The 70,951-nt window shown below is 46.4% G+C and overlaps 4 protein-coding genes across 8 annotated transcripts; all 4 read left to right on the forward strand.

Annotated features, from left to right (window-relative positions):
- The first annotated feature begins 6,704 nt into the window (after positions 1-6,704).
- LOC136514059 (alpha,alpha-trehalose-phosphate synthase [UDP-forming] 1-like) lies at positions 6,705-15,739 on the forward strand. Of its 3 annotated transcripts, none has more exons than XM_066508038.1 (18): positions 6,705-7,053; positions 7,163-7,671; positions 7,796-7,893; positions 7,983-8,371; positions 9,070-9,184; positions 9,355-9,456; positions 10,593-10,743; positions 11,839-11,927; positions 12,173-12,221; positions 12,354-12,454; positions 12,557-12,744; positions 12,860-12,977; positions 13,379-13,558; positions 13,653-13,775; positions 13,851-13,938; positions 14,015-14,145; positions 14,240-14,338; positions 15,079-15,739. In XM_066508038.1, the coding sequence occupies exons 2-18, from the start codon at positions 7,194-7,196 to the stop codon at positions 15,493-15,495; spliced, it is 2,916 nt and encodes a 971-aa protein (XP_066364135.1). In that variant the 5' UTR covers positions 6,705-7,053; positions 7,163-7,193; the 3' UTR covers positions 15,496-15,739. The 3 variants fall into 3 exon arrangements, with proteins under 3 accessions (XP_066364135.1, XP_066364136.1, XP_066364134.1); XM_066508039.1 differs by having other exon boundaries at positions 6,705-7,026; XM_066508037.1 differs by having other exon boundaries at positions 6,705-7,671.
- Positions 15,740-16,350: 611 nt separating this feature from the next.
- LOC136514060 (uncharacterized) lies at positions 16,351-18,061 on the forward strand. 2 transcript variants are annotated; one of them, XM_066508041.1, is made up of 2 exons: positions 16,351-16,590; positions 16,811-18,061. In XM_066508041.1, exon 2 carries the CDS (start codon positions 16,993-16,995, stop codon positions 17,545-17,547), a length of 555 nt encoding a protein of 184 aa, XP_066364138.1. In that variant the 5' UTR covers positions 16,351-16,590; positions 16,811-16,992; the 3' UTR covers positions 17,548-18,061. The 2 variants fall into 2 exon arrangements, with proteins under 2 accessions (XP_066364138.1, XP_066364139.1); XM_066508042.1 differs by having other exon boundaries at positions 16,376-16,457.
- A 15,664-nt stretch (positions 18,062-33,725) lies between these two features.
- On the forward strand, positions 33,726-34,720 carry LOC136509958 (protein S40-1-like). Its single transcript, XM_066504537.1, has 2 exons — positions 33,726-33,826; positions 33,982-34,720. The coding sequence occupies exon 2, from the start codon at positions 33,984-33,986 to the stop codon at positions 34,503-34,505; it is 522 nt and encodes a 173-aa protein (XP_066360634.1). The 5' UTR covers positions 33,726-33,826; positions 33,982-33,983; the 3' UTR covers positions 34,506-34,720.
- A 6,087-nt stretch (positions 34,721-40,807) lies between these two features.
- Positions 40,808-47,488, forward strand: LOC136512283 (homeobox protein HOX1A-like). Of its 2 annotated transcripts, XR_010773022.1 has the most exons (10): positions 40,808-40,921; positions 42,986-43,578; positions 44,327-44,492; positions 44,600-44,723; positions 44,800-44,912; positions 44,993-45,580; positions 46,103-46,375; positions 46,471-46,560; positions 46,646-47,070; positions 47,333-47,488. XR_010773022.1 is itself a non-coding variant. In XM_066506252.1 (9 exons), exons 2-9 carry the CDS (start codon positions 43,118-43,120, stop codon positions 47,015-47,017), a joined length of 2,187 nt encoding a protein of 728 aa, XP_066362349.1. In that variant the 5' UTR covers positions 40,808-40,921; positions 42,986-43,117; the 3' UTR covers positions 47,018-47,488. The 2 variants fall into 2 exon arrangements, 1 of the variants encoding a protein (XP_066362349.1); XM_066506252.1 differs by having other exon boundaries at positions 46,646-47,488.
- Positions 47,489-70,951: the final 23,463 nt, after the last annotated feature.

The raw sequence follows: 70,951 nt of genomic DNA on the forward strand, positions 1-70,951 counted from the left end.
CAAAGACTTATTATCCTGAGCACATACTTGCTTATGGGAGCGGGAAGACTTGTTGCTCTCTTATCATGGGTTCCAGCTCTTTCTGGACTGACTAATTGGAAGCGGGGATGGTGGAGGTCTAAGCACCACACTGAGTCCGGGACTCAGGTGTGGGGGCTTGGAGTCCAAGTTTGGACAGGGACCTGGACCCCTTGATAGGAGAGTAGTGGGTTGGTCCTGCTTGTGCCTGGGGTACAAGCAGGACATGTGTTTTGAGGTACCCAGCTGGGCTACATTGGTTCGTGAATCGCCATGTAATATAATATGACTTGTCTACGATCAAGCACCGTAGTAAGAACTAGAAGATAAAAGATGGTGAAATAGATCTGATTGCTTAACTCTTGCTTGAAACTAGGACAGGTGCTTACATAGAATGGTTAGCTAATGAACTAATCATGACTGCTAATAAAATACATACGTAAGGATTCACTGCTAGTAATGCTTTTGCAAAAAGGAAACTCAACAAACCATAAAGCTTATCATATCCTTTGGAGTCGAGAAATTATTCCCACTAGTCAGGTAAGTCTTGCGAGTACATTATGTACTCAGGGTTTATTTACCCCTGTTGTAGGTGCAGCTTGAGGAGTAGCTGTTGTGTGGAGGATTCTTCTGGTGGGCATACATGGATCCTTGTATCTTATCGATAGATGTTTATTTTAATTCTGCTATTTAAATTTCGCACTCTGAACTTGGTGTTGTAATAATGTATTTCTGAGAACTCTTGTTGTCTGAAATGGACTAAGTATTGTAAACTCATTCTCATTATTGGATCCTGAAGAAAAAACATGGATTGTTCGAGTTCTCCCTTGGGGTGTGCTCGATGGAACCGTCTGATATAACTTGCTTTTGGGGTGTTTAGTGTCTGGTGGAAGACGAGCGCCTCTAAAGGTGTGTTATTTTAGGCGGTTCTGCCACAGAGCTAGAGGGGTACCTGAGTCCTCGCACTGAGGAAGAGTCGAATGAGTGGCTTTTTAATAGGCCACTAATTTTCTTTCATGTGGTCGAGATGCACTACCCTATAAGGGTGTATAGGCTGTTCGAAAGATTGCAGTCATGCCCACCGCTGTTGTACATAACCAACAAAAAGTTGCATGGGTGCGACGACTATAACATAATAATTTAGCAGTCATGTGCATACATACAACCACTAACTTATGTTAAACCTGTAGGTACAATCCAAGGAACAGGTACAAGGAGAAGAATTGGGCCGTGAGGCACGCGGGGTACATCCATGACTGGGAGAATATGCAAAGGGTCTTGATCGCCGAGAAACCACCGCACGACTGACGCAACTTCGACCGCTACCTCCAATGGTTGCATAGGAGTACCCACACACATATGCAGGCCCCTTACACTAACAAGCCAATTGATGAGGATGAAGATGAGAATGACACCACTGATGCATATGACGAGGCGACAAGGATGGAGACACAGCTTCAGAGAGCCCCGCGACGTGGTAAGAAATTTGAATTTCAATACAACTGCACATCGACGTTCCTATGAATTGTAGTGATACGAACTTACCTCGATTGTATATGCAGGCAACACAGTTGACAAGTCTGTCCAACGAAGCAGTCGTGCGACTTCATGAGACCAGAGAGGAGCCGCACGACATTCTACATGTCTTCATCGATGTACATTTTATTCTCAAAGCCATGACAGTGGTTAAATAGTTCCCATGACTCATTCAACCGTGTTTTCTTTTTTTGTAGAAAGTGAGGAGGAGCTACAAGAAGCTGGCATAGAAGCTCAGCTGCGTGGATACTTCATGGGAGATACCCTATGACCCGGACTTGTCTAGTCCCTCATGCTCGAGCACTATACCTACACGAGTAGGTTCCTCCGACATGATGGATGCTGGGACCTCTTATGTTCGTACTCCTGGCAATGTAGGCAAGGGTCCTACGGAGCATGACATTGAGAAGGACGAGGATGAGGAGGACGAGGACGAGGAGGATGAGGAGGACAAGGGCGAGGAGGAGGAGGAGGATGAGGATGAGGATGAGGAGGATGAGGAAGACATCTCAGCTTGGTGATGCACCATTTCCTACACAGTTCGACGAGCAGGTACTTGAAACAACCCTTCGCCATATACATCACAATTACTTAAACATTGTAAGTAACGATGCATATATTGTAATTGTAGGGTCCTAGTTACACTTAGCAATACCGCCGGGTGTACCACCAGTGAGGCCATACCGATGTTGGGTTCACCACTAACGTGCTACCTTCACGTCTGAAGAGGCAACGACGTCCGTGGTACCCATATAAACCTGGGTCGTAGGAGTTCTTTAGGATGACATGATGCACTTGTACTCGGACACCCATATACTGATGGAACATGTAGTATGTCGAGTAATGTCGAACTTATGTCTTGATGAACTTGTGTCATAGTTATGACTTGCTGAACTTATGTCGAACAGAGGTATTGTCGAACTTGCGATGAACTTGGGACGTGTACAAGTTAGTATTGCTGAACTTGTGTATTGATTGTCTCATGCAATTAACCCTCCTGCTGACCTATTTGTTAAACCAACATGATGAAATAACTTGGCTCATATGAGAACATAACAGAAGTGCCTTGTTTCATTTGCTACCGCTTTGACCACCGCGCCATGGCTGGGGCGTGTCAGCCTTGACGCGCCATGGCAGCTGGCGCATCAGCCTTGTCGTGTCATGGCAGCTGGCGCGTCAGCCTAGCCACGCCGTGGATGGTGGCATGGCAAACCCATGCTGAGCGCATTAGCAGCAGCAAGATTTTGATGCATATAATTTAGGGGGTTTCGAAAGATCGCAATGGTGAGAACAACTTTTTATTTATATATTTTAAAAAAAATAGAGCATAGACATGACACAAGGTCATTAGTGATTGGTACAGTCTTCTAGATAATGTTTGGACAAGATGGGCACCAAACTAAGACCCAAAAGTAATACCCGAATGTGTGACAATGACAAAAGCAAAATCATTATATACCGAGAATGTAACAAATACATGCAAATTGCAATATTGTAATACCATTTTTTGTGGTGAAAGTTTTATGAGATAACACAATGTCCGTTACAAAAATTAAATAATATTTGTTACATGGGTACAATACATAAATAGTTCAAATAAAACACAATACATCACCGAGAAAGTTCTACTACAATACAAATACCAAATCTAAAGCATTGAACTAGCACACCTGTACCAATCCTCAGTCTAAAACATACTGAGTAAGCAACTCGTCATCTAAGTACCCATCCTCTACCACTACCTTGTTGCTGTGGCTAGGCTCACCTGCATTGCCCTGATCTATCTATCGCCTATAGTAAGACGCCTCCGCTTCACCTGTGGCCTCTGTGGCCTAAGTCAAGAATGCGTCCTCCTCTGCTTGGCTCATGTGGCTAGGCTCACCTGCATTATCCTGATCTATCTGTCTCCTGTAGTAAGCGGCCTCCACTTCATCTGCGGCCTCTACGGCCTGAGAGAAGAACGCGTCCTCCTCCGCCTGCAAGCCCGCATCTACTTGAGCAATAAGCTCGCTAAGTCAGCAAGTGTCTTCTTTAGCCTCCTCAGCCTGCAAGCCTGCCTCCACTAGAGCGATGAGATCGCTCAACCTGGTAGTGTCGTCTTCATCCTCATCCCCATCATCGACCAACACAATCGAATATTGGACGGTGCGACCAGCTTGAGTTCTATGCTCATCTAACTTCTTTTTCTCATACCTTGCACGGTCCACCTCTGCGGCATGGTCCTCGCTGCATCCAATCCCTTCATGTATAAAATCCAACCAGTTAGCAATGCGATTATATTACATTTAAAATCAGGCAACGAAAATAAAAAAGGCTTTCAAGCACTCACCGGCACACAATGCAACAACATGGTCATTCAAGACCTGCATCTATACTTTATCTCCTCCCTTGCCCTCTCCTCCTCTAACGCCTTACGTCTCTCCACCCCCCATTTGTCAAGCCTAACATTGATCGAGTTACGAATACCGCGTTGTCTAGCAAACTCACGTATCTTTTTTTATGTTTAATGAATAGGTTGACGTAGTCAGGTTCATATCCTCTCTTCTATGCAATTACTTGCCTCCCCTTTACTTCATCCAAGAACTTAGCTTGACCATCATAACATTCCCACCTGCATTTCCAAGTGCTCTGTTCAAACGAAAAATTATATCATATATGTCTTAGCAAAAGAAACAAAATACGATTTTATGTTTTTCATAAAAATAACCAACCTCATCATAGTCAACCATATGGCCGCAATAATGGCCTATTCCAAGCTCCGAAGGGACTAGACCGTAGTTGGATTTAACATCATATTCGCACTTGACTGGAGGTGCTTTGTAAATTAACCTTTCTTTCTTCTTTTCCTTTACCTTTGGTGGCTCCGGCCACTGATTCTTAGGACCGTAGAGCCACTCATTGAAACAACACTTCGTAAATTCATAACACTACAAGAGAATACATTAGTACACGCACACATATAGAGATAAACATTTAAACAAATACACTTTCCACTTACTTCGTGCTTTTTGGGACACACAAACTCCAACGTATTCTCAAGGTTTATCATAGCTCGCTCTACACAATTACACAGAGGAGGTTCCTCAAGTCATCTAACTACGGCTAGGTGCTTCTCCTTAGCCATCATTGGCGGGGGGTTAGGGGGGTGGAACCCACCGCTCGAAGTGATCACATGGGTGTCTCCCTCTCCATCAATCGTCGAAAAGGAGGTACATTGGGTCAAACTTGTCTGCACCGTCGATCCACTGAAAAAGCACCTCTTATGGGCCTACACAACAAGATTCCAACAAAATATTAGTAGCCTACTTACACAAATGAAGAAAAAAAAAACAGTGAAAATAATTACTTACATTAAAACAACTGCATGTGTAGAAGCAACGCGTCGCTGTGTCTGGATGTCTCGATTGAAACACGTCGGTCGAGAAACCACAGTCACAGTTAGGGACAGGTAGGTCAAGAGGGACGGGGACATCTTTGCTAGATGTGTCGGGGTATAATTCTCTAGGACGACCCCGTTTTCGCCAAAACTCTTCCCGATACATGTCTTCCATCTAACAAAACGGTTGTAATTTAACAAACAAAAATCAAAACATCACAAATTAATGTCAATGAGAACCATTTTCATTACAACAAATAAAATATAACCTATACTTTGGTGCAAACTCTATCTTAGATGTAAACACGCAAACTATATAAAAACTATAGTTTGATCACTAAAAAATAAAATTTGGTACATCAACAGTGTATCCATATATTTATTCATATATAAAAGTTAGGATGCTAACTCAAACAAGTAAAATTCATATAAAAATTGACCTTAGAATACATGGTAATCATAATTCTAACTAACCAATTAACTTTAACATTGACAATCATAATCATAATCCTTCAATCCAATTTTCTAACGAACTCATATTTTCCTTCATACTCTAACTACTCATTAAAATCCTTCGATCCACCGTGGAGGCCGAGGAGGAGCTTCATTACCTTGACAAGGTCGAAGAGTTTCGGGGAAGGTAGGGACGGGGCCGGCAAGGGAGGTAAAGTCGGCAGCCGGCCGTGGGGGAGCCGGGAGGCAATGGCCCCGTTCGGCTTACCTAGAAATCGGCTTGTTCGGCCTGTTTTTTCAGCCAGAACAGTGTTTTTCTCTCACAACAATTCAGCCAGAACAGTGTTTTCAGCCAGTTCCAGCCAAGATACACCAAGCCGAACAGGGCCAATGGCACGGGCGCCGCGAGCGGCCTCACCTCGAGTCGGGCAGACAGACAGAGGGAGGGAGCTAGCGCCACAACGGGTAAGTAAAGCCTCGCCGCACCATGATGGGTGTCGCGCCATGATGCACGGCGCGTTGGCCCCGCCATGTCAGCGGTCGCCGTGGCCGTTGACCGCCCCATGCCGCGCTGCATGCATGGCGTGGCAGCGTGAATTTATCGCGGCATGCAAACAGGCGCGTCCAAAAATGTTAGTTTTGAAAAAAAAAATAAACAATGTCAGTTTTAAAAATAGTTTATAAATGTTAAAAAAATCTAGGTTGCCGAGATTTTCCCTTTTTAAAATTAAAATCCGTACGCGTGGGTTCCGCAAGAGAGTACCCTAAACGAAGGTGTAGAAAATCTACGCTGCAAGACATCTAACTTTTGGTATAAGCAGCTTCTTCAATAATTAATCAACCTTTAGGAGCAGTGTTAAGGGCAGTCCCAATAAAAAAACTAGTAGTTTCTATAATATAGGATATCGCACCAAAAAAAGTAATGCTTTCCAACCCATAGTTTCTATGAGTAATAACTATTTTTTCTTTCTCTCTCTCAACTCTATCTTTTTCTCCAATGGGAGTGCGACACGAGCTCCCTAGAAACTGGTGGTTTCTCCCCAATGGCGATTTCATGGTTTCTTGGTGCATTGGGTCAAGAGTAGACATGGTTTCTTCATGAAGAAACAATTTCTATGATTTTTGCTCTCTTTCTTCATTAATTACATTGCCATGTCAGCATTTTACCTACGTGGCAAGTTATTTAATGAGGATAAAAACCATCATCAATGCACCATTAGGACTGCCCTAATAGCTGTCTAGAAAATGTTTAAGCCGAACCAAAGGGGCCATGGCCATAACTCAAGCCAACAAGCCAGCTGTACCGCAAAAACTCTGCGACTCCCTCTCTCCCACCCTCCGATAAAAGCCCCAAGCCCCCAATCCCTCCATCCCACCCGCATATCACTCGCGTGCTCGCAAACAAGCCTCCGAGTTCGAGGCGTGGCGGCCCGTTTTGCATGTTGGGTTTGCATGCCGTAGCTCTGCCGGTGTTCCTCCCCTTCCGAACCCCTCGCCACCTCTCGGCCGTCTCGTGATTCGAATCACTGCTCCCATTACGAACGAGCCGCCGCCACAGCTGTTGCCAGGCTCAAGCGAAGGAAGGGCTCGGGCTCCCAGACGGGCCGGGGCGATCGATCGGAGAGGCGGCGACTCGGGATCGGGTGAATCGTCGTTTCATCTTCCGCTTGGTCCGAAACCCCGCCTCCCTGCGTGGCGTGATGGGCCTGCTTGGGTCCGCCTGTTGCCGCCTCGCCGTCGTCGTCGCTCACCAAGCGCGTCCGCCTATAAATGCTGCAGGCCGGGTCACGGCGCGGAGTCGCGGCGGCGCATGAGCTCTGACGCCGCGGGAGTACAGCGCAGCATCAACTGCACGAGGGGCGACGCGGGGGCGGCGGCGATGCCAACCTCATCGCCCTTTGTCGGCGACAGCAGCGGCGGCGCGGGCTCCCCGATCCGCGTCGACCGAATGGTCCGGGAGCACGGCTGCCGCTACGACATCTTCGCGTCGGACGCGATGGATACCGACGCGGCGTCGGCTTCCGCGGGGGCCTTCGCGGTGGATGGGGTCCAGTCGCCTGGCCGTGCGTCACCTGCCAACATGGAGGATGCCGGCGGCGCGGCCGCTGGGCACGCCGCGCGACCGCCGCTCGCCGGCTCCCGCAGCGGTTTCCGCCGCCTCGGCCTCCGTGGCATGAAGCAGCGCCTCCTCGTCGTGGCCAACCGCTTGCCTGTTTCCGCCAACCGCCGCGGCGAGGACCAATGGTCTCTTGAGATCAGCGCCGGCGGCCTCGTGAGCGCCCTGCTTGGTAATTCTGAGATTTAATCTCCTCCCAAATGCGATGTGCCCTTGACCTGGAGACGCATGCAACGGAATTCTGCGCTGACAGCTAGTATCTTAGTTCATATGAATTTTTTTTTCTGATGCTGAAGGCGTGAAGGACGTCGACGCGAAATGGATTGGCTGGGCGGGCGTCAACGTACCAGATGAGGTTGGCCAGCGAGCCCTCACCAAAGCTCTTGCCGAGAAGGTTTGGTTGCAGTTCCATGTCGTCTGGGTCAATAGAACAGTGACTTTTTGTTATCACTCTGATAATCTTGGATTGCTTGAACTTCGCAGAGATGCATACCAGTGTTCCTGGACGAGGAGATTGTGCACCAGTACTACAATGGGTACTGCAATAACATCCTGTGGCCGCTGTTCCACTACTTAGGACTACCACAGGAGGACAGGCTCGCAACAACGAGGAACTTTGAGTCACAGTTCGACGCGTACAAGCGTGCTAACCAGATGTTCGCTGATGTCGTGTACCAGCACTACCAGGAGGGGGATGTAATCTGGTGCCATGACTACCACCTCATGTTCCTGCCCAAGTGCCTCAAGGACCATGACATCAATATGAAGGTCGGGTGGTTCCTGCACACGCCATTCCCATCATCAGAGATTTACCGAACACTGCCGTCCCGCTTGGAGCTGCTTCGCTCGGTGTTGTGTGCTGATTTAGTCGGGTAAGCATACCTATGGATTTCCTGTGGGCTGTCCTGTTGAATTTGATTGTCAAACCTGAGAAATTTAATTGGGTATCCTTTTTATTCTTGATTTACTTAAAGTAACTTTATGACTTTGATTCTGCTTTTTGTGCATGTTGCTCTCAACGTCCGAAAAAATCTGTGTAATTGGTCTTTTCCTTGTCCACTATAAAGTTACTCTCTGATCGGTGTATAGTTCAATATTTTATTTTGACAGCATGAAAAGGATTGCTTGCCAGACAGCCAAGTGCTAGTATATTTATAACCTCCCAACAAAGTTTTAGAATATGAAATCAGGTGAAAATTAAGGTTCTAATTTGACAGCATGAAAAGGATTGCTTGCCAGTTCATTCACTGTATAACAGAGAAAGCGGTACTATAGATTGTGATGCTTTTTTTTTTTGTTTCTGTGACATATTGCTATCATGGTAGGAATGTATTGGATCCACAGTTTTGGTGATGTATTTTTTTTTTAGTTTGAACTGATCTGACCTATGTATGAAGTTTGGTTTAAATTCAAAATCCTAAACCTATTTAGTGACTTTTAGTTTTATGCAAATTTCCAAGAAATTTATTCAAGAAGGGACAAGATAAAAAAAATACAGGCCAATGTGTCGTATGAAATTATCAGTTTCATTTCTGAGTTATTTGATGGTGCTCTTATTATTTTTCTTCAGATTTCATACTTACGACTATGCGAGGCATTTTGTGAGTGCTTGCACTAGAATACTTGGACTTGAGGGTACCCCTGAGGGTGTGGAAGATCAAGGAAGACTAACCAGGGTTGCAGCGGTAAAAATCAAAACTGTTGTTTTTACTTAAAGTGTATTGTAACCTTATTTCCATTCCCTTGATAATTCCTTATGCACATTTCTTTGTCATGTTGATATTTATGAGTTATCCAAAACGTATGTGCGAAATGAGTGAATGATTCTTTTCATTCACTTGGCTGAAATCTTCAGTTTCCTATTGGGATAGACTCTGATCGTTTCAAGCGAGCATTGGAGCTTCCAGCAGTAAAAAGGCACATCAGTGAATTGACACAACGTTTTGCTGGTCGAAAGGTATGAAAACACTTGTCTTTTACTTACTCTAGAACGAACTTAAAATCCATTATTGTAAATGAAAACAAGTTCATCCATATATTTAGGTTTTACATGGAAAGATCTGTATCCAATTTTTTATTTATGTAATTTTGAATGTGGTCTTTCGAGTGTTTAATATTGTCAGCTAGCATGAGGAATTCACGGTAATCCTTTGATAAATGCAAAATGGTATCTCTGGTTATGCCTTGTTATTAGGATAAGGATTTGTTCTGTATGGTGCCCAAGAATACAAGGATAAGAGAACATTTCTGAACATTTGAATTGTTGCAGTTTTGCTTCTAGGTGACAATAATGAAAATTCAAACCTCTGAAGAATAAATACCATATCAGCCTGAAGCTTTATACTACCTATGGTCTCAAAAACATGTCGCTTATGACAATATTTGGTCAAAACTTAAAAACTACAAACATCATTAACTTTCTTGGAGACATGTAGGATATTTTTGTAGATATGTATCAGAAAAACACTTGCAAAATATCATAAATTTGAAGGTCTGTAAGAATGTATTCTGGAAGGTATTAGTGGCCAAAGGTATGCATCAAAGACCTTGCAAAGTCAAATGTTACAAGTTTTTGTGACTGGAGGTAATATCTAAATAACTGTACTGATAAATAGCTGGACTGTGGTTATAGTTGAGTGATAGTGTGGTACTACATTTCCCTGCATTTTATATTGATAAGCAGGCGGTGTTTCTGCTATGCTCACTAAAACATGTATTATTTACTCATCAGTTTAACATACCATGCACTCTACAGTACTGTGGGTGCTGAATGCCCTGGTAGTCTCATCTTTTTTTTTTCTTGTCTAATGCTAGCTGATCACCACCTCTCTTGGTGACAGGATACTGCTACTGATTTTCCTTTTATTCTGCTTAGCTCTACCTTGTATGTTTTAGTAGTTTTAAGTACTTGTCAGTTACTACTTTTCTAAATCCTCTTGCCATCACTATTTTTTTTTACCTTTTCCCCCCTTCATGTACGTTATTGTTACCTCTGTAACTCTTTCAACTTTGAATTTTGCCTTTTTTGCTGGCATTGAATATAATATATTGTTGTTCCTTCATATAGTTTTGTGTTCTTTGCTAATGTGATAGGTAATGCTTGGTGTTGATCGACTTGACATGATTAAGGGAATTCCACAAAAGATTTTGGCCTTTGAAAAGTTTCTTGAGGAAAACCCACACTGGAACGACAAAGTTGTTCTACTGCAGATTGCTGTGCCAACAAGAACTGACGTCCCTGAGTGTATGAGCGCTTTCTGTGTTCGCCCCTTCATTTGCTAATACTTAAAGCAAGTCTGCAAGCATGTGTGCAGCATAGAAGTTTCAGAAATATGATTTGCTTACTTGCATGAGTTCTTAATTTACAGCTTGATATCTTCTATATGAAATAAAATTCCCTTTTCCAAGTCAGTTGCAGTGAAATTATATTATTGTCATAGGAGGCTTTATTTGGGTATTTATTTATTGCATCTTGTTTAAAGTTCCAGCTGTACAATATCCATGTTTACTCTGAATAGTGAGACAGACAATCCTACTGCATTTTTTTTAATGCTACTGCATTTTTTTTTAATGCTACTGCATTCTTTATTTTGTAAAGAGTTTACTCAACTTTCACATTCTGAATCGTAAGCTCTAGGGATTCAATTAGTGCAGACATTAGAGTTTTGAAAGATTCCGTGTGCTTAAAATGTTTTGACTCTTGGGGATGCAGTGTCGTCCTCACAAGGGTGTTTTCAGCGACTTACATAGGGCTACTGCACTAGATTAGTGGTTAAATAACATCGTGTTACATCATGCATAATGATCTATTCCCTTTATTAGATGAAAAATTAGTGTGGTCCTAGAGTATCTGCAATTTCTAATATATTTGTCTCAAAAAAAAACATGTCCACAATATTACATTTTTATTAGCTTTCACAGAAACCTTTGTGGATATCCAAAACAAATGTGACCAGATGAAGCACTTTGTACGTGCAAAAAAAACATTATTATATTTATGTTAATGAATGTCTCTATAATTGTGTTTCATGCATACTTGGTCAAATTTCTAGGTTGTCTACAACTTAACGAACCCACGTATTTGTTTGTGGTTGGTTATTATTTATAAGGAATAAGTCTTATTACTACCTTGCTAGGTGTGCTATGTATCCCATAGCACCACTTCTTTTCAAAATGGGTTTAATGCTCTTATGAGAACCTAGCTTTGGGAGAAATAGATTAACATATTGCTTTACAATTGATTTTTGCTGGTTTTGTACCATACTGCTATTTATCTGTTCTTCAAGTTCAACAGGATTGTTTTTTTAATCACTGAATAACTAGTTATTATGATCTGCAGATCAAAAGCTAACGAGCCAAGTGCATGAAATTGTTGGGCGCATAAATGGTCGATTTGGAACGTTGACTGCTGTCCCTATTCATCATCTGGTAGTTTTCACACTTCCCATTGCTGCCTCCATATCTGTCTTAGGACCTAACTTTTCTTAAGCATTATACCACATCTGCTGTTCAGAAGGCACTACCCGTTTGTAAGGTTCTAATTTTGTAGAACTGGCATTATCTGATCTGCTGTTCTAAGTATTACAAATAAGTATCAATGTTTTAACACCTTGCATAAAAAGAGCTTCAATGCATCTTCTTTACAAGAATCTGAAACGATGTGTTCCTTGCAGGACCGATCTCTTGATTTCCATGCCTTGTGTGCTCTTTATGCAGTCACTGGTAATCATTAAAACTCTATTTATACTGAAATTTGGGCAGATGTGTTTTCTTCCACTTCAGTATACCTGATTTACACCAGAGTTTTAATGGATTTTTTTTATGCCTATGTTAATTTTCACTGTTTTTGTTCAGATGTTGCTCTTGTAACATCACTGAGAGATGGGATGAACCTTGTGAGCTATGAGTACGTTGCATGCCAAGGGTCTAAGAAAGGAGTTCTGATACTTAGTGAGGTAGCTGACCGATTATGCATGCCGTATTTTTTTTTTTCGGGGGGGGGGGGGGGGGGGGGGGGATGTTTTATTTATTTATTGTTGCTATTACTGCAATTTCAGTTTGCTGGGGCAGCACAATCACTTGGAGCTGGCGCCATTCTTGTAAACCCTTGGAATATTACAGAAGTTGCAGACTCAATACGACATGCTTTAATGATGCCATCCGATGAGAGAGAGAAACGACACAGGCACAACTATGCTCATGTCACAACTCACACGGCTCAAGATTGGGCTGAAACTTTTGTATTGTGAGTTTCTCATTTCCAGTAGGCCAGTTTGTCATTCGATGGACCAAGTCCCTTCGGTTATAAATTTGTTTGCCACTCAAGTTTTCTGATGATTATCCTTTTCTTTTTCATGTAGTGAGCTAAATGACACGGTTGCTGAGGCACTACTGAGGACAAGACAAGTTCCTCCTGGTCTTCCTAGTCAAACGGCAATTCAGCAATATTTGCGGTCTAAAAATCGTCTGCTCATATTGGTAATACTATATTTCTTATTGTATACTTGATAGTTGTGATCTTTTTTCATCATGTTGACTGGGCGTTCTAGTTAAAAAATGGCTCACTTGTATCTGGTAGCAACTTTACTCTCTGTAGAGTCGCTTTGAACAGTCGCATCTTTTGCTCTTATGCAGCTACTATCTTCACTCTGGTTGTTGCCTTACATTTTCTGGTAGACTAGATCATCATGACACATTTGTGGCATATCAAGTCTCCAGTGTTTTTTACATTGCTATAGGAATCCAGTAAAATTCTCGCTTTCGAATTTCCATAAGGCTTCAGGACCCTTGCACTTCCAACTACTTTATGAGTCACATTCGCCGTTGTTTGACAGTAACAAGTTCAACAATTCGTGTTATTTGTACATGACTGGATGTAGGGTTTCAATTCAACATTGACTGAGCCAGTCGAATCCTCTGGGAGAAGGGGCGGTGACCAAATCAAGGAAATGGAACTCAAGTTGCATCCTGACTTAAAGGGTCCTCTGAGAGCCCTCTGTGAGGATGAGCGCACTACAGTTATTGTTCTTAGTGGCAGTGACAGGAGTGTTCTTGATGAAGTAATACTCAAAGCAGACCTGTCTGTTATTTTAGGTTTGATCGATTGACTTTTATATTTTCCATTAGAACCAACACATCTTTCCATGTGTACAGAATTTTGGAGAATTTAAAATGTGGTTGGCGGCAGAGCATGGGATGTTTTTACGCCCGACTTACGGAGAATGGATGACAACAATGCCTGAGCATCTGAACATGGATTGGGTTGACAGCGTAAAGGTGTGTCTGTTTCATGAATAATGTTCTGTTGCGTCAAATTAATATCAAGCTTCTGATATCATTTTTTTTCTCCAGCATGTTTTTGAATACTTTACAGAAAGAACCCCAAGATCCCATTTCGAACATCGTGAAACATCATTTGTGTGGAACTACAAGTATGCTGGTAAGTGTTGATCTTCCAAGCATTCTTTTTAAAGAAGGTCTGCAGTAACATTTTATTTCCACCTTCTATTTCAAAGATGTTGAATTTGGAAGGCTACAAGCAAGAGATATGCTGCAGCACTTGTGGACAGGTCCGATCTCAAATGCAGCAGTTGATGTTGTTCAAGGGAGTCGGTCAGTTGAAGTTCGGTCTGTTGGAGTTACAAAGGTCAGTGGTGCTGTATGATGGTTCATGACGGTAGATGGTTTTCTCCATGTTAGCCTAGTTGAGGTTTTACAGATCATTTGTCTCCTTTCTATAGGGTGCTGCAATTGATCGTATTTTAGGGGAGATAGTTCACAGCGAAAACATGGTTACTCCAATTGACTATGTCCTGTGTATAGGGCATTTCCTTGGGAAGGTAATTTTCCAACGCTTCACGTTCTTGCTTTGATCTTATTTTTAGTTCTGTAGATAGGATAAAGAAACTTACGAATGAAGAAATGAAAGGTTTTGGAACATTCAAAATGCATTTGTTTTTAATGCCAACGAGACAGATGTCGACTCAATTAGAAAATTCAGTATTTATGGTTTTTTATGTGAAAATTGAAATATGCATGGATCAAGGTCAAACTGTCAAAGGGAAGGTGGGAACTGTATCTTTCCTCTCGTTTACTGGCTCAACTATGGTAAAATTGTAAAATACCCTGTTACCCATATTTACAAATCATTTTTGGGATAAGTTATGTCAGAACCATCAATGGTCATATAAAACATTAAGTTTGATACTGTTATGTTAATGAAAATTTTGAGCCACTAATGGAAGCATCCTCGTCAATCTTGTAATCCAACAATACAAAATGAGTATAGTAGTCTGAATGACTAGACAGAGTCTATTCTTCCGAGCAAAGTTGCTAGCTGTTTGGATATGCATGCAGATGGCAGTTCTGCAAAATTGAGGAGCTTTCTGTATGGATTCCACATGTTTCCATCCGATTGTTAAACGCTTCCTTAATGTCCATCTTTTTATGTACATACTGTAGAAATTCTTATTTAAGTCTGTTCATGTACTACTATACTGATGATTCTTGATTTACGATTTCTGTGCCTATTCTTTTCGACTTTGGTCCGTTTGCTAACATCTGCTTCCTCGTGTTTCAGGATGAGGACATCTATGTCTTTTTTGATCCCGAGTACCCTTCTGAATCCAAAATAAAACCAGAGGGTGGCTCAGCTTCACTTGACCGGAGGCCGAACGGAAGGCCACCATCGAATGGCAGGAGCAGCTCCAGGAACCCACAGTCCAGGACACAGAAGGCGCAGCAGGCTGCATCCGAGAGGTCATCGTCATCAAGCCACAGCAGCGCAAGCAGCAACCACGACTGGCGCGAAGGGTCCTCGGTCCTTGATCTCAAGGGCGAGAACTACTTCTCCTGCGCCGTCGGAAGGAAGCGGTCCAACGCCCGTTACCTGCTGAGTTCGTCGGAGGAGGTTGTCTCCTTCCTCAAGGAGCTGGCAACAGCAACAGCTGGCTTCCAATCCAGCTGTGCTGATTACATGTTCTTGGATAGGCAGTAAATAGATTGAAGCCTCCTCCAGGCTTTACCAGAGAAGCACCTTGGGAAGAAAAAAAAATTCATTCCTCGTATGCGCGACTGAGTTACACCGTAGCTAGTCAGCGTGCTGTACAATCCTGTACAAAATTTATGCTCGTGATAAAACTGCGAGAGGGGAGCAAATGGGAAAAGGATAAAGGAGTTTAGAGAGTTTCGTTGCTTCTGGTATGATATTAAATCGTTCGCCGGCTTTTGATTTCTCATTACGAATTTTTGAGATTGCGCTTTTGAACTGGTTTGCTACAGTTCTTCTGAAATACTCCTGCGCAATGAGGCCACATCTCATGTTTTTTTTTTTGTCTTACCTACTTATTACTAGTTATTAGAGACTGAAATCTTGTCTGGATGCATGCTTAGAGAAGGTGATGTTGAAAGGAGGTTTGTTGCAACGTGAGGCTGGGCAAGGATTGCAGACCCTGACGGAATCAACTTGCACAGGATCGGAGAAAGCAACCAATATACTAATGCAGCTCATGCAAGCAATGTGCCATCTCAATCATGAGCACTCTGTTCGCTCGATGGTTTATAAGCCGGCTGATATTTTGTTGTGAGAGAAAATACTGTAACATGACTGGTCTTGTTTAGCTGGGGGAAAATTTTGGAAAATTGTACTGTAGCACTTTCGTTGTTATTTGGCAATTAGTGTCCAATCATAGTCTAATTAGGCTTAAAAGATTCGTCTCGTGAATTTTGTCTAAACTGTGTAATTAGTTTTATTTTTTATTTATATTTAATGCTTCATGCATGCGTCAAAGATTCGATGTGATGGGAAATTTTGAAAATTTTTGTAAAATGAAGTGGAACTAAATAGTACTAAGCATGGTTGATACGGGGAAGCGAACAGGGTGGAGAGCTCCTGCTTGGATTGGGTGGCTTGATCCGTGGGGCTCCGCTCCAAATCCAACCGCATTCCTGCATTACTTGGTCAGACAAGCCACGGGCCTTCATGATTGCATATCCATTTCAGCAATGCACTTTTGGCATTTCTTATGTGCTCGCTTTCGTCACTTGATAATCTCACCCAGCTCCTCCAGTCGAGCTCATCCCTTGAAATCGGGTATTGTTTATTTATAAGTTTTTTTTTATAAAAACGATTCTTGCAAACAAAGAACTCTCCAGGTCCAAATTCCCGGTGGTACCTCAACGAATCCCTCGAAAAATCGCTGATTTTTTTTTTCAGTGACGCTAGCTGACATTTCTGAATTAGCATAAACTGCACATAGTTAAGTCGAAAACTCACATTAACAACCACGGACGATTGTCACATGATTTGCCAGTTTGCAAGCGCGGATATTAACTGGGCCGAAATGAAATGGCATGAAGAGTGTCCCGTACGTCACGTCAGGGTGGGGCAGCTAGAGGCCCAGAGCAGCCCCCCGTCCGACGCGGGTTCTCTTCTCTTACAGACATAAAATGCTCCGGCTACTCGCGTATCAAGATTCCCCAGCTGCCGAGGCGGATGGAGGAGGAGGAGTTCCAAGAAGCCGACGTCCTGTGGCCATGGCCGGACACGCCACCGCCGTCGCCGGAGAGGAGCTACGACTACGACGACCTGCCGGCGGCGGCTCCCGAGCTGTACCAGTACGACGCCGCCGCCGCCGTCGCCTTCTCGTGTGAACCGTTCAGCGAACCAGCTGCCTCGTGGAGCGCGAGCTCGACGAGCTCCACGTTGAGCGCCCTCCTGTCATCCGACTGGTCTGACGACGGCGGCGGCTTCTTCCTCTCTGGCGCTTCCACCGTGTCTGCCGCAGGGCTCGAGCTCGACGCGACGGAGGAGTTCCTGGAGGCGGACGTGCTGTGGCCGGACACCGAAGCCGACGAGGCGGAGGACGACGAGTTTTTGTGGCGGCGGCGTCGTTCCCGTCGTATAGAGGAGGCCGCCGCGTCGGCTGCGGCCGCTGTTTTCTGCGGTAAACGTGAAGGGTGCAGCGGACCTTTGGTGGCGTCGTCTCCGATCGATATCCCCATGGCCATAAGAGGTGCGGCCGCCGCCGCGCGTCGCCGTCGGCCGTGACGGCGTGCATCGTCGTTGCCCGTTGGTAGCACGCGGTCAGCGCGTCGATGGGTGTACTTGTTTTCCGCCGTGATGATTTTGCTTGCGGGTAATAGCTTCTCTTGTTTTTCCATGACGCTGTGTATAGGAAATGTGTGGAGAGGTGCCGAGATGGGGATCGGAGCGCAGCAAGCAGGCTGTTGTTTGGCCGTGGCTTGTCAATCCTAAATTTCCCGTTAAAATAGTATTTTTTTTATTTTTCTCTTATATAAATCAGTCAGCAGTACTTTTTTTTATGAGTTAACGACGATACAAATCAGCGACCAGGCTGAAGATTTCCTCTTCTTTTTTTTTTTTGGCGACCAAGATGTTATTGCCCTATTAGTTCTTTTTTTTTAGAACGTGTCTGAGCACGTGTTTCGTTAAGAGCGGAGTACTATTAGTTCCTTCTGTATTTTTTTCGAGTACTATTAGTTCCTTCTGCATTTTATTTTGGAATAAAATACTGACTAGGGTATTAGTGAAGTTTTGAGTGAATAGCGATCTTCAGCGAAATGTAACTAAAAGCTCTACAGAAGAACTGAAGAGCCTACATATATATATACGGGAAAAAATGCATGATGTTTCTTGTGTTCCGTCTTTTGGTGATCTGGGAAAGCATATATGGGATGCACTTGGCAAGAACATGGTGCAATGGGCGCATGCATCCGCTTGCAGTATTAATGCATTAGGCCATGAGGAACAATATGATGGTGTCATATATGCCAACTGTTGAACTTTAATTGAGCTTTGCTTATTTATATTCAATTATATCAATATATATCCAAGATCCATAATAAATGCTAGGTGCCACATATATCCTATGGATTACTACTATTTGTGATGCATAATAAGTATCATTAGATTAATCATTGAATTTATTTTTATAATATATTTATTTAGAGATATAAATATTACTAATATTTTTTTCAACAAATTTAGTCGAAAGTTTGACTAGCACAAAAATCTAAACGACACTTAGAAGGGATGGAGAGAGTAAGTACGGCTACCTCTGTAGTATTCATGCTTATTAAAGTAGTTTAAGTTTGATCAAATTTAGAGTAAATAGTATTCACATTTATGTCTCTAAATCAATTTATTACGAAATATATTCCATAACTAATATAGTGATACTTATTTTTTATCATAAATGTTAATATATTTTTTTGTAAAACTTTAATCAAACTTGAAATTATTTGATTTCTCGAAACACGAGAATTGTAACTTTTTTATGGAATGAGGGAAATCTTTAGTCGTATGAAGATTTTCTCTCGCGCTGCCGACAAAGCTAAACTTGCATGTGTTAAAAAAACACGAGAAAATTTATATCGTCGAAGTTACACTCATAGCTAACAAGGAGAGAAAAAACCGGAGACCAAAGGAAGGGAAGAACCATGTGTGTACGTACATGTCGTGGTCGAGTACGAAACCGAGTAGAGCTTGGACATGCTTATATATTGACCTCACGGCTACAGTCTCTTTTTTGGTCTGAAGTCAACCTTCCAACAAATTTAACTATAAAATGCTTTACATGTTAAATTGAATGTTTATTATAACTTATAAGTGATACGAGAAAATTTGTCTAGAAAGTTAGTTCATTTAAAACATAATTTTGATATATTTTATATAAATAAATAAAAATATGCTTTACAACTGAAAGCTCTAATTTGGTTTTGGTAAATTGATAAAACCCTAGGTACTAACATATGCTCTAAGTAATTATGAGATAAGATTGGTACACACCAAGTGAAGGAGCAAATGAATGGAGGTCATGATGGTGGTGACGGTCATGGTGATGAATATGTGCTCAAAGCTTGAAAAAGAAGAAAGAGAAAAACAAAAGGCTCAAGGTAAAGGGATAATTGTTATGAGCCATTTTGTTTTGGTGGTCATGACACTTAGAGAGTGTGACCACGTTTAGGATAGATAGTCGTACTATCAAGAGGAGAGAATCTCGGTCAAAGCGGTTATCAAGTGCCACTAGGTGAAGTGATTCATGCATATGCATTAGGACCTAATGTGCAACCAATTAACCCTTGAAAATGCTTGTGAAAATGTTAACACACATGCACTATGGTGAGACACTTTGTGGTTAGCAATATAGAAGCAAGGGTGTTGAGAAAGGAGTTAAAAACATTGGCCACAGGATGACCGGACGCGTCCGATATTGGGACTAAACGCGTTCGGTGTTTAACCTAGGCTCGAGCAGTGTTCTTGACATGACCGGACGCATCCGATATTGGAACCGAACGGGTCTGGTATTCAGTCTAGGCATGAACAGCTGAGGCAGGGGTGACCAGACTCTGGAGTGCGTCCAATCGGCAGTGACTGGATGCATCCGGTTTGCCCTAGAACCTCTTGGTGTGGTTTTTGACTCTGACCGGACTCTAAGTGCATCGAGTGACATGACGCTAAGCGTCGCGTCTGGTCAGAGGAGGTGGAGCGTGCGGCTGTGTGTGATCTGACGCTAGGTGTGTCTGGTCAGGAGGACCGGACGCGTCCGGTCGGTTCAGAGCAGCTCTGGGAGCTCTTAGGACTCGACTTGACATTGCCTAGGGAGCGTCCGATAGTTTTCCAACGTCACATCCGATCATATTTGTCAAAGCACGCAGAGAGAGCCTTTGGGCGCCAAGGGCTAACTCTTTTGAAAGGGACACATGGCAGCTTAACATCGACCGGATGCGTCTGGTCCTTACATCAGACGCGTCCGGTCAGTACGCAGACAGCCCAGTAAAGAGGTATAATGGCTCTATCATTTGAGGGCTCTATAAATAGATCTTGGTCGTGTTTGGCTTACTCTCTTGGTCATTTTTACATGTGATAGCATCCTTTGAGCTTAGCAAACACCCTCCCACTCATCTCCTTGCTTGATAGTGCAAATCAAAGTGAGATTGAGTGATTAGAAGTGTATTTGCTTGAGTGATTGCATCTAGTGGCACTTGGGAATCGATTTGCTACGGTTTTCTTATTACTCTTGGTGTTTGCCGATGCCTAGACAGCTTGGAGCAGAGGAGGAGAGTTGGCAAGAGTTGGAGATTGTTCTTGGCCACCTCCCGGTGATTGTGAGGATTCTTGTGCCTTCCCCGGCGAAGCACCAAAGGCAACTCTAGTGGATTGCGTGTAGCTTGTGGATCCACATCTTGTGTTGGTTGTGTGGCACCCGGTTGTGGGTTAGGCGTGTGATGGCTATTAGTGTATGAACCTTCAAGTGGGTGAATCACTACAATGGGGACTTAGCTTGTCGGCAAGCAAGTGAACCTCGGAGGAAACATTTTTGTGTCATCTTATCTCTGGGATATTCATTGTGATTGATTTATTGTCACTTGCTATGGTGGTATAAGTCTCACTACGTCTCTTGCATTTACTTTCATATACTTGTTTAGTCAAGCTCTTTAGTGTAGCTAGTTTTGAGAGCTTGTTAGTTTGGTTAGTAAGGCTCTTTAGTTAGTCTTTGAGAGCTCACTAACTTAGAGAGTAGTAACTTAGCCTTTGTGTGATATAGTGATCATAGCAACTAGAATTGTGGATATGTGATGTAGCACTTGGTTTAAGGATAAAACCAGATACACACCATATGTGTGCCCATGAATTCAAATCACACATATAGTTACAAATAAAGGGATAATATCAAAGACAATGCCTTTATTACATAGCACATAAATATTTGTTACAAATGACATAGTCTTACTTTATAGTATATACTTTAACTCTACTCTTCTAGCGTAGCCTCCAACACTATAGGAATCGTCAACTGGTTGATCACAGGCCTAACACCTCTTGGAAAACTCCACTGAATAACCTCCATCTAGTACCCATCCGGGGTTTTGCCAAAGTATTGAGATAAAACAAGCGTAAGCTACTACTGCTTAGCAAGCATAACATGAGGGAATACAGGCTCAAAAGGCTTGACATGGCTGAACTGCAGTAAGCACTTTTAGTTGGTCATATTTTATTATTAATCATAAGTTGCTAAGTTATGCTTAGGCTCCCGAATATGAATAATTAGATATATCAGCAATTTAATCATATCCCGAACCATTCGAGTAACCAACTATTCAGTAAGAATCCAGGCCGCTCGTGTCCATGAGCATGGTTGATATACTAGTTTTACACTCTACAGAGGTTGTACACTTTCACTATGAGTCGTGTTGCCCATATGCCCAGGTTAATTACTCCCAAAACACTTCCAAGGTGAGCAGGCAGGGTACATGTCAGGGACCTAATACCGGGGTACCCAATGAGGTAGGACTATGCTTCCAGTCAAACAAGAGCACTGCTACTCTTCTTGCCCGAGCGACGGAAGATTGGTTCTGTCTCGCCCGACGGCTAAGGGCTAGCTCCGCCTCGCCCGATGTTCGAGGGAGGGCTTTGCCTCGCCCGACACCCGAGGGCTGGCCTCCGCCTCGCCCGATGGCTAGGGGCTGGCTCCGCCTCACCCGACGCCCGAGGGCAGGCTCCGCCTCGCCTGACCCCTGAGGGCTGGCTCCACCTTGCCCGACGTCTAAGGACGGGCTCTGCCTCGCCCAACGATCGCACCCTACTCCTTCGTTATGATAAGCACAGGGTATGACAGGACATTCGAGTCAAACGCGGTACCGAGGACCATGCCCTGCACGCCTATAGGAAGGTACCATCAGTTTACGATGGGACGGGCACTTTAAGCCCTTTCTGACGTAACAGTACCTGAATAGTGTTGTAGGCACCGACTTTTGTCCCACAGTGTACTAGGCGCCACCTTTAGTCCTCGGGCATGGATACTAACATAGGCATACGACAGCCACTATGGTCCATGATAGAAATCACCTCATCTACAGTGACGGCGTATTGTCACTTCCCCTGTTACTCCCCGAGGGGTCACAGCTCGACTCTCCGGCACGCTACACCATTCGCCAACATAGGGTGGGACGCACCCACTTGCTAAAAAAGGCCAGGGCATGGCCTATGAAGATCAGCGAACACGCCACCTCTGACACGGTCTGCCATGTTAAGCAGGGCAGGCATAGGAAAAAACGAAGACTCAGCTCCCTTGAAGGACCTTCAATACCTTTGATATTTTCCTCTTTCTCCGATCTATAACCCCTGCTCCCCCCTTGGTCTATAAAAGGGAGGGACTCTGGACGGATAAGTTCAACACACAAACGATACTTCACATACGACTGAGCAGCGACCAAGCTCTCGGTGACCTTTTCAATCATTCCATCAAAGACTTGGGACTCGTCCCTCTCTCGACCGTTTGTACCCCCTACTACGAACCATTTTTTATACTAATAACATGAGCAGTAGCAGAATGGACATAGAGACGTTCAGCCTGAACTAGTATAAACCTCGTGTCCTTTAGTGCACCATCCGGGCCTAATGTGCAATAATTATAAATTTACTAGCCGGTGTTTGTTCGAAACACCGATAGTACACTATGAAGCTTTTCCCTAGTCATTCTAATAAGGAGCAGCCGCTAAGGATTCCATCTCCTAAGTGTTATGGAGTCATCTCAAAAAATGGCACTAATACTCACAACATAGTACACACCTTGGGGATGAGACCCATACCCAGCCTGGTATGCCCCTCTTGCCCTTTTAGTAAATTGCTACAAACTAGAAAAGAGCAAGGTACTGGGATAAGACCAGAGCCATGTGGTCCTCATGGTTGTACTATAAGTCCTAGGTTGCCACTTAAAGATGAGTCCTTATGAAGAGAAACTAGAGCACCATAAGAAAAGGCCCAATGCTCTAGCCCCCTTGGTTCCATGTTGCTAAAAAACATCTTTTAATACCATATTGCATATATCTTTAATTGTATTCTTTAGTCAATATTATTTGGAGCAAACTGAGCATACTACCCACATGCAAAAACCATAGGTAAATTAAGGACAGGATAATCAATATCAAGGTAAATAGACTCCAAGCAGTTCATTAACATATGCATATGAATTGAGATTGTATTATAGTGAATAGGTAACAAGGAGCCTCACATTATACTTGCCTTAATTCAAAGTATCGTTGCCGGTCTTGATCTTCAAAGAGTTGCTCCAGATCACCAACACAAAACTCACTGTCTGCTCGAGATCAAACAGCACCACACAGGCATCCATACATACATGCATAGCAAACAAATATAAGCTAATTAGAACAATACACCAAATAGTAGAAATAGAAGTTTAAAAGGTTTTAAAACTATTCTATGTGATGCTACGAGCACGCAGACGCGAGAATCACCCAAATCAGAGTTAAAACAAAGAAGTTATGAATTAAACATGATTTCCTTTAGTAAAATAATAGATTAAATCTAACCTCAAATTTTAAAAGTTGAAAACATACTTAATAGTAGTATGAACATGTAGATTATGGAATTACGAACCTAACGCAAGTTGAACGGACTAAATCAGAGTTAAAACAAAGATTTTATGGCCTACAGAAGGTAGTGGCAATCTTGTAAATAGATGGAACTTGATTTTTGAATTAAAATAAATAAAATCTAATTTTTAAACCGACCGAGGACTGCAGCCACTATTAAAAGAAAAGATAGGGGTCCTTTTGAAAGAAACCAGGGACGATGAGTTCTATATTAAAAAGAAGAGGGGCTCTTTAGTAAGATTACCACCGAACCGGTATCTTCTAATCTGGGCCCTTGATTTCGAATCAAACGGCTCAAAGTGATTGGGAGGGAGGGGGTCGTCGGAGCGGCGCCATTGACGGAAGCTCACTGAAGTTGGCCAGGAACGATGGTGTCGGGTACCACGAGAAGGGGTCCCCTAAGCAACAATCGAAAAAAATTGCTTAGACCCTACTCCACCCCTAGATGCCTAGTGAAGGCCTTGGCAGAGGCCGTCGCTTCTTCAGCCCGAGACCAAAAGGTGTCCCGATCGCTGGCCACCCGAGTCAGCTCCTCCTCTAGCTCCTTGACCCACGCTGCCTCGGCTTCATATCGGCACAGCAGAGGCGGAGGTCCTCCACCTCCGTGCTCCGCACCGACAAAACCTCGTTGGTGTCAGCGAGCAGGCCCTTTTGCTGCTAGAGCTGGTCCTAGACATCCCTCTCCCATCGGAGGAACAATGACTTCCCAAGGGACCGGGTCTCGAGCTCCTAAACAGACAAAATAGGGGTCATTCACTATGAGAAAACTCGGAAAAAGATGACACCACATGAGAAAGGAAGGTGCAAACCTGGGCGACCCCGGGCAGATCGTCAGCCACGAGGGACAGCGCTATCCGTAGTGACCGCTCTACCAGCTAGCGGTATTGCTCGAAGGTGTCCCAGTGCCCACCCTAGGCCGCGTCCTCGAGGGTGAACAGAGGCTCCCCCTCAGGGTCGTCCCGGCTCTGCCACAGGACATGCGAGTGATCCCACCCGCGGGGCTCGGGTCGTACCCACATGAGGGCCGAGCTTCCCTCGCCTGAGGTCAGGGCCGGCTGCTCCATAGTGCCAGCCACCATAGCATCGACCACCTCCTTCGCTCGAGAAGTATCGTCGGAGGAGATCGAATGGACCTCCTCTTCTCGGGCGCTCTCCTACAACGGCGGTGGGCCTTGGACCGGCGGCGGCATTGAGGCTTGCCCCGCCTCCACCTCCACTTCTTGGGCCACCGGCTTCGCCGCACTCAGGCCGGCTCCCACCACCCTATCCTCAGCGGTCTTGGGGGCACCGGTCCCCGCCACCCCAGCCTCGGTGGTCTTAGGGGCTCTAGTCCCTGCCACGTCGGCCTCAGCGGTCCTGGGCGCTCCGACCTCCATCGCCTTGGCCTCAGAAGTCCAGGGGGGCTCTGTCTCACCCTCGGTGGCCTCGGCAACTAGGGGCACCTCGGCCCCATCCGACTCGTGGGCCTCGGCCTTGTGGGGCGTAAGTGTTTCCTCCCCCGCTCACTCCGTGGCTGCCCCGGTAACCTCCCCCTAGGCGACCAACTCCTTCAGGTCGGCCCTCGCCGACGCCTCGTCACGCTGTGCGGCGGCCTACGCCTCCACCACCTGATGAGCGGTGGAGCCCATGCTCACCTTGAGCGACTTAAGCGGCGCCAGGGCAGGCACCTCCACCTTACGCTTTCGGCTAAAGGCAAAACACCCACTTGGTTAGCATATGACCATAAAGCAAGCAGGAAATGATGTGAACTCCACTAAAAAACACTCACCTCAAGCAGGGGTGCAACCGCTTCGGCACTGCGACCCACCTATACAATGGTGGTGGTGGCGGTGGTGGCACGGCCTCCATATTCGCTAGTGCCAGCCGGCCCTCACCGGACTCCGGCACCCCCTCGGTCCTCTGCGGGGGCAGTTGCGTCGCCCCCGCCGCCACCTGCTCCACCTCCGCTGTTGAGCCCACCAGGCTGACGGCGTGTTTTCCCAACGCCCGTGCCTCGGGGGTGTCGGCCTCGGCCCCGGGGCAGGCGATCGCTGGCCCTGAGGCGTCCTCTCCTCCTCCTCCTAGGAGCGCCGAGCTGCTCACCGATGCCCCAGGTGCCGTCTCCCTAACGTTAGGGAGATGGTCCAAGGGACCTCGCCCCCTCTCACTCTGATCATCTCCATCCGAAGCATCCATCGACAGTGATGGCGACGGAGATGACTCCACCGAGAGACCGTCCTGCCTCTGCTACCGGTGGCACTTCTCCAGTCCCTCACGTGCAAGGATCTTCCTCGTATGCTTTGCCTCCTTGGCGTCCTTCCACCTCTTCTGCGCCTCAGCGCGCGCCCAGTTCATCGCCTGCCACGCTGCGTCCTCGGGAACAAGCAGCGGGGAGGCTCGCACATCCCTTATCCCTTGCAGGAATGGCGAACACGGGTAAGGGAATAGGAAATGATGAGGAACGGGGAGGCCTCAGGGGCTGCAGCAGCGCGTGACTTACCAGGAAGAGGTACCCCCATGATAGGCGCATCATGATGGGGTCAGGCCACCGCTCCTCAGCTTGGCCTCCACTGTCTCCCTCACCTGACGAAGAATCTCCTCATCGGAGAGGGTAGAGGCAGACATCCGGATGCCCTCGATCAGCTCATCCAGTCTCATCTCGAATAGGCACCGCCACCGAGCCATCAACGGCAGCACCCTCCGGTGGTGGAAGGCAGCTACGACCACAGCCACCGTAAGGCAGTGGCTCCATAGCCTCTCTAGCCCCTCCATGAGCTACTGTAGCTTGGGCTGATCCTCCCTTGGGACCCCATACTTCCACTTCTCTGGACAGCTCTCCATGATCTGCCTGGTGTAGGGGGAAAGTCCGCCGTCGTCGTTGCGGAGATAGAACCAGCTGGTGTACCAGCGACAATTGGTTGATGTGAGCTAGGCCAGGATGTAAAGGTGCTAACGGTCCTGGCGCACTTGGAGAGTGCAGCCGCCGGCCCTCACCGCCTTCCTCGTGCCCGACGTGCCCATCGGCTTGGTGGTATGCCCCGCCCGAAAGAGGTGGAGCCACAGCTCCCAATGGGGAGCAATCCCCAGATACCCCTCGCAGACGGCAATGAAGATGGCCGCCTACATGATGGAGTTGGTGTTGAAGTTGTGGAGCTCCATGCCATAGTAGTGTGGGAGCGCCCACATAAACCGATCCACCGGTAGGCCGAGGTCGCGCTTGTGAAAGGATACGAAGCTCACAACGTAGCCGTCATGTGGCCTCGACTCCAACTTGCCCGACGGAGCAATCCACTCCAGCCTGTTGGGGTCGATAACCGGACGGAGAAGGCCATCATCAATGAGCGACTGGAGCGTCTCCACAGATACGTCAGACTAGCCCCAAGGGTCTGCCTCAATGACAATAGCACCGGCCATGAGTGTGATGGAGAATATGACTACGGCGGTAAGCCTCCCTCTCTCTGCCTCACCCTTCTCCCTTCTTCTCCCCGATGCACTCTATTCTAGCGATGGCTCAAGGGTGGCAAAGGTGAATGCAGGCAAGGTAAGGAGGGGAGGGGCGAGGCTCATTGCGTATTTATGTAGGAAGGAAGCAAAACAGGTGGATGACGAAATTGGGAAAGTTTCCCTCAGATTCGGCATAGTTAATCTAGATCCGATTTTACCGCCCACGTACCCACCTTTTCCTCATTAATCACGTGAACAGTTATGTTCCATCTGCTGACACAGCGTCGCGTCTGACCGTAGCAGCGGCAGGCGCCGTTCTGCCTCCCCGAGAAAGCTGCCTCAAAAGGTGCGCCTACCATTGTCAAACCGATGGGGAGGGGAATATCCCCACCCGATTCCTTTCAGACGAAGGAACTGGGCACCGAGCCCATTACGGTCCAGGGGTTCGAAGGCTGGGCCTCCAAAGGTTTTAACAGCCGCCTTAGGGCAATATAGTTAGGGATGACTATGGGCGAGCCCATACGGGGCCCAAGCCTAAGCAAGCGAAATGCTTAGGACGCCCCAAGTCGTGTTCGAGACCGGTAGGGAGGTCTTCGAATGGGATCCCACCGTAGGGAGCATCGAGCCACCAGGGCCCATCGAACAGCCTCGACACCCACTAGAGAAGCCCTCTGGTACTCTTGGAGTGCGTCTCTAGACCGCTAGCCAACCCCTATCGAATGGGGCATGGGCCTCCACTCAGACTTACCTAATAATAGCTCACCGGAAGTGTCACCGCTCATGCCCACCGAGGGTAGCCTGGCATATTCCACCCCTCCTTTCAAACAAAAAGGATGCGTGAGGGCCGCACAAAAAGCCAGGGGAACCTCTGACGGCCCTCTCGCTCCGTGCAGAGGCTAGGGGGCTCTTCCTGCAACCTTGCCGAGACCCGGTGACCCAGGCTCGCACTCGAGGGGGCTCGGCAAACAACCCCTTCTTCCGAACGAAAAGGATGCACGAGGGTCGCACAAAAAGCTAGGGGAACCCCTGATGGCCCTCTCACTCCATGCAAAGGCTAAGGGGCTCTTCCTGCAACCTTGCCGAGATCCAGCGACCTAGGCTCGCACTCGAGGGGGCTCGGCAAACAACCCCTCCGTCCGAACGAAAAGGACGCGCAAGGGTCACACAAAATGCCAGGGGAACCCCTAACAGCCCTCTCACTCTGTGCAGAGGCTAGGGGGCTCTTCCTGCAACCTTGCCGAGACCCAGCGACCCAGGCTCACACTCGAGGGGGCTCGGCAAACAACCCCTCCATCCGAATGAAAAGGATGCGCGAGGATTGCACAAAAAGCCAGGGGAACCCCTGACCGCCCTTTTGCTCTGTGCGGTGGCTCAGGGGCTCTTCCTAAACCTAGGACGAAGACAAGCGACCCAAGCTCGTACTCAAAGGCTCGGAAAAACGCGATAAAGGGCATCGAGCCCGTTACGATCCAGGGGTTCGAAGGCTGGGCCCTCGAGGGTTTTAACAGTTGCCCCAGGGCAGCAGAGTCAGGGACAACTATGGGCAAGCCCGCGCATGGCCAAGGCCCAAGCAAACGATCGCTCGGGATGCCCTAAGTCATGTCCGAGACCGGCAGGGAGGTCTCCGAATGGGATCCCACCGTAGGAAGGCACCGAGCTACCGGGGCCCATCGAACGGCTTCGGCACCCACTAGAGAAGCCCTCTGGTACTCTTGGAGTGCGTCTCTGGACTGCTAGCCAACCCCTATCGAACGGGGCACGAGCCTCCACTCAGACTTACCCGATAATAGCTCACTGGAGATGTCACTGCTCGCATCTACTGAGGGTAGCATGGCACCCTCCACCCCTCCTTCTGAACGAAAAGGATGTGTGAGGGCTACACAAAAAGATAGGGGAACCTCTGATGGTCCTCTCACTTCATGCAGAGGCTAGGGGGCTCTTCCTACAACCTTACTAAGGCTCAGCAAATAAAATGCACTCATGGGCTCAACAAACACAATAAAACCCCTCTCACGACGTAAGAAAAGCCCCTAGGAGAATAAATCCACTCCTCAAGGGCCTCGGGGGCAACACCCAGTGTGTGCGCTCGCGCACACCCACCGAGGCCTCGAGTATGAAACACTATCCCGCCAGGAGCTGCTGTGAGTCGAGTCTCATTAAAACCTCAAGGAGAGCGCTCACACTCTCCCTGAGGCTCGGTGGCTACTATCGGGTACCACGAGAAGGGGTCCCCTAAGCAACAATCGAAAAAAAATCGCTTAGACCCTGTCAAAATCAAAGCCAAGAGACAACTATTGGCTAAACCTCGGCCATGTCCGAGGCCACCTATTCTCCGCCTCGCTAGAGGCCTCACACGAGAGGCCTCGGACGGCCTACCGAATCTCCGCCTCGCTTGGGGCCTCGCACGAGAGGCCTCGGGTGATCTACCGATTTTCCACCTCGCTCGAGGCCTCGCACGAAAGGCCTCGGCCAGGGAACCGATTCTCCGTCTCGCCCGAGGCCCCACGCGTATAGCCTCGGATGAGACGCCGATTCTCCACCTCGCTCAAGGCCGGCTCGGCAAAACAACCCTGTCACCTCCGCCTTGACCAACTTCTCGGACAAGATGTCACGTCCGACCGGCGCATTCAACCGCTCCGCGATATCAGCCGAACAACAGCTCGACACAGCGGAGTGGCCGACGAGACGCCAGTCACATCGAAGCCATGCCATCCAGGATAGGATAGGGCAGGGGTTATCGGCCACTGTGCTCGGTACTGTGCCCACGACCGGCGCCCGTACTACGCTGTGCTACCTAACCCCTGCTCTAGGAACAACGTGGCGTGCGAAGTCAAGTCTGGGTTACTATAGCCTCAGAATCAGTGTACAGGACTAACTGCTCCCTCTATGCCTCGGCAGTCTACTTTAGGGTCTCGGCAACCTTAGGATTCGTGCCCGCCGAGCCCCCCACAACGGCTCGACCTCGACACCAACTAAGCCTCGGCTCTTCACGCGGTCAACACACAGCAACCAGCACGTCGCTTGCCTGGCCCTACGTCAAGCTATTACTAGAGCTCCCACGATGCACATGATCGGATGTGACCGGTGTGTTGCTCCAGCACTTCAAGGGTAGGACCACTCCATCAACCATGCCGCAATAGTGATAGGCTACAGGGTTTGGACATGCCACCTCTGTTCGCACGATGCCGCGTAGCTAACACATGTATCACCCCTGTCCCCCTTCAACTATAAAAGGGATGGATCAGGGCCGTTTCTAGGGGGGCCCGAGCGCATGAGATAGACGAACACGTATAGGAGGACAGACTTACTCTCACACTCGCACACCCCAGGCATAGACGGGCTCACGAGGTAGATGAACACACGCTTGGCACTCTATGACGCGCACGCTTCCCCACCGCCTGAGATCAACATCTCAAGCAATCCACGTCGCTCCACGCAGAGACCTGGGACTAGCCCCCTCTCTCGCCCTGCTTGTAACCCCCTACTACGAGCATTTCGGTGCAAGGAATACAAAATCGATCTCTCAGACTGGACGTAGGGCACCTATTGCCCGGACCAGTATAAACCTTGTGTCTCTTTGCATCACCATCCGGGATTAGGGGCACGCAGTACATTTTTACTAGTTGGTTGAGGGCCCGCTAGTCCGAAACATCGACAAATGGATACGCTTTAGTTCTCCACGGGGAAGGCACAGGGAGGTCTAGCGACGATGATGAACTCACCTAGACACTTCTCTTGGGCGGAGACGGCTTGGTGACGGTGTAGGGCACGGCGGGGCGGACGACCACGTCCTACAAGGCAACGACAACGGTGAGCGTTCGACAGAGAGCAAGGAAAACCAAGGAAAGAGCTTCTTCAGCTTCATCACCCTATACCAAACGCGACAGAGGGATGGGAATGGAGAGGAAACACCAAACGATGTTCGCAGCGGCGACGGGTGTCATCGAGCTCGGCAAGATCCATCAAGCGCAGGACAGTGAGGCTAGGGCTCGAGCGGTGCTGCACTAGGGTTAAGGGAGGGCGGCGCGCACGTAGAGGCTGGCTTATATAAGGCGCAGGGGCGTGGGGCGCACGCCAAGCGCAGCGTGGCGAAGGCAGACTCGGTGGTAGCAGAGCCCGTTGCAGCGACGGAAGGAGGAAGACGCATCTGGCGAGCGGGGCCACTCCGTCAGTCACAGTGAGAGAGGGAGAACACGGGCGGTCGCACGGGTTGGCCTGCTGGGCTGCGGCCTGGCTGGGTCGGCCTATGGCGGAGAAAGGGAAATGGGCCACGCGGGGAGGAGAACGGCCCGGCGCTGCTGCGACTGGGCCAAAGCCAAGAGAGAGGGGAAAGCAAATGAAGCTGGGTTGCTCGGGCCGGATTCAAGGGAGAGAAGGAAAAATCCTTTTTTCTTTTTCTAAACTAGTTTTTCAAACCAATTTTGAGTACAAATTCAAATCAATTTGAAATTTGATTTCAAACCACACAATACAAAAATAATATGCAGCAGCATGAATGCACAACCATGTTACTAAACTTATGATGAATTTTAATTTCAATAAAAATTATTATTTACCCTAGGTTTAAATGTACACAAAAATACACAATTAGATGAATTTAACTCTTTTTGAGAAAACAAATTTTAGGGTGTTACAGGTGACTTGTATTTTGAGGAGGTTAGTACAACACTCGTTTCGCCACTTAATTATCTAACCATTTCACTTAAGTATAGTTGTAGAATTTTTTTTGCTATTCACCCTCTCTAGTCATTTAGGACCTTTCAACAACCTCCTCTTTAATAGATATTTAGTGAAAAATACCATCTAACAGCCTCTTTAATTTGATCTTAAAATATAGACATCCTTTCTCGTTGGCCAAAGATGGGGGACAAGAATAACTCTCTATGGAGCGTGCACAAGATATAGAAAAGCTGTTGGAGAGTATGAATATATAGAAAATATTATTTGCCATCAAATGACTTTTTAAATAATGATTTAGAAAGTAAATTTTAGAAAGACTCTTGGAGATGCTTTAATAAATTAATAAGGAAAAGGTTGGAGGTTGGATTTTGTAATTGAAAAATGCTAGACTTCTTTTACAACCCTCAACGTTAAGGTCTGTTTGGATCTACTAGTGCTAATAGTTAGCAGCTAAAATTTGTACCAGTGGATCCAAACAAATATGCTAATAGACCAACTAACTACTCCGTATCAGTTTAAGAAACTCCAAGAGCCTCTTTATATCATTCCTCATTGATAGGAATATTTTTTTTAAATAATATTGTCCAAAAGCTTTTTAATTAGATCTCTAAATATAGTCATAATGTATTCTAGATTTCTCACCAGCCAAAGATGAAAAACGGGGTTGGATCTCTATAGTATGCACAAGATATAGAGGAACTATTGTAGGGTGAAAATATATAGAGTTCAATTATTATTCAATTGACTCTCTCGATGATAATTTAGAAAATAAGTTTAAGAGAAATTCTTAGATATGCTCTTCACTATTAGTTTTATTAGCCTCTTTGGAGCTGCTAATAGGTGGCCTATTAGCTACATATTATTATTATTATTATTATTATTATTATTATTATTATTATTATTATTATTATTATTATTATTATTATTATTATTATTATTATTATATTATTATTATTATTATTATTATTATTATTATTATTATTATTATTATTATTATTATTATTATTATTATTATTAATAATAATAATAATAATAATAATAATAATAATAATAATAATAATAATATAATAATAATAATAATAATAATAATAATAATAATAATAATAAATAATAATAATAATAATAATAATAATAATAATAATATAATAATAATAATAATAATAATAATAATAATAATGAGCTAGCTAAATATTAATATAATACTAGTGGATCCGAAAGGGCCCTTACTCCATCAGCCTTGCCATAGCCTACTGAGTCCAGGTCAGTCATGGCTAAACCTCAGCTACGTACATTTCCAAAACAGATCAGTCACAAGCACTTGGTATCATGGTATCTGAATGCAATGCGATTAGTAAATTTGTGTGTTCGGCCATTTTCAATTAATCCCCGTGAACTCGCTGCAAGTGTGCTCTTCCCTCAAGTACCCTGCATGCACAGGCGCACAGCAGCACATCTTGACCCGGCATCTCCTCCAGCTCTCCGCTACGTGCACACGGAACCCGGGAAATCGAAAGGTTCGGCTACTAAGCTAACTTCGGCGACATCGCGGCCGTCAAAAAGTCGAAACAGCCAGCGTTGCAGCGGTTGCCGGCCAGCCGGCCGGCGTAAAGCCCCAAATCCTTACACCGTTACGACCTACGACGACACTGTGAAATGAAATAAACCGCTGGCGCACGACGGCACGAGCGGAGCGAGCGAGCACCGGCGCGCCAACCGGCCCCGGCCATGCAGGCATGCACGCACTGACGCACGTCGCGCGGCGCGCGGCCGCCCCTTTTCCACGCGGGTGTCGCCATTGTTACTCCCCGGTGTGCTCACTGTCACACATCATATCATTAGCGGTTATCTTTCACCTTCCTTAATTCCCTATATATGCGCACACGTCGCTGCGTGCAGTTTGATCGATCGATCTATATATATATATCGTCAGCAAGACAGCAACGTAACCACCCTCGATCAGCAGAGATGTGCTTAGTAGCTCCGGCGGCGACTATGGCGGAGGGGCTCCAAGAAGCCGACGACGTGCTGTGGCGGGATCACCGCCACCACAGCCCGGATGACGGCGGCCGCGACGACCAGCGGCAGCAGCCGCACTGCTGGCCAGGCAGGAAGCAGCCCTGCTGCCCCCGCCCCCGTCCCCGCCCCCGCGTGGACGACGACGACGCTGCTGCTCACGGAGGAGGCAGCAGTAAAGTCCGTCGACCGGCGGGCTCGTCATCGTCATCGGCGCCGGTGCCCATCGTCATCCCCGTAGCCGCAGTGAAGCGGCCATCCTCCTCCTCATGGGCGGCGGAGGACTACTACGGCGACGACGACGACGAGGCGGCGTTTGTGCCGCCGCACGTAGCTCTGGAGGCGAGGTGGCGGCTGTCGGAGGGGAGGGCGGCCTCGTCCATGTGCGAGGGGCGCGGTCGCACGCTCAAGGGCCGCGACCTCCAGACCGTGCGCACGGCCGTGCTCCGCATGACCGGGTTCATCGAGACCTGATGCATCCTCTCCTGCATGCAATGCAATTAGGATGATGATCCGTAGCTAAGCTTAATTATTAGCCGAGCCGAGCAGTTTTGCATTTCAATTTTCAAAATCGACTGTGTAATACAGGAGTAGTTTCCAAATTTGCAGAACGAGGGTTAGTTAGCGTTTTTCAGATGGAGTTTATTTGTAATTTCCAAACTAAATTAAATATGCTGCTGCATGCGTCAGTTCGTGTGGGCATGATGGATCTAGAACGATGGACATTCAGCTCAGCGAATTGAAGGGATGGACAGAGACGTTCTTGTCGCGTCTGGACGTTTGGGACGTGCGGGTTCGCATCGATCACCCCCCAACCCCAAGTCTGCGAGAGCGACGGCACCTAACAGTCCATTTCCAAGGAGCGTCCGCATCCGACTCAAGGAAAGTTACGTTTGGAATGGCGGGCAAAACAACAAACTACTACAGTGATGATGCGCATTGTACAGAACTCCCTGCAGGGTGGATGCCTAGGAGTCCTGTTCTGTTTTGTACGAGCGACCAAGCACAAGTTCCGTGTTCCTGCGGGGATCGTATTACATGCCTAATTAATGAATAGTCGCCGTAGCTTTCGAAGACGGCGAAAGTATTTTTTTTTTGTCTAAATATGATAATTTCTAGATGTTAGAGAGACGTGCAAAAATAGAAAACCGGCCGACGTACGTACGCACTGGATCAGCATTTCAAATCGCTTTCAGCACCACGTAGCATATGTGTCCGACGCGAACCGAGAGTATACCTCAGCTAGTTGAATTTCATGTGGTGAAATATATCTACCTAAGTTTAAATTCTTGAAATGATACGTGTGTCTGTATTTTTTGGATTTTATTTAACAGTGTTATTCTGTTGATGCATCCGACTTCGTTAATTTCAAAATCTCAAGATGAGCCGGCTCAAACTGAAATGACGGCAGAGGAGATAAATTCCAGAGGAGATGGGGCAATTCAGAATTTTTAGGATCCTTCCAGACCCATGTCAATACTTCGAAGGTCTAGATTTGTGTGGGGCGAGGCAGCGGCGGATCCAGAAAATATTTTAGGGAGGGCTGAACAACACTGCTCCTCGATCTTAAGTCTCAGCCCCCTACACTATAGAATTTTGCCTAAAACTTCATGGGGGCTCTACAGGAGGTTCCACTGCTTCGGTATGGGTAGGGGGGGCTCGAGCCCCCTCCGTTGGATCCGCCCCTGGGGCGAGGTAACCCTTACAAAAGATAATTTAGCTAAGAGAAAGTGTCAGAGAAGTATCAAATGCTGTCTTTGTAGTACCGTTGAATCTATTCAACATTTTTTCTTTGACGGCTACTTCGTACGTTTTGTTTGGAATACTGTGCATATCACATATGGAATTCAACCTCCCGCTAATTTCGTCAATATGCTAAATTCCCAACTACATGGTTTAAGCCTAAAACTTATAAACCAAATTTTGCTAGGAGCCGCTGCACTGTGTTGGTCAATTTGGTTGAATAGAAACGATATGATATTTAACAAAGCTAAACCTAATACACCAATGTAGGTAATTTTTAGGACAACGTATTGGATACAACAGTGGTCCATGCTGCACAAGGAGGAGGAGAGACCGTTGTTCTCTGAGGGATGCAGAGAGACGTTGATCACGGCCGTCTTCACGAAGTTCGGCTGGAACTTCATGAATCGTATTCAAGACTAGTGTTCTGCTTTGTTCGTTGTGCCCCACTAGTTAGGCTGAACTTTGTTTTTTTTCTTTGGACGTGTAAGCCTTATGGCATTGGTGTATCATCCACGGATGGTAGAAGTACAACATCCTAGATGTTTAGAAGCAAATAAAACTTGATCATGAGCATCATTATGCATAATCATCAGGCATTGTGACATTAATACAACCCATGTTTCAATTATAGCTCCTCCTGTTGCATATAAGGTGTTTCACATGTTACATGAAAATGTTAACAATATTAATGTTTAAGGTTCTTTGTGAATTTATAGGTTGATAATGGCTTAAACAATTAAAAGTTTGTTAATATAAACTTTGAAGTGCAAAGTGTGTGTTTTCATATGGAATGAAAGTTGGTTTGAATTTCTAAATCAAATATGTTTAAGTTTGAGCTCAAAAATTGAATTCAAGGTTGACTTTCAAACTTAGCAAATTTCTGCCTAAGTTTTTGAATATCAGTTGTTAAGTTCAATTTTTGGTGAATTATTAAATAAAATTTTATAAATAAAATTTGTCCAACTTTTGTTGCATTGATTGGTAGAATACTTGATCTTTGTTACTATGTAATTAGTTGAGATGATTGAGTCATAATTGTTCACTAATTAAATACTAAAGTTGCTAAGCAAACTGTTTCAAAAACCCTGTTAATTGAATCCAGTTTTCAGTTTACAAGTACCCTTGTTCTTCACCTTAGATCTATCAATTCGGTTAGAATTAGAGTTTGAGCCTGTGGACAATGTTGGAGACCAAAGGTGGATGAACAACTTTGCTTAAGGTCTCTCATCGCGTTTAGTAGTGAAATCGGGAGATCTAGGGATTTGAAAATGCTCTGTCAGTCGGTTACTGTCGCTCGTCGTTTCTCGCGCTTGGACACCCAGCTGCCTGCGTGGAAAGGCCAAGCAGCTGCTGGCGCTCGTCGATGCTTCGCGCCTGGCCTTGTTAAAAAACGGTTGGCTGATTTGTTATGAGAGAAAAATATTATTTATCGACTAAAAAAAGTATGGCTCGGCTTGGAGCCCCTTTCTCTCCTCTCTGCCGCCGCCGCCGGTCGAGCTCCCTTCGCTGGCAAAATTCGCAGCACTTGCTTTGTCTCCGTCCAATTCATCCCGCAGCAGCCTCACCTTGTCCTTGAACTTCCACTCGATCCGCTCGCACCGTTAGTCTCCACCGGATTTGGCCGCACGCTTGCTTCCCATCACGGCAGGCCGCCATGTTCGTCGTGTCACACCTCACTGTGGCCAGCTCACTCAGCCACATCTCCCTCCCTCCTCTCTCATGTTTTGTATTCTTTGAGATGCCGTGATGCTCATAGGTCCCCTCTTTTAACCTCTACCATTCAGGACGCGTCGAAATGCGACCTCGCCATTGGTTCGCGCCGCCGTGCTCGTCCTCAACCCCGGCAGCCCCGTCGGCGCTATCTCCGCCTCGACCGTGTGGTCTAGAGGTCTAGGTGAGCATACTGAGGCCACCCCGAGCCCTATGTAGGCCAGCCAACCGCAGGAGGTGCAAACCTTCCGCCGCGCCGTCGTGCTTCGCATCGCCGTGCCGCCATGGCCGTGGTTGAGCACGTTGCTAACCCTAATCTGTCTGTTTGAGCCCATGGGTAGGTGCGCCAGGTCGTAAGGGTCATGTAGGTGCCGTTTCCTTCACCGAAGACCTCGCCGCCGGCGATCTCCGACGTGTACCCGTCGAACTTTGCTCGGTCAAGGCCGGCCTGGGTCAGTTTGACCCCAGGCCCCCTCTGTCAGCGACCGGGGTTAGTTAAGGGGTTAGTAAAAAATGATTTTTAGCGTAGAAAAATGATTTATCTTTTTTCAGAAAATATTTAAAGGTACATTTTCTTAATTAATTCATAACTAATTGTAGGATCATGATAAAAATATGAAATTTTTTGTGTAGCCTTATAATGATGTGCTCTATTATAGAAAAATACTAGTTGCCCATGATAAGTAATGTTTTAAAAATTACCTCTTTTAATTGCAAAATGGACCTTGCATGATTTTTATAGGCTAAAATAATAATCGTTTAATAATGAAACTTTTTGTATGCGCTTTACATGGTTAGGTCTGCCTTCATAAAAATTATAGTACCATTTTGATAATTTTAATTTATCCACTTAATTACATGCTTTATTTATTAATTAATAATTACCAAAATAATTAGTATAAATCATAAAATGGCTTTGGTGTATTTTGGAATTGATTGTAGATCTTGAAACACCAAACCCCTGTTGTTCCTTGGCAACCTAATTCGGTTTAATTAAATGCTTAATTAGTAGATGCATGTATATAAACCTTGATTGCTTCTTCTGTGCAACAATTGAGTAAGTGGTTATGCTTTGTAGATGCTTTTCATGTTAATCTTACTGGTCCATGTTAAGTTAATCTTTTCATGTTAACAACTAGTTAACTTAAGGATAATAATTAAAATGCTTTGTAAGATAATGACCTTAGTTCTTAGTGAAGGAAAGTTGTACTCAAGATAATTATTTTGTTTAACTTCTATTATGCACTTGTGCACCTCTCATCATGTATCATGGCATGTAGTCCATCATGTTAAATAAAGCATCATTTATTACGTGTAGTGTACGAGAGTGAGAAGACTCAAGTTAATTAAGTTTCAGAGAAGGTCCATCCACCAGTGGTGTTGGTGTCAAGTCTAACTCTTGTGATCCTCTGTGGAATCTAACCTTCTCTACAACGTAGGCAAGCCTCGAACCATTAACATCTCTTAGTATTTATAAGTCTTTGTTACACCTTAAGTCTTGTGAGATGTGCATTAAGTAATTAGGAGTTAGTTGAATACCGTTACTGCATGATTACCTTGATATTCAAGCATCCTTAGTTCTACCATGCTAGTCTGAATAGATCGATATCCCTAATGCTTAGTAATGCTTAGACTTCAATAGAAGTCGAGTGATGGTTTCATCGTTCGCGAGAAATAGGTTTTACCTTGGTTCTTCTCGGCTCTGTTTATGGATCGTGAGAATACCATGGTAATAATAATGTTTAATCTGAGATCGAGCGGACTCTTTGCTTGCGTCAAGTTTGAGTCTTAACGTAGTGCCCCGCCTGTGTCTATTGAGCACCGTTCGTTGTAGGCCACCATGTGGTCGAGACTTCGCAGTATTGACCATATATTCCGGTAAGCATGATACCTTGGCTATTCCATTATGAGAAAAGACAACTGCGCACTGGGAGTAAGGAGATGGTGAAAGTAGCGTGTACACATCCTGTGAATCCGTCAAGGATGAACAACGCAGGGAGGTGGAGTATTGTGCTCTTGAGTAGCGCAGGCCGGTTCATGTTTTGGAGGATCTGAGTGAAGGTTGATATATTTAGGTCTAGGACCTGCGTATGTCGTGTGGTAAGGAAACTTCAGCTGGGCTAAATCGATTCAAATCGTCATGCTCCTCGATTATGGAGACTCGACCCTCTGAACATGTATCGGTTATTGATGGATATAAGCTGAGACAAGATGAAATGAGATGAATAATGAAGTGATTGGTTTAGATTATGTGCAAACTGGATACTTAAAATGACCTAATACAAAGCTAAAACATTGAAAGTAAGAATCCAATTGTAGTAAGCTTTTCTGCAAAGTTATTCTTGCTTCTAACTTTTTTTTAGCCTGCATACCCTTGGAGTCTTTTATTTTAGTCGGGTAAGACTTGTTGAGTACCTTAAGTACTCAGGGTTTGTTAACCCCTGTTGCAGGTTCTGACTTATGCTGCTAGTTAAGGTCATGTCGGTGGGCTCGACATGATCTGAACATCTCTTCTACCTTAGATGCTTTACCTAAGTCGCTTCCACAATTCTACTCACATTTTGGAACTTAAGTTAAGTTTGACTTGAACATGTTTTGTAAACTAATATTGTAAATCTTTCGCACTCTGATATAAGTTATTTTTGTACCAAGTATTGTAATGTTGTGGTAACTCTATGTTGATCCTGTATGAGTTGTAAAATGTGGATGATTCGGGGTTTCCCGAGGACATCCGACATACTACCCAAGTTATCTGACTTTCGTGTACAACAGTAAGAGGTCTCAAGGACAATGACAGGTGTACGTGGGTCATATAATTAGGGTGGTTCTGCCATGAGAGGCTGGAACTTTGTTCCATTATTAAAAAATTATATGAGCACTGTAATATGATTAAAAATAAAAATAATGATGTGATTGTCTGTACTGTGTTTATTTATTACGGAAAATGTGCCATCTGTCAGGCCGATAGACTGTGCTGACCGCTGAGTGCTGATTAGCTGGCTCGAATCCTATGTGCTGATAATTTTTTTAGCAAAAAAATCTGCCATTTGCCATTTTTTTAGCTCTAATCCTTTTTTTATATCTTTTAGCTCTAATCCTGCGTGCTGATAAATGGGAGGAAGGCGCTATTCATTCAGTCATTTGGCATTTTCGGTCCAACTCGGGCGGGACCGTGGCTCTGCCCAACCTTGGCGTAGCAAACTGTCAGCCCATCGTGGCACATCCGGCCCACCCACGCGCCGAGCGGGGGATCCCGTGCGTGCTGCCGTTTCGGCTCCTGAGCCGTGCACACACGCCTTTTTATTCCGCCCGCCGCTTCGCTCACGGCTCACGCCGTCCCCCCTCTTCCTCCCCCGCCCCCTCGCCCCACGCGGGAGAGGAGAGCCGCCGGGCCTGGAAGCTTCTCCGTGGTGCTGCATCGCGAGCTCGCAGCGGTGAGTACCCTCTCCCCCGTGTGTCCCTCTCGCCTCTCCGTTTCCCCGCTGCGCACGCGCGCGCGCGTCTCGTTCTCGTTCCTCTGGCTGCAGTCAAACGCCGTGCTCGGAGCTCTGGATTCGTATCCTGCTTCTCGCGATTTAGTTTCGTCAGGGGAGCTTTCGCGCCGGCCTGTTCTGTGGAGGGAGCTCGGGGTCATGGTGTGGTACGATATGATTTCTGTCGGCGGTTGAGCTCTGTTTCTGCAACAATTCGTGGGGATAGGGGATTTCAGAGGGTGTGATGTGGTTCGGTGCTGTGGCGTTCGAATGCCACATTAAGAAGGGTATAATTTCTAGGGTTCCGATAGTTCGTTTGTTCTGGGGAGCCGGACATATGTGGGTTGGCTGGTCGCAAAACACGAAAGTCATTTTTAGCCCACGGCTGGTTGCAGTTTGCAACCCCTTTTTACTTAGCATAGGGGGGAGAAACGAGCTTCCAGCTTGAATTTTGTGGATCCAGGGGTCCTCGTGGATATAGCTCTGCACGCTGTGGAAGTAGATGGTCACCGGAAGGAAATCCTGGGAATTTATAGCAGCCACTGTGGAAGTATATGACCACCGGAAGGAAATCCTGGGAATTTATAGCAGCCGAACAATGCAGGTAGATTTGGGGCCAGATGTTTGGTGTGAAAGCAGTTCGTGTTTAGAACAACTAACCTACCTTGGCAGTAGGAAATAAAATCCAGCGCCACTATGAAAGGCAAATCATTCCTTGACTTCACCCTATTGTTCAAGATAATTCAGGATGCATAGAGATGGGACTAGTGTGTAGAATGGATATACAGTAAGCGGCTGTGATTTTCTCTTTCAAATTAGATGCGCTTTGGAAATGCTATGCCAAGATCACCCTCTACCAATAGAAATGGGGAGGGGTGGAGGGTAGCACCCAGCATTGCATGGCATGCTGCGGAGTTGGAGCTCTGGACGTACACGGTCCATAACACGTGGAAGCAGGATATGAGCTGCAAGCTGCCTGTTTCTTGGCCAAGGTCATCGAGGCTTCAGACATCTTTTTCTGTGTTGTCGTCAAGCGAAATGCGGAATTGGCTTGAGCTTGCCTTGTTTTTTACGTTATAGAAGTTGCCAATATGTTATTGTTTTGGAAATATACGGTTATAATATGCACCTCCTGTTAATTGTCGCTTGCTTGACTTTTTTTTCTTTCTATATGTAAGTTTTCTAGTAATACCTTTTTAATTACTATCTTTGTTCGGAACCCAGTTTTTTTTTTAGTCCTTGCTGACATTACAAATTGCAATGGTGCTTATGAAAATTCTATGGAACTCCTATTTAGATGCTAAGAAGTTATTGATTCCAATGAGAAATGACCAGCTGTCTTTTTGTTTGTCATTTAAGTTGTGAAAAGTGTTATTCTTTATTTGTACCTACAGGATTTCAGGAAAAGAGGCATAGCTATGTTTGCTACAGTTTTCGAACGTAGTTCCTTTGTTTTTCTATATATGTAGTTCGTCAATTTTCATGGACAAGTCTAAAATTACAAACAAAAAAGAATGAGTATATATTATGCTTTTGATATATAGTAAAAAGTCTTGATCTTCTGCTAGCTGAATGCTTTAAACATCCAGTAAAATGTTTTTGATATACATTACAACATTGAGGTGACTATAGAAATCAGAATGCGTACCAAGAAAAAAGCAAAGCAAAAACAAAAATGGGAAAAGAAGTGATGCAACCACTTTCTGTTTTGATGGGAAGAAATGCATCTCAGCTGAAGGCTGAAGCTGAATGCGTGAAGGAAACGTTGGTAATGGGAAAGGACATATGTTGCCTTAAGAACAGCCGAGCATGTTCTCTGAGGGATCTTTTGGCAGCTAATCACTTAACAGTGATGGATGTTCTTGCTCGTTTTCAACTAAAAAGATCATCAGCTAGTCTAATAATTTTGAATAATGGGGAACAAATCAAACCTGGTTCAAATCAGGGGTGTGTAAGACTTTAATAGGTACTTGACTGTTGAGTCCATGTAACCATTATTCATTCATCTTTATTTCTTTGCTGTAGATTGCAAGGTGCTGGTGAATCTGGCTCCGCCACATAGAGCTTCTTTTTTTTCACTGCGGTCCTCAGGAAGACGGTTTTCTAAGACTGCTTTTTGTCTACTGTAAATTGATGAAATTTTAGTGAACTTTTACTATGGAAAAAAATACAGCTCACTGTCCAGTTGAGGGCAATGGTAAGATTGAAAATGGTGCGAGCTCTAGTCAGAATCCTGAGAACCTTGAGCATCCAGTTTTGCTGTCTACATCTCAACCAGTGCCAAATAACTTGGGGATAAGGAAAAACTATAAAAGGGCAGCAAACAGAGGTAAAAAAGGTTCCCAAGGACTAATAGGTCAAGCATATACTTTGAGGTCATCTGATAATGATGTCAGGGTGCTTCGCTCCACATCAAGTTCAAAGATGACACCTACCGAGCATGTACAGACTCCAGTACAACCGGCTGCCAAGAGAAGAAAAAAGAGCAGAGCCTCAAACAAAAGTTCCACAGATGAGTTTTCACAAATTCGTAAACGGGTTAGATACATTTTGAACCGAATGAATTATGAGCAAAGCCTAATTGAAGCTTATGCTAGCGAAGGCTGGAAAAATCAAAGGTTTGTCACTCTATATTATTATTTGGAATTTTGAGTTGCTAGCATCTTCTGAATTTAAATTCTTTTTCTCTTATATTATTAGTAACTGGTATTACATATGTGTTTAGAAGTCTGGTTCTTCATTCCCTATGTGTTGCCAGGGTTATTGAATAGTGCTGCAAGGCCGTGTATTATGTGCTAGCCAAAATCCTTAAGTTTCTTTGTTAACCAAAACCAACCACAATAGTGTTGTGTGCTACAAAACTGACTAATAGGTTTGACTATTTTAGCTTAAATACACTTGTCAAGTGGATTACATCCTTTAGCGCACCCCCCCCCCCCCCCCCCCCCCCCAACCCCAACCCATCATTTTGCACCTGATTTCCCCTTCCATGTATTCCTTTGCCTTATCAAATGATGGGCCTTTTGTGTCACAATTCACACATGTTTTGCCGTCACTGAAACTCTATTGTTTCACTCTTTCTGATATCATCCTGACGTCACTGGTTATGTTCTCTCTATATACAGTTAGTATCTCTGCCTCTTCTCGCTGCCAGTCATGATGTGTGCTTGGTTTCGTTAAATTTATATGGCCTATTAGGCTCAGTTGCTGATCAGATGCACACGTGGTGTAAAAAAAATCTTCAACTTTGCATTAACAGACAGCGTCTTGGGATTTTGCTACTGCCGTGATATTTCTTTAGCTGTTGAGTTCATCACAAATTCTGTTGCAATATAAAATGACTGACGTCCATGTATAAACATGCAGTTTGGATAAGATAAGACCTGAGAAGGAGCTTGAACGGGCCAAATCAGAAATCTTACGATGCAAATTGAGAATACGGGAAGTCTTCCAGAATATTGATTCTCTTCTCTCAAAGGGGAAAATTGACGAATCTTTATTTGATTCTGAAGGAGAAATATCTTGTGAAGATGTAAGTCAGCATGTAATTTTGATTCCATCAATGTATCTGTATTATCTAGTAATTGTGTTCTGTTATGCTCAGCATTTTAATCAGTGACAATGTTTCATAAATCACAGATCTTTTGTGCCACTTGTGGTTCGAAAGATTCTACATTGGGTAATGATATCATTCTCTGCGATGGAGCTTGTGACAGAGGGTTCCACCAGAACTGTTTAAATCCTCCTCTGCGTACTGAAGATAGTAATATTCTTTTCCACTTTCATAGTATCAGTAATTCTTGTTTCGGCATTTATTCATGAGCACCATTCATTTGTAGTCCCCATGGGAGATGAAGGATGGCTCTGCCCAGCGTGTGATTGCAAGATAGACTGTATAGATCTAATAAATGATCTCCAGGGGAGTGACCTCTCCATTGAGGACTCTTGGGAGGTAAAAATTCCCTTTATAAGAACAGTAACAATTTACAAATTGAATTACATTTCAACTCAGTAGTACATTTATTTTTGCAGAAAGTTTTTCCAGAGGCAGCTGCTATGGCAAATGGCTCTAAGCAAGATGACGCATTTGATCTTCCATCAGATGACTCGGATGACAATGACTTTGACCCCAATATGCCTGAAGAGCATGTGGTCAGTAAGGAAGAAGGATCGTCTGAAGACGAAGAGGATGAGGATGGAGGATCAGACTCTGATGACTCAGACTTTTTGACCTGTTCTGATGATTCGGAACCTTTGATGGACAAGAAGAAGGTTGATGACCTCGGGTTACCTTCTGAAGATTCAGAGGATGATGACTATGATCCAGCAGGTCCTGATTCGAATGAAGATGTCGAAAAGAAGTCAAGTTCTGATGAGTCTGACTTCTCATCTGACTCGGATGATTTTTGTAAGGAGATTGCAAAATCTGGTGGACATGATGAAGTTTCATCACCTCCATTACCTGATGACAAGGTGGGTGATATGGAAAAGAACACTGCTCAGGCTAACACAGCAAGTTCCGCTGATGACCCTATGGAGACTGAAATAGACCAGAGTGTGGTTTTACCAGTTTCAAGGAGACGGCAGGCTGAACGGTTGGACTACAAAAAGCTGTATGATGTATGCCCTCGACCTACATCTGTGCATATTTAAAATCTTTCTTTTTTTGGTGTTTTAGTCTTGAATAACGCCTATTGTGTGTTTGTTTTTCATCCAGTCGATCGCTTCAGTTTCATGCTGGAACTAGGCAAATTCAAAAGTACAATTATGAGCTTAGTCATGGAATGTGATCTTAGACATATGTGCATAATCTAGTAGTCAATAAACTAGCATAATCGAGGCAAATTCAAAAGATGTTGAAAAGACATATGCGCATAATCTAGGAGATGTCCTGTGCCTTGAATTTAGGTATTTCCAGAGGTTTCTTAGCTTATACCTATGTGCTGCTGCATTCAATCTTGATACTGATTTGCGCAACTAAACTCACTAGCCTTTTTTAGCAACTCAACTGTATGTACTATGTCGATATTGCATGAGGTTATGAATTGTTTGCTAAAGGCAATATGCTCTTCGGTGCATGCTTGCATGTGAGAAGTTTGTTTTCTGACCATGACATATTCCTATTCTTGCTGGACTCAAAAGGAGGCATATGGTGAAGCATCATCTGATTCTAGTGATGATGAAGAATGGTCTGGGAAGAATACACCAATAAAAAGCAATGAAGAGGGTGAAGCTGATTCTCCTGCAGGAAAAGGCTCCAGAGTTGTGCACCATAATAATGGACTGACTACACAAAGCACTAAAAAAAGCTTGCATTCTCTTCATGGTTCAGTAGATGAGAAACATGGAGATCTTACTTCTAATGGCAGCAACAGCACAGCTAGGAAAGGACATTTTGGTCCAGTAGTTAATCAGGTATCATTTATGATTCACTACAATTGGTTGCAGAATTAACCATTTTAGACTGCTTTAATTGATGAATAAGTTGATGCACATCATTTTCCTTGCAGAAGCTACATGAACATTTTAAGACACAACAATACCCTAGTCGTTCTGTTAAAGAAAGCCTGGCAGAAGAACTAGGGTTAACATTTCGTCAGGTGGATTCCTATCATTTTCTAATTGCATGGTTCTCATGGTTATATTGGCATCGGATTTGACCCTTGCTGTGCATTATGGTGACAGGTTAGCAAATGGTTTGAATCTAGGCGTCATTTCGCAAAGGTAGCTTCTTCCAGGAAAGGCATCAGTCCAGATAAGCATTGCCCTGAAAATACTAATAGCCCAGTGACACCTAGTGTGCAACCTAAAGAACCTGAGTGGACTGTGATGGAAGAATCTAATGTATCCATAAACAGGGATGCCACCATCTCTAAAAAAGCGGTCTCTTCAAAGGTTGGATCAAGAAAGAACCTTGGCAAGAATTTCCCTGGAAGTGATGTGGGAGGGTCAAAAGTTGATTCTGCCAAGGATCAGAATCCGGGGCCTGACCTTGCAGAGAAGGCAAGGCAAAAAGCAGTACAGCAGGAGTTGAAGAAGAAGAAAATGGGACGATGAAGTTTGTAGACAAAGACATGAACCAGAATTTGGACTGCTCCTGAAATTTCCAGGTTGGGTCGTGAATTCGCTGCAGCGCTATGGCCCTTGAAACTTTGGCTTTGTATGGCTCTACATTGGTAGCCAAAAAACATAGATATACCATTGCAAGTCAGCTAGCTCTCATTAGATCATGCCAGTCAACTAACAAGCACATCATTAAGATATACTATTGCTTCCCGTTCTTAGCCAACTGAGAGCTTCCTCTGATTTCTGGGGCGCTCTATAGGAATTAGGTATCCTTCGATTTATTTGTAGCGATTATTGTCATTGCAGGAAGAGCTCAATTGCAAAAGCCGAAGGCTCCGTAACAACAGCAGGGTGCTGCTATGACGATGCAGAAGATGCGCTGTTTTCATCGATGTTGATTTTCTTGTAAGATGGAATGCTGTACCAGACCTTGCGTAATGTGAACACAGGACTTTGTTCTGATTCAGTGTTGCAGTGCGGCCATTTTGACTCTGACAGAACAAGATCGTTGCGCTTTTCATGTAATCGCATTTTCGGTAACGTCAGTGTCCTTGAGCTCCTGGCCCTCCTTGTCATACTCTCCGTACATGTTCTTGGGTAGTGCAGTATGTTACCCTTTCTCTGTCGTGCTTTCCACTTGGCCCTAATTGGCGTCGATTTTCACTTGCAGTGTAAGCTACAGTATGTTAGTTTCGACGTCGTCTCTTGTTTTCGTTGAATGAGGAGCATTTGGATTGTCGAGCTTTACACAGCTGCGCGGCACAAACTTTGTAGGATTGCAAGTTCTGATGTCTGCAGCAGTTCCGGTTGCAGCACTTCATAGGACTGCAAATTCTGAAGCGGCATTTGGACACCACCACCAGGGCCTGCAAATTCGATCCACGCTGCTGCTGTAATCGAGTCGTCTGCTCGTGGAATGCTTTGTTTCGGCCAAAATCCACCCTTTATTCAGCCAGTATATAACGTGACGCCTTTCACTGGTCCCATGTCCTAACGATGTTCCTCTGTCAATGGATGGTGGTGAATCCTATTCGAAATTGCATCGATCCCAGCATGGCAGGATCCATAACGGTAAGCCACGGGATTTCTGATCACAGGTCATGTCAGATTGATCTCACTAGGTTGGCCCAACGGTTAATTGGGTTTTTGATCCGCGTCTGATCGAGGGACGTCTAGCCGTTCTCCTGACTGATGGGACCCCAGTCGCGCAGCACTATAAAGAGGAATGTGAGTGCCGGGGCACAAGGCACGAGTTTCACCTGTAGTCATCAGCGCCCCACCATGTCCTACCCTAGTCCTGATCATGAGGGTGCGCTGTGAGCGATGGGAAGCTCCACCGCCTTCACCACTGCCTCCAGACCGCACCTGCACTCCTGCCTTCTTCGAGACCCTAGTGGACGCGTCAAGCTACTGCTACTTCCTCGCCGGCGCCATGGCCGCGACTTCACTGGGTGAGGTACATCATCAAGTTCTCTATCTAAGTTAAGTCATTACCCGCTAGATCTGCACCTAGAGGTCCTATAAATCCTATCAATGGTATCAGAGCCAAGGTTTCTTGGAGTGTGTAGATCGAATCTAGGGTAGAAAAGTGAATAGAAATGTAGAAAGAGTTGACAGTTTCCCAATTTTCCCAAAACCCTAACCCTAGATCACCACCGTCGACCGTTGCCTCGACGCCGCGCGGGAAGCCACCCCGAGCCGCTGCGGGCGCAAGAAGAAATAGTCTAACCTAATCCTAACCCTAGAAGGGGAACGGACGGGAAGAGGGAGGAACCTACCTGGTATTTCCTCACCTATGTCGACACACACCGCCGCGAGCGGGAAGAAGGATTCGCCGCTGCCTCACCGGCACGAGGCAGAAAAGCCCGAGCCGTCGGCTCGCTAGTGCTCCGCGTGCAAGAGCACGAGCCGCCCCTAAAGGGTACCGCCCGAGGGCCGCTCGACGGCAGCGCTCTCAACCTCCGGCGTGCGCACACGCCGGCAAGGGGCCCAACGACAGCGTCGTCATCGTCATCCCACCGCCGTAGCGCGGGAAGATCACCCGAGCCTCCACCGAGCCACGCACATGTGCTCAGGGCGCTGTCGCTAGACCGCTTGGCGGCGGCGCGCTTACCCTACGGTGGGCGCACGCACCAGCGAGGGGACCGACGGCGGCGCCGTCATCTCCGACCATCATGGTTTTCAGAGAGAAGGGAGAGAGAGAGCAGCGCGGCGAAGAGAAAGAGGCAGGAGAAGAGAATGAGCTCTAGGGTTCGGGGGAGCAGTGGCTGGCACCCCGTTTTTGTTCTTCAGATCTGGGCGGATAGCCATCGATCGCGATGAACGACTGTGAATGCACGGGCTACATTCGGCCTAGGCGGGTTGGAAGAATCCCAACCCAGGCCCAGGTTGCGGCCTGGGACGTGGGGGAGCGCAACGCGAGCGGCCGCCAAGGGCCGTTTTTGTTGCTGGGCCACGCGCGAGGGTGCGCTAGCGGATGGGCCATTGGCCGATTTCGCTGAGGGCCACAGAACAATAGTGAAGTTTTGTTTTATTTTTTCATAAGCAAATTTTGATGTTTTCTGTCTAGTTTAAATATCTGTCAAAATTTGAACCAATGGGATAATTTTTTCAGAGAGTAGATGAGTACAGTAAAATACTTCTAAAAAGTAGATAAATTATTTTTTAGTTTTCCGCTGCAAAGTTTATTATTGATTATCTTCCAATTCAATTCGAACCAACAGGATAATTTAATTCGAAAAGCAGTTATATTTAGTAAATTATGATTATATTTATCCTCTAATTAAATTAGAACCAACGGAAAATTTTAAATTAGAGGAGTAGTCCGATTTGTTTATGTTAGATTATGGTATTGTTATTTTCTTATCAGCGTTGATGATAACAATATTATAATGAATTTAAGTTTAAAGTTTAAATCTCTGATAAATTTTACACCAACGTGGTTAATTTTTCAAAGAGTAGATAATGACCAAGAAATGCTACTGAACTAAAAGAATGTATTTTATTATCAAGTTTCCGCTGCAATGATGTTGATTATCTTCTAATTAAATTTGAACCAATGAGAGAATTTAATTTTGAAGAGTAGTTATATGTATTTCAAGTTAATTTATGAGTTTTATGCATTAATTTCATTTTCTGCCCAACGGTGATATAGAATTGATGCAGAAGCACCTTGTTTATTTAACCGACGAAATCACTTGGCTGCATGCTAACAGGCTGCAATGCTAGGGCTATGTGAATGAAAAGGCTTGAGTCAAGCCAGTTCAGGACTGTTTTTTGTTAGTTTATTAATTTTCTGATTAAATTGGAACCAATAGGAAGCTTTAATTGAAAAAATGAAGTATAAGTGAATGTTTTTATGATAAGAGTTGCAATAAGTAACATGCATGTCTAATTTGACCAACGTTGGATTAAGCATGTGTGTTTGTATATAGATTTATCCTGTGTGGAGAGAAGTTTAGCATAGTACTTATGCTAGTCCATCCTGGTTGACAGGAGAAGTTTTTGTGACGACTCATATGCTTTTTATCCCGCATAGTGAGAGATATTTGAGTAGCTCTTATGCTATCCTAGTATTGACCATGGCATAATAGAAATGCACAGTCATAGTCAATGCTAATCAAAGGACAAGAAAAGATACAAGCGTGACTTGCAAAAGTACAGTTAATAAAAGATTTCATCGAGTTCTTAAAGTGGAATGAGGAAAGTGTACTCCTATACGGATCAAGAAATAACTTTATTTGCATGGCATAATCATGTGAATGAAGTAAGTCATAAGTGTCTCCTCATTCACAGTTTTTTGAATAGTTCTCGAAATTATGGCAGTATAGTTCATGCCATATTTCGAGGGGGAGAATATCAGAGCAATTAAGAGTAAGAATTAAGATCAATTAATAAACTACTCTTAATTCAGAGTGAGATAAAGATGTTGATGAATGTGTACTCTTCATTAAGAGTAAGATAAAGATTTTTATGAATGTGACCGTCGATCATAACAATGATACCCCTAAGCAGAGAAACAACTAAATTCCTAGATTTTTTAAAGTTCCGAGAGAAAGATAGCGTAGTCACCATCAAAGATATTAAGGCGATGCTTAACGCACCATATAAGGTTTTAACAGATTAAACCCAAATAAGAAATTTGAGGATACACTATCTTATATAAAAGATGGGACGATCTAGGGGAGCACAGCATGTAGAGACCTATGACTTGAAGAGAAGCGGGACTACGTGCCCACTTCAGTTATTCAAAACAACGAATTTCTCGATACCTGTTGATGTTGTATGACTTATACAACACCTGTTGTTGGCTCTTCAAAGAAGATGAATAATATAAACAAGGATCTTGTAATACAGAAGTCTGTAGAATCAATTGCCACTTAGCAATGAAGAGCAACAACAGCCCCACATGAAAAGTGTCAGTAGCTGAGGCCCCAGAAGGTCTCAAAGAATTAATAAACCAGTTTTCTGATGACTATGAAGTCTATGTTAGTGAAGAAATTCAAATAGATCGTGATCCCACCTTATTTAAAGAAGCCATGAGAAGCGTTTACTCGTCTAAATGGCAAGAAGCTATGGAAGTTGAAATGAATTCGATGAATACCAATGATGTTTGGGACTTAGAAGAAATTCCTAATAGAGCCAAAATAGTAGGCTATGAATGGGCCTACAAGACAAAATGTGACTCCAAAGGGAATGTGCAAAGATATAAAGCATGAATTATAGCAAAAAGCTTTACGCAAAGAGAATGAATAGATTACGATGAGAGTTTTCTCTCTAGTCTCATGCAAGGATTCTTTAGAATCATAATAGTGTTATTGGCATATTACGATTTAGAGTTACATCAGATGGATGTAAAGATGAGCATTCCTCAACGGGGATGTGTATGAAAACGTTTACATGGCACAACCCAAAAGTTTTGTCGTGGAAGAAAAAGAACGTATGGGATGGCACCTGTAGAAATCCATTTATGGGTTAAAACAAGTCTCTAGACAGTAGTATTTGAAGTTGATGAAACAAAGAGAAAGTTTGGGTTTAATGAAAATGAGAAGGACAATAGCGTTTATGCGAAGTTCAAGAATAGAAAATTCTTTTTCCACATCCTGTGTATAGATGACATCCTACTCACTAGTAGTGATGTTAATCTACCATTGGAGAAGAAGAAGTTCTTGTCCTCAAGTTTCAATATGAATAATCTTGGTGAAGCGTCATTGGTTCTAGGAATTGAAATTCACCGAGATAGAAGAAAAGGGGTATTAGGACTATTGGGTATCGATATTAGGGATACCCAAAGCAAGGAAGTTAGCGCCCACACTGACTTCCTCAGATGGCTCAAGACGTATTAAAAGGTCTCGCTCGACCCCAAGGTCATGGGCTCCGTCTCGCCCGACCTCAAGGCCATGGGCTCTGTCTCGCCCGACCTCAAGGCCGTGGGCTCCGTCTCGCCCAACACCTTGGGTGAGGGCTCCGTCACGCCCGACCCCAAGGTCATGGGTTCCATCTTGCCCAAGGCCATGGGTTCTGTCTCGTCCAAGACCACGTGTTCTGTCTCGCCCGACCTCAAGGCTACAGGCTCCGTCTTGCCCGACCTCGAGGCCGCGAGCTCTGTCTCGCTCGACCCCTTGGGCGCAGGCTCCATTGTGGCAAAACCGTCCAAAATAACATGCTTACAGAGGTGCTCGCCTTCCACTAGACACTAAGCACCCCAAAAGCAAGCTACAGCGGGCGGTATCCGTCGAGCACACCCCAAGAGAGAACCCAAAGATCCACATTTTTCCCAAGGATCCAACAATGAGAACGAGTTACAATACAGGTCCATTTCATACATCAGAGTTTCTTAAAAATTACATTATTACATTACCAAATGTCAGAGTGCGGAATGATAAACAACAGAATTTAAAATAAACATCTAGCGATAAGAACGAGGATCCATCTGAGCCCACCAGAAGAATCCTCCACACAAAGATACTTCTCATGCATCACCTACAACAGGGATAAATAAACCCTGAGTACACATTATACTCGTAAGACTTATCCGACTAGTGGGAATAATTTTCTAACTCCAAGGAATATGATAAGCTTCATGGTTTGCTAGTTTTCTTTTAGCAGAAAGCAATACTAATAATGTGTCCTTATTTATGTTGTTATTATCAACCGTATTAAGTTATTATCTATCCAGGCTATATAAGCATCTGTTCTACTTTTAAGCAAGAGTTGAGCAATCAGTTCCATTTCGTCTTCTTTCAACTTTCAGTTCTTACTATGATGCTAGAGGTGAGACAAGTCGTACCGACTCGGTGGTGATTCGTGAACCAATGTGCCCAGCTAGGTGCCCCAAAAACACATGCCCTGCTTGTACCCTAGGCACAAGCAGGACTAACCCATCACCCTCTTGTCCTGGATGTCCAGGTCCCCATCCAAACTTGGACTCCAAGCCCCCACTCCTAAGTCTCGGACTCAGTGCGGTGCAAGGACCTCCACCATCTCCGCCTCCACTTAGTCGGTCTAGAAAGAGCCGGATCCACGACAAGAGAGCAACAAGTCTTCCTTGCCCCCATACCTAAGTATGTGCTTGGGACAATTGATCTATGACTTGCCTTGCGTCCATTGCAACGACCGATCCTTAACCGACCAGACAGGGAAAATGTGTAGCCAAGCTATGCCCCATTGGCCGTAGGACACAACCTCTTACACCCACCAGTACCTAAACCATATCCCTGTTCGGTCATCATTTTTCCTTTCCGCTATTTTATCATGAGTGATTATATTTATCACCTATTTATGAGTAACGACAGGTTACCCATCCTACCGACATCCTAAGCATAGTAGCTACTCGCCCTATACTAGTAGGACTTATGGGTGGATATATTTATGCACGTAGTTTCTATAAAATGCCTGTAACTTAAATGCACATCATATATGTATATATTCAGTGATCATAAAATAGGGGTTATGCACCGGGGCTTGCCTTGGGCAGGTGACAGGTCAGTAAGGTCAGCACCAAAAGGCTCCGGGGCTCCCTCCTGCACGGGGATCTCCTCCTTGTACTCCTCAATGACTTTGTCGTACTCCTGTTCGTCGACGGGCACGAACTCTATCAACTCGTGATCTACATGCATGAAATGATGATGCAATACTTAGTAATATAGCAACAGTAACTCTTAAAATAAAGTACATTAGTCTAACTACTAAGCTAGTGCTACCGACCACGATACTAAGTTATCTATTGTTTCCAATAACAAGTATGAAGTATGGTATACCTTATTATAGCAACTACATGTATTCTTACTCCTAATGTTGATTTACACTATATACGATAAAGCAAGCTACTCTATTTATCAACCTACTCTAAGGCTACAAAATTTACAGCAAGTACATAATAATCTAGTGAGCCTACTATAAAATTTTCATAGCTATAGCAATCACCAATTTACCACAAAAAATCCTACAATTATTAATCTACATAATACTGAGCTCTTTAGTTTGAATTTATGACCCCACCCTTGTCATAGCCAACTGTAATCTAACTATACTAACAAGTAGATGGTGTTTTGTGAACCTAACAAAATTGGTTTTATTATTTTTGGACAGCTACACAATTTACTACAATTTATCAAAGTTCAGCTAGAAATTATATTAAATAAACATTGGTAATTTACTAGAGAATTGAAAAATGAATTCACCGCGTGGCCTGCGAGCGACGGCTCGGCCCACCCCGGCTGCCCACCCGTGCGCATGCATAGCAACCGACGCGGCCCACTCGGCGACGCGCAACGTGGCCCAACTCAGGCGGCCCACAGCGGAGCCGCGCGCGGTTGGCTCTTTAGCGAAAAATCCCCCATTCTCTACCCTATCCGCACAACCCACTCGAGTACTATTTCACCAAGTCACAGAGTTTACATCTAGGACCCTACTTCTATTCGAATTCATGTTTTACGAAGCCCTAGGCTGGACTAACAGGGCCACGGCCTCATCGGCCAAACGCCGACGAGCATAGACCTCTCTGGCACACACCAGCACCCCCATGAGCTTCAACGTGCCACGCGTAATGGATTGAGGTAACAAAAGCCAAGAATGGCGCACCACGTAGGCGTGGCCACGTGCCGTGGCGGGGTCTGGTCGTGGTAGCCCAACGCCGATGAAACCACCTAACCGAACGCCTCTACTGCTACTCAGTGACCATCTACATGCTAAAAGTAACCACCTTGAATTCCTAATTGAATAATTGTTGCGCCCAACCGAGTTGGCCATAGGAGCGGCATCAAAGCCAGCTCGCCGGTGGTCGCCCCCGCACTTCGGCGAGCCTCGACCCAAATTGACTCACCCAGCTATCCTTGGAGTAAGAGGGCCTTACCGGTGACATGTAGGATGACTTGGACGCGGTCACGGGGCATGGCAAGGCGACTGGCCACATACGCAAGGTTGCCTAGTTCATGCCGGCCATGGCAAAGATGTTCCCAGCGCCCCGTTGCTTCGTCAGCGGAGCCACTGCAAAGGGCGAGGCAAACGAGTCAAGGGGAGGCAACAACCCTGCTCGAATTAGACACGAGAGTAAGGAATAGTGCCCCACACCAGGAAATAATCGTGCTGGCCATGGCAGACCGCCGAGGGGAAAACTCTCCCCATTACCTCATTGAAGGAAGGAAGCCCGTCAAAATGACTCCAATCGGAAGCTAACTACTCTAGCTATTTGGGTGCACGGTGAATTGGAAACGGATGGACTACACACGACCAATTTGTGGGCGATGACACTTGGCTTAATGGTGATGACAGCGATGAGGCAACGTGGCATGTCCATGAGCGCAACCGAGAAGATGAGGGCCGGCGAGGCCAACCCATGCGTGTGCAGTCGCAACATCAACGGGAGTAGTGGCTGTGCAGGCGGTGCACGTGAGCATGCTTAGGCGAGTGGCGACACTGGTTTGGACGAGCTGAACGCACCGGTAGACGTGATGTCGAGCAGTGGCGCAAGCGGACATGATGGAGGGGCAGAGCATCTAGGCCCGCTAGGCCCTAGTGCGCTCGCGTGTGCATGAGTCATGAGTAAGGCATGCTGTAGCAGTGTGGACCAGGCGGCATTGAAGGCCGAGCGGCCAGCGCGCGGTGACGACGTCAGGCAGCGTGACTGGGCGAGTGCGGCGTGCGCGAGCTACGCTAGAGCGTGGCTGTAGAAGGCTATGGCCAGCAGCGCAGGGACCACGTGCGTGGACATGCTTGCACCAGCACGGTGGTGGCAATGCTGCCAGCCTGACTGCGCATGTGGGGCAAGCCAGAGCAGCGGTGCCAGGCCAAACAAAGGCGGTGACCATGCCCGGAGGTGCAAAACATGTCGTGCATGCATTTTAAAGCTACAACAACACCCAATTTGATGATCCAAAAACCGAACCAGCCATTCTACCCTCAAGAGGGTACATAGGGCTATCGAACTAAGCCAAGACATCTCATCACTTCTTAACCCGATCGCTCTACAAAAATTGTCAAACTTGGCTTCGTCGACCCATTTTCAAACTTACGCGAAACGACTAGGCTTCAAACAGTTTCGTGTCGAATTCCTTTTCCAAGCTACTTGATACACTAGCTAGCGAATCCCATCTTCGACCGCATGTATTTTATCATCGCCTACGAAGTTCGTACTGTGAACTTTATCAAAGTTTCGCATAAGTGTTCTATAGCATTTTTGTTTGATAAAAATTCACTTAGAATACTAAACGATATAAAGCGACATGAAATGTAACATTTGTTTCTTATTTTAGATGAATGTTTCAAGTGTTGTATGTTGATTTATACCCTAGATTACACCCATGTACAAACAAGTATGATGCTCATGTAGTATTTTGGCAAGAACTGTATAATGTAACACCGAGGGTGTTACATCCGTCTCGCCTGACCCCAAGGACGTGGGTTCTATCTCACCCAAGGCCGCTGGTTCTATCTCATCCAAGGCCACGGGCTCTGTCTCGCCCAACCCCTTAGGTGTGGGCTCCATCTCGCCTGATCCCAAGGACACGGGTTCCATCTCGTCTAAGGCCATGGGCTCCGTCTTGCCCGACCTTGAGGCCACGGGCTTTGTCTTGCTCGACCTTGAGGCCACGGGTTCCGTCTCACCTAGGGCCACATGCTCTGTCTCACCCAACCCCTTGGGTGCAGGCTCCGTCTTGTCCAACCCCAAGGATGCGAGTTATGTCTCGCCTAAGGCCACGAGCTCCATCTTGCCTAACCTCTTGGGTGCAGGCTCCGTCTCGGCTGACGCCAAGGACATTTTTTCTATCCTGCCCAAGTTTGCGGGCTCTGCCCCACCCAACCTCAAGGACATGGGTTCCGTCTCATTCGATGGGGACCCATACCGCCGTCAACCACTCTAGGTCCAAGCGTATGGGCCTAGGTCAAAACTCTGACACCAGGGAAGAGGCTAGCATGCCTTGATGTAACCCATGGCCATGACAAGCCATACCTAGGGATTCACATCAAGAACATTGTTGGGCGTGCTGGTGCTATTCGGCCTAATCCTTGTACGGACACTGATAGGCGTGTCAGTTCACCACGACATCCGCCGGAACGGAGTGGAATGCCATGATCGGCAGATGATGCCTATGCATGGTGCCAATGATGAACAGGGCCACGACATGGAGCCATCCCCGTTGACATCTATAGGATCAGCAGGACCTGCATGAAGGAGAAGAAGGACCTGGCAACCCTAGAAGCCTTCTTCTCTCTCTCGTTCTTCTACTTTTCCCCTCTATAACCCGCACTTTCCCTTCATCTATAAAAGGGGAAGTAGGGCACCCCATGGAGGGGGGATCTAAACAAAGAGCATGACATAAGCACACAACTGAGGGGCAAGCGAGCTCTCAGCACCCGTTCACTCCTTCCACCAGAGACTTTGGATCCTCTCCCTCTCTCACCTGTTTGTAACCCCTACTATAAACCAAGTGCCGGTAACACGAGCAGCAGCGACCTAGATGTAGGGTTGTTCTGCCCAAACTAGTATAAACCCTTGTGTCCTCTGAGCACACCATCCAAGCTAGATGCGCAAATACAAATTTACTCATCGGTGGTCCAAAAACACTGATAGTTGGCATGCTAGGTTGGGGCTTTTTGCGCATCTCGATGTCCACATCAGGCCTCGGATGGCTAGTCACAGCGTCAGCTAGGTCTCAAGCGTGCACGTGCGCTTCGAGAACCTGGTCTTCATCATTACGATGGAGGGAGAGTTGGCATAGGTTTCCATCGCCATCCAACCTCTCCACTCTGCCGGCCTCGATGTGATCGCTGAGGCACTTGAGGAGCTATAGCTGCACGCACTGGAGGCCCACGCCCTCAGCAGTGACTAGCTCCTTGGTTCAATTATGAGAGGCTAGAGCACCAACTTGATGCCTATGGGGGTATTAACCCCTATACCCTTACGGCTAAGCTTGGGCCGGCCCAGATCAATGGGTCTGGTCCACCCGAAAGACGACATGTGGCCTAGCCAACCTGATCGGAGTCCCGCACAAGGAGTCAAGGTGGATTTGGTGATCAAGCAGGATCCTGGTCTGTTAGAATAGGAATCCTTATCTGGCCACATATGGCAATTGTAACTGACTAGGATTGGTTTCCAGATTTGTAACCCTGCCCCCCGGACTATATAAGGCGAGCAGGGGATCCCTCTAAAGGACACCTCTCATTGACATACAATAATACAAATCAGAAGCAGGACATAGGTATTACGCCTTCTTGGCGGCCGAACCTGGATAAAACCTCTAAAAACTCTAGTTTGGTTTTGGTGAATTGATGAAACCCTAAGTGCTAACCTAGTTCATCAAGTGATCATGAGATAGGTAGCACACTTCAAGTAGAGAAGCAAATGAAGATCATAACATGACAATGGTGATAGCATGGAGATGATCAAGGGCTTAAACTTGAAGAGAAGAAAGAGAAAAACAAAAAGCTCAAGGCAAAGGTATAAACCATAGGAGCTATTTTGTTTTGGTGATCAAGACACTTAGAGAGTGTGATCACATTTAGGTTTGATAGCCGTACTATTAAGAGGGGTGAAACTCGTATCGGAATGCGGTTATCAAAGTGCCACTAGATGCTCTAACTTATTGCATATGCATTTAGGATCTAGTGGAGTGCTAACACCCTTGATAACATTTGTGAAAATATGCTAACACATGTGCACAAGGTGTTTGTAGGGTTGAGATGGGTTTGGGTCCCTCTCTCCCTTGGTGGTTGGCATATTAGAGCAAGGGTGAAGAAGTTAGAGTTGAAATAGAGTTGATCGAATTAATGCTAGCGTCGGTCTACTGACCGGACGCTGGGTCACTCAGCGATCGGACGCTGAAAGGCTGTGTCCAGTCGAGCTGTCTGACGGTATAGTAGGCTAGGGTTGAGCACCGAATGCTAGCTGCGTCCGGTCAAGGTGGACCAGACGTGTCCGGTCAGAAAATCATGCCTCGGGGAGCTTACTGGAAACGATCGGACGCTGGGGCTTCAGCGTCCGGTCAGTTTTGACCGGAGCGTCCGGTCAGGGTCATAACTGTTGGAATCTGACGAATAGCGTTTGAAGGCGATGACACGTGGTGTCCATCGGGCGACCGGAAGCTGAGGGCCAGCGTCCGGTCAGTATGACCAGAGCGTCCGGTCAGAGCGCGTTTTGCCCAGTGAAGGGGTATAACGGCTCTATTTGATTGGGGCTCTATTTATAGCCCCATGGCCGGCTGTGGCTCATATCTTTGGCCATTTTCATTGACATAGCAACCTTGTGAGCTAAGCCAAAGCCCTCCCACTCATCTACATCATTGATTCATCATCATAGTGAGATTGGGAGTGATCCAAGTGCATTGCTTGAGTGATTGCATCTAGAGGCACTTAGTGATCGTGTTTCACTGTGAATTTCGCTTGTTACTCTTGGTGGTTGCTGCCACCTAGATGGCTTGGAGCAGCGAGGATCGTCGAGCGGAGGTGGTGATTGTCTCCGGCTCCGATCGTGGTGATTGTGAGGGGTTCTTGACCTTTCCCCGGTGGAGCACCAAAAGGTACTCTAGTGGATTGCTCGTGGCTTGTATGATCCTCATCTTGTGTTGGTTGTGCACCACCCTATTGAAGGTTTGGCGTGTGAAGCCAATTAGCACGTGAACCTCCAAGTGAGTGAATCGCCACAACGAGGACTAGCTTGCCGGCAAGCAAGTGAACCTCGGTAAAAATCATTGTCTTCATCATTGATTCTGAGGTGATTGGTCTCCATTGTTATTCATCTTTGTGATTGATTGGTACTTCATCTACACGGCGGTATAACTATCCTAATCACTCTCTTTACTTTACCGCAAACTAGTTGACAAGCTCTTTAGTGTAGCTAGTTGTGAGAGCTTAGTTGGTTGGTTGGTGTGGCTCTTTAGTCAGTCTTTGAGAGCACACTAATATAGAATATTGTCTTTGCTATTGTGTGAATAGACACTATCTAAACTAGAATTGTGGTAGGTGGCTTGCATTTTAAGTAGGCTAGCGCAACACTCGCTTCGCCTCATAATTGTCTAACCACTTTGTTAAGTGTTGTTGTAGAAATTTTATTAGGCTATTCACCCCCCCTCTAGCCATTAGGACCTTTCAACCTCATGTCTATCTTACGTCACTGTCTTGTTTGTGGCTTGCGCATCTGTCTGCCGACAATCTACTACCTTGGGCATACTCCTAGGTAGACTGCCGACCATATTTCATCGATAGTGGCGCGCCAGGTAAGGGGTGTGCGTACTGCTCTCCAAGCAAACAAGATGGTCATCGTCTCCGCCTCCATGGCAACGCCGAACGGCCTCAAGTTCATCGTCGGCTAGATCACCTAGACCACTGGCTCCAACGACTTCATCGCCATGACCACGGAGGAGACATGGATTTAGTCTGCGCCGACCACTGCTTCACCTACATCGGCTATGGCTCCGACCACGATAGGTACGGCTCCGACCACGATGGATCTGGCTCCGACTACGATACATCTGGCTCCGACCACGATGGATCTGGCTCCGACCACGGTACATCTGGCTCCGACCACGCCTGCATCATCTTCAGCCACGTCGATGACTCGTCGTCCGCTTCCCCGCTACAATGGGAAGCAGATCGACAACACCGACCTGCTCAACTCCATCGATCAGGTCGGCACCAAACTCGCTGAAACCCTAGCTCTGGTAAGTACGATTCAAAGCCAACCTAACGAGCAGGTAACCGCTCCCCACAACAGATCTACCCGACCAGCTCGGACCAGTCGTCCCACACGACTCGGTATAGATCTCGTGGTCATATCTACTCCTGAAGGGCGCTCCGCTCATCACCGGCTAGCCTCCGCAATGGGTCTCTGGCTCTCCGAGTATGAAGCCTCAATGAAGAACCACCGGGTCTAGCCTTGCGGCCTACGAAACGCTGCCTCCAGCTACGCGTATAACCTACAACGCCGCTTGGATCTGTGTTTTATGCACCAACCTCGGCCAAAGCCGCGCGACTTTGTCAACATGATCTGGACTGAAGATTATCAAGAAGGATACGTCCACACAGTCCAAGAGGGTGACTCTAGCTCCTCATCTGGCATCGCATCTAAAGCATCTGTACACACCGAGCTTTAGCATCATGAAGACGACGGCACCAAGTACGATCTGGATCTGCCAGACCACGCCCTGGGGTTTTCACAATTCTCGTCTTTCCCACCAAGATGAGGGGATTTGACCCATGTTGTCAGCAATGACGAACCACCAGCGGTTGGCGAAACAGAACAAGAAAGGACCGCGCGCGAAGCACGCAATATTGACCGGTTCAATCGCTGACAAATCAAAGCCGAAGCAGACCAGGAGGCGCGACGCATAAGGGTCCAGCCACATGACCTCAACGATGCTTTCGACAGGGTGGGGGACAAACAGGTTTTCAGGACTCCAAGCGCCAACGTAGCTGTCGCCATGGCAACAATGCAATGGCTACCCAACACCCCGGAAACCCAAGCGGTTCGCGATGAAATACAAGCTTATCTGACGGCTGCCATGGCCCAGACCGCAGAGATTGTAAATCAAGTCCGGGCTCCATTCGTCTCAGTCGAGTCAAGCCACAGCCGCCAGCTTCCAAGTCACTCACAGCCACTCAACCCACGTGGCTCGCGCAACAATGACCCATCAGACAACCATTAAGGCAGAAACGGTGGCCATGACAGTGGTTAGGATGACAACCACCGTCGGGAGGACAACCGTCGCGATGTCCGGGACGATAATCACCGACACAACCGCGACAATCGCCGCGATAACCGCGGTCACAGGGCTAATCCAGATGGCAATCGAGATCGCCGTGATGGCAATAACGATCTCCGCCATTACCCTCGGTGGACGCGATCTACGCGCTCGCATCAACCAGAGAGCCGACGATCAAGCATCCCATGAAAGCTATCACCGTATGGAGTATGACACAGCCCACGGTCTGCCGGGTTTGAAGCAATTTACTCCACACCTTCGCCAAGTCATATGGCCCAAGAATTTCAAGCTTGAGAAACTTCAAAAGTACGACGGCAAAGAAAACCCCGAATTATGGGTCATGCTCTACGAAACCGCGTGTAGATCAGCCATGGCTGACGAGCACGTCATGTCTAACTACTTCCCAGTCGCTGTTGGCCATGCAGGTCACCAATGGCTAGTCAGCTTGCCGACGAACTACTTTGATTCTTGGCAGGAGCTTAAGCAAGCCTTCATCGACAATTTCATTGCTACTTGTGAACAACCGGGCAACAAGTACGATTTGCAACAGATCCGAGATCGGAAAGATGAGCCACTGCATGAGTACATCCGGCGTTTCTCAGAGATGCGCATCAAGGTCCCATCAATCTCTGACAATGAGGCAATCAAGGCTTTCATCACTGGCCTCCGCTTCCACGACGCCCTAAGAGACAAGCTCCTCCGGAAGAGACCTGAATCGGTCACAGCGCTCCTATCCACCGCTAAGAAATATGCGGACGCCGATGACGCCAAGAAGATAATCATTAAAGAAGCAACAAGGGTTCCACGCTCCTACCACCCCTCACACCACGACGACTACCGCGGCAACCGTGGTCGGAACGACAGTTTTGACCGCCGCAACCAGCGCAACGACTCCCGCGACCACCACAACCAACGTAATCAGCGGCGTAACCGCCGTGACGATTACAGGAGCAAGCGTGCTCGGGAAGACGACGGCGAGGTCAATACCGTTAAAAAGGGTGGCGGACGTCGTAACTATGAAGACGACTATGCCAAAGCATTGAAGGGGCCCTGCTAGCTCCATCCTAAGTCAAACCACACCATGGAGAATTGCCGCATTCTCAAGTTTATCTATACACGTCAACAGGCTCCGGATACATCCAATAAGCCTAACGATGCAGCGGAATAGCGCCATGAGGATAACGACGACGATGATGCAGACCCTTGTCACAAGTACGTCAAGCCAACCGATCGCGTGCACACCATCATCGTAGGCAAAGTGTCCATCGAGACCAAGCGGGAACGCAAGCTACTCGCCCGTGCTTGCTTGAACGTGGCCAACACCGATAACCTCCTCGCCGATCCCTGGCTCCCTCCGTGATCTCACCGTGAAATCTCTTTTAGCAGGAAGGACCAATGGGCCGCAATACCGGAGCCAGGACGTTTTCCCCTGGTCCTCGATCCTTGTAGCAACAAGGTCTAGTTCGATAGAGTACTGATCGACGGTGGCAGCTCCATCGATATACTGTTCAAGAATAGTCTGCCCACCCTGAAGATAGCTCAGGCGGATCTTAAGCCATACGAGGCGCAATTCTGGGGTGTTCTCCCTAAACAGAGCTCTACACCTCTCGGGCAGATCATGCTACCTGTGTAGTTTGGGACCCTGGACCACTTCCGCACCGACTACATCAACTTTGTGGTCGCTAACTTCGACGGCACCTACCATGCTATTCTTGGTCGACCGTCGCTCACCAAGTTCATGGCCATACCTCATTATAGGTATCTGGTGCTCAAGATGCCTACCGAGAAAGGAGTCCTAACCCTCCGAGGTAATGTGTACGCCGCTTACACCTACGAAGACGACAGTTTCAAAATAGCAGAGGCCCACGACCTCTCTATTCGCATGGCCGAGACCATGCTCGACGCTAAGAAGACCTCAGCCAACCACTAGGAGATCCCAGAGCTCGAGGCTCTACGCAAGAACATCAAGTCAAAGGAGCATAAGGTGATCCAGCTAGTCGACGGTGACCCCAGCAAAATGGCCCTTATCGGGGCCAACCTAGATCCCAAATAGGAAGACGCGCTCGTCGGGTTCTTGAGGAGCAATGTGGATGTGTTTGCATGGAAACCTGCCGACATGCCCGGTGTACCTCAGAACTTGATCAAGCACTCCTTGAATGTCAATAGCAAGGCCAAACCTATCAAGCAGAAGCTACGACGGTTCGCTCGCGATAAAAAGGAGGCGATTAGGGTAGAAGTTACACGGCTTTTGGTAGCCGGATTTATCAAAGAAGTGTATCATCTGGAGTAGTTGGCCAACCTGATTCTTGTACGAAAAAAGAATAATGAATGGAGAATGTGCGTTGATTACACTGATCTCAACAAACACTGCCCTAAGGACCCCTTCGGCTTACCTCACATAGACGAGGTCGTAGATTCAACCGCCGGTTGCAAGCTACTTTCCTTTCTCGATTGCTACTCTGGTTATCACCAGATCGCTCTCAAAAAGGATGACCAGATCAAGACATCTTTCATCACGCCTTTCGGCGCCTACTGCTACACGACTATGTCGTTCGGAGTCAAAAACCCCGGGGCTACATACCAACGCGCCATTCAGGCCTACCTCGTAGACGAGATAAAAGACGACATTGTAGAGGCCTATGTGGATGATGTAGTTGTCAAAACCAAGGAAGCACATACCCTTGTTGACAACCTAAAACACACCTTTGCAGCCCTTAATACATTCCAATGGAAGTTAAACCCAAAGAAGTGCGTCTTTGGTGTTCCTTCTGGTATATTGCTAGGCAATGTCGTCAGCTACGACGGCATACGCCCTAATCCAGAGAAAGTCAAAGCTATCTTAGACATGAAGCCCCTCAAAAAGGTAAAGGATGTCCAGAAGCTTACCGGATGCATGGCTGCTCTCAGCCGTTTCATATCAAGATTAGGAGAAAAAGGGCTACCGTTCTTCAAACTGCTCAAAGCATCCAAGAAGTTTGAGTGGTCGGAGGAAGCAGACGCTGCCTTCACGCAGCTAAAACAATACCTTACATCACCTCCGGTCCTCACTACTCTTAGAGAAGACGAAACTCTCCTACTTTACATCGCGGCAACCAATCGGGTGGTCTCCACTACCATGGTGGTCGAGCACGACGAGCCAGGCCACGCCTATAAGGTACATCGGCCAATTTATTTCATTAGTGAGGTACTCAATGAATCCAAGACCAGGTACCCATAGATTCAGAAACTGCTCTATGCAATACTGATAACATCCCAAAAGTTGAGACATTACTTCGATGGATATCATGTGGTGGTCATGATCGAGTACCCTTTGGGGGACATCATTCGCAATAAGGATGTGAACGGGCGCATCATCAAATGGGCAATGGAGCTATGCCCCTTCTCCTTGGAATTTGCAAGCTGTACTACAATCAAGTCTCAGGCACTTGTCAATTTCATCGTCGAGTGGACAGACTTAAGCATGCCTGCCTCTCCGGGATCCGACGAATATTGGATGATGTACTTCGACGGCTCTCTCAACATTGACGGTGTGGGAGCAGGAGTTCTTTTCATATCACCATCCAAGGAGCAGCTCCGGTACGTCCTCAGGATTTATTTCCTGGCATCTAATAACGCCACCGAATATGAAGCATGCCTGTATGGTTTACTCATTACGGTTGAGTTTGGTGTTAAACGTCTCTATGTCTACGGAGACTCAGGTCTAGTCATCAACCAACTCAACAAGGACTAGGACACGACCAATGAAAAGATGGACGCATACTGCAAATCGATAAGAAAGCTGGAAGGCAGGTTCTATGGCATCAAGTACATACACGTGGTCTAGGACAAGAACCAAGCAGCGGATGCGCTGTCAAAGTTAGGATCATCCCAAGCCAAAATCCCACATGGCGTATTCGTCCAAGACCTGCTCACGCCTTCCATCGAAGAGGAAGTTTCCACAGCAGTCAAGCCTCCAGACCAGCAATTGGTGGCTATGGTTCCGGCACCGAGCACCATCGGGCCGCCTCCAACCACTCATGAGCCCGACTGGAGAGTACCTCTCATCAAGTACTTAACAGATGGCAGCGGTTATACTAATCGGACAGAAAACGAGCGCCTGATGCATTGTAGTAAGCAGTATCTGCTCGTCGATGGCAAGTTATGGTGCAAAAATGCAAAGGAGGAAATCTTGATGAAGTGTATAACCTAGGAGGAAGGTGAACATCTCCTGGACCAAATCCACTCTGGCTCCTACGGCAACCACGCGGCCTCAAGAACACTGGTCGGTAAGGCTTTCCAAGCAGGGTTCTATTGGCCGTCAGCAGTAGCCGATGTAGAGAAGCTAGTCCGCCACTGTGAGGGTTGTCAGTTCTTCACCAAGAGAATCCACGTACCAGCACATGAGATCTAGACAATTCTAGCCTCTTGGCCCTTTGCATGCTGGGGACTAGATATGATCGGGCCTTTTAAACCGGCTCCTAGGAAATTTACACGCGTCTTCGTGCTGATCGACAAATTTTCTAAGTGGATAGAATACATGCCTTTGGTACAGGCATCCTCAGAGAAGGCTGTCACGTTCCTCGACTAGGTCATCCATCATTTCAGCGTACCCAACAGCATCATCACCGATCTGGGAACTCAGTTCACGGGGAACGCTTTTTGGGACTTCTACGATGAAAGGAGCATAGTAGTAAAATACGTCTCGGTGGCTCACCCTAGAGCTAATGGACAAGTCGAGCGGGCAAATGGTATGATCCTAGATGCATTGAAGAAGAGGATGTACAGAGAAAATGACAAAGCTCCTAGACGATGGCTCAAAGAGTTACCAGTCGTGGTCTGGGGCCTCAGAACTCAGCCTAGTCGAAACACCGGCGTCTCACCATACTTTATGGTTTACGGCGCTGAGGCAATCCTCCCACCAGATATAGCTTTCAGATCAGCATGGGTAGAGAACTTCGATGAAGGCAAGGTCAATGAAGTACGAGAGCTAGAAGTGAACAGTGCAGAAGAGAAACGGCTCGATTCTTGTATACGTACGGCCAAATACCTTGCTATTTTGTGTAGGTATTACAACAAGAACGTTAAAGAGCATTTCTTCATGGTCGGGGACCTAGTCCTAAAGTGGAAAACAAACCAGGCTGGCGTCCATAAACTCACAACCCCATGGGAGTGACCCTTCATGATCAAGGAAGTCACACGACCAACGTCTTACAGGTTAGCTCACCTAGACGGTACGGACGTACCAAACTTGTGGCACATCAACAAGCTTAAACGTTTCTATCCTTAACTACTAAGATATGTACTCCTCTTGTACTTTCAATTTACTTTAATAAAGCAATTATGATTCCTCCGACCACTCTAATGTGTCACTTCGAATTTTATGGTTATTCTAACTTAGCCAGTAAAAGCCGACCACCACTCCTTCTACAGTTTTCGGAGCAGGCCCTGTCTTCGGTTCCTCCCAACACGTGCATGGGATCCGCTCTCTACGTTACGGGTGATCGGCAGGTCCCCCTTGGTTTGACTTGTTCGAGTCTACGTGTGCACAGGTCACTGTACCTCACACTCCGACCACATGCTAAGCTAGGGCCACACGAACTTTTCAGGATGATGTGTCGAGCAAAATGGTACAACTAAACAGAACGTTAACATGTTCTCACTTAGTTACACCAACATAAAGTTTCAAGCTTAAATACGTTTCATACAAAGCAAATAAGCTTATAATGATATACAGTTACGTTATTACAAGCTTGCCTGAAGAGGCTCAAGTTTACAATAACACAACTATGTCCTCCTTCTACAGCTCTAAGCCTATTACATTGGCTGGTCGGGGCATGTGGCACTTACTGCTCATCGATTCCAACATCCTACTTGAGTCTCGGGGACTCTTATGCTAGTCGAGCTGAAGGGGATGGCCCCGCCGATGCCTGGCTGGTCAAGACCACAGGCTTTGTTGGTTGGTTTGCAACTGATGGCATTTCCAGCTGACCTGGCAATGGCGTACCCTATACAGGTGCTGTCCCACCTCCACATAGGTTAATGTCGCCAATTATCTTTGATGACAAGTCTAGCTGGGCCGTTTGAAGCTCCTCCGCCTTGTCTGGGTCTACCTCCTTTGGGTACCCAGCCTCTAGGCGCTTGAGATCGATCAGGGGGTAGGGAGCACATGCCATGCTTAGTACATGGGCACCCGTGTACTCACCCGCCTCCTTCACGAACTCTTGGAACCATCCCCACGCTTGTCTGTATCTCTCGACCAGTCCGAGCTGGGGCGTCTTTGGCTCTTCCTCTGTGAGCGCTGGGTCAATAAGGTCAAGGACGGGGACAATGCCAGTTGCCACTTCTTGGCACCAGTTCTTCCACGTGTCCCGCCCCTCGGTGGCCTCGAGGCATCATGCTTTCCAGCTGTCACGCTCTTTGATCATGGCCTCCAAATGCCTCTTGGCATTGACTTTTAAAACTGGACACCGTATGAGACATCAAAATGTTATGGCATGACAAGACAAGGCGGGCAACAGAATGAGAAAGGTGGTCTGGAATACTTACTTTTCAGTTCCTCCTTCATTTTGGTGGTGTGGTCCTGGAGTTGAGGCTGGCTGCGTGCCAGCTTCTCGTTGTCTTCCTTCAGACGACCACACTCTGTGGTCACGCGGCTATTCCCCTCTTGGAGGCAGGTTACTTCAGCTTCTAAGCCTGCATTACAATTGTCACTACCAACAACACAACAATACGTGTTACACACTTGCTGTGACAAAGTGACAACTTACTTATTCTTTCCCACTCTTTGTTATTAAGCTGGCTGACCAGGTTCTGGTTTTGTGCCTCTAGCTCTACCCTCTTCTGGTCGGCGACTTCAAGTTGGCGGCGCAAGTGTTCCACCTCGGCCACCAGTTCTTTATTATTCGTCGTGATCCCCTCAATCTGGTCGAAGCACCTCTTTCGGTCCTTCGCGGTCTTCATCAAGTCCTGTACATAAATAAGCTAAGTCAGATAGATCGACTACATAATAGGGTCAAGTGGTCAAGCTAAACATACCTAGACTTCTGTCACCAGACACTTTGCCGCCCGTTCGACTCTTAGGGTCTCTTCGACCTCTGGGATTTCTTCATGCATAACCCATTCGTCGTTCTGCCAGCGCGACACATATACATGTTGTCGCTTATCTTGGGGATGGCCCAGGACCTCTTCTACTTCGTCCTCTTCAGCCTCCTGTTCGGGGGGCGGTGCTAGTCTGGAGTCTGTAGTCTCCGTGACCACCATGGCTTTTCCACGAGCCATTGCATCTACAAGAGTGCTCTGTGCCACTTCCGGCTGCTGCTCCTCGGCTTGATTTGGCTCCCTTGGCACCAAGGTATCCGCCACAGCAGGGTTTGTGCTCGGAGCACTTGTACTTTGCTCGGCTATCTTCTCGATCAGCCGCTCAGGGACTAATGTCTGGTTGTCCACCTGCTGAGGTCCCGGCGGAGTTCCTTCTATAGGCTCCTCCACGGCTGGCTATCGGGAAGTTTTTCCCGCCATTGCTGGCGAAGTTGTGCCACACCCGGCTAGCTAGTCGGGGTTCTCGGTGGACGTCGACCTAATTTATTAGGGAAAAGTTTAGAAGATAATAGTATTCAATACAAATTACAAGCTTACATCAAAGTTATAGATGCTTACAGCTTCGAAGCACGGAATGATGTGGCAAAGGAGCGTCTCCTCGACCGCCCCTGCTCTGTGTGCTCGGCAGGTTCCACCGGAACTCTTTCCACCACTGGTACAGGCGTCGGGGTTTGATGCTCGGCATTTCCTTCGTTTGCCCTCTGTGTTGCAGTGGTCGGTGATGCGACTACTGCTGGCACAGAGGAGCCACCCTACTCCGTCAACCCCATTTGTCTCCTCCTCTTTTGAGGAACAAGCCAGAAGATGTCCACATCCTTTGCTTCGTCGTCCGAAAGGGGGAAGATGGCTTGGCGTCGTTTGCTGTCAGCTGGACGCTTGCCAGCGGCTCTAGTCGATGCATCCTCCATAGCCTCAAGTGTTGCCTAGTGGATGTCATCGGTCCTGGCGCTGGTCTAGGCAGCTGGGCCAGCAACTTGTGGCCAATCCACACTGGGGGGCGGAGACACGAACACTGCTGCCCGGTCACGACCATTACTCTGAGACACATAACAGAGACAACAGTCAATTTCTTATTACAACATGATTCTACAGTTAAAAGGAAACATCATTTACCTTTGGGGGAGGTCGGGCCAGCTTGAAGGTGTGCTCGATGTCGTTCAACCTGACGTAATTGGGATCGGCCAGGTTGAATAGCTCCCCAATCCTAGCCTTGACTTCTGTCTTATCGAGCGCCTCTTTCCTGGTCCTTGTTGGATCTGCGCTTCCCTGGTACTCAAAGCCAGGATGTACCCTCTTCTGGCAGGGCTGGATCCTTCGGCTGACGAAGTTCCCGACCACGCTTGGACCATCTAATCTTCTCCACGGGATCATCCTGAGCAGTTCTGTGATCTGCTCCAAGTTCTCGGGCTTCTCCGACCAGCTGTTCTTCCTCTCTGGAATCAACCCCACGTCGCAGAGGGTGATTGTGTTCGGCTCTTCATGGATGTAGAACCACTTCTTGTACCATTCGTCTAGTGAGGTGTTCCAGGGGCAGTGCAGGTACTGGCTCTTCATGCCATCACGAAGATTGAGGTAGACGCCTCCGGCTATCTTCGAACCGCCGCTCCCTTTCTTTTGCAGATAGAATAGGTGGTGAAAGAGGTCGAAATGG

The sequence above is a fragment of the Miscanthus floridulus genome, chromosome 16 (assembly GCF_019320115.1).
Source record: "Miscanthus floridulus cultivar M001 chromosome 16, ASM1932011v1, whole genome shotgun sequence".
In the NCBI taxonomy this organism is placed as follows: domain Eukaryota; kingdom Viridiplantae; phylum Streptophyta; class Magnoliopsida; order Poales; family Poaceae; genus Miscanthus; species Miscanthus floridulus.

Excerpts from the sequence above, each read along its gene's own strand:
- LOC136514060 (XM_066508041.1), top strand. The coding sequence starts at position 16,993 with ATGGAGGAGGAGGAGTTCCAAGAAGCCGACGTCCTGTGGCCATGGCCG.
- LOC136509958 (XM_066504537.1), top strand. The coding sequence starts at position 33,984 with ATGTGCTTAGTAGCTCCGGCGGCGACTATGGCGGAGGGGCTCCAAGAA.
- LOC136514059 (XM_066508037.1), top strand. The coding sequence starts at position 7,194 with ATGAGCTCTGACGCCGCGGGAGTACAGCGCAGCATCAACTGCACGAGG. Across the intron at positions 12,222-12,353 it reads TGCTCTTTATGCAGTCACTG|ATGTTGCTCTTGTAACATCA; the intron begins GTAATCATTAAA and ends GTTTTTGTTCAG. Across the intron at positions 14,339-15,078 it reads TAGGGCATTTCCTTGGGAAG|GATGAGGACATCTATGTCTT; the intron begins GTAATTTTCCAA and ends CTCGTGTTTCAG.
- LOC136512283 (XM_066506252.1), top strand. The coding sequence starts at position 43,118 with ATGGAAAAAAATACAGCTCACTGTCCAGTTGAGGGCAATGGTAAGATT. Across the intron at positions 43,579-44,326 it reads GAAGGCTGGAAAAATCAAAG|TTTGGATAAGATAAGACCTG; the intron begins GTTTGTCACTCT and ends ATAAACATGCAG. Across the intron at positions 44,493-44,599 it reads GAGAAATATCTTGTGAAGAT|ATCTTTTGTGCCACTTGTGG; the intron begins GTAAGTCAGCAT and ends CATAAATCACAG.